We start from the raw sequence: 72,089 nt of genomic DNA on the forward strand, positions 1-72,089 counted from the left end.
AACCACGGGGAGAGAAGGGACAGGCCACAGAAAAAAGTAAGAAAAAAAATAGGAGCATGGAAAAAAAAGTGTGTTTAGATAGCAGAGGTATGGCCAATGCGGAGACCTTTCCAGGGTGAAGGTTTGCGTTAAGATGTGGTCCTACAAATGACTTTGAAAAGAAAAACTATACTTGCATCACATGTTTCTATCTTCTTATTTATCCATCCTAAACCCTATACTTTTGCAGCTGCTCCTTGGCAATGAGTGGTGTTACCTTGCTTAATTTTATTAAGTATTCCCAAGTCTTTCTCAGGCTCTGTTTTCACAAACTTTATTTACCTGAATGCATAGGGGGTCATTTTGGTTATCATCAATACTGGGCATGTTTCTGCGCATTTTATATGCCAAGTCATTAGAGAAAAGATTCAGACCCAATTTCAATTGTTGTGGAACACTACTGTGGCCTGTTCGCAATATATCCCACTGCAATTAATACTTTGTCTTCTGACCTAGTGATGTTTCTGACCTGGTGATACTCCTCCTGGTGATGTTCCTGACCTAGTGATATTCCTGACTTGGTGGAGTTCCTGAAGTGGTCATGATCCTTCCTGACCTGGTGATGTTCCTGACCTATTGATATACCCCCTTCGTGATGTTCCTGACCTGGTGATATACCTACCCTTGTTATGTTTCTGACGTAGTGATATAACTAACTTGGTGATGTTTCTGACCTAGTGATATACCCCCTTTGTGATGTTCCTTACATAGTGATATAACTACCCTGGTGATGTTCCTGACCTAGTGATATACCTACCCTGGTATTGTTCTTGACCTAGTGCTATACCTACCCTGGTGATGTTCCTAACCTAGTGATATACCTACTCTGGTGATGTTCCTGACCTGGTGATATACCTACTCCGGTGATGTTCCTGACCTGGGCGATGTACCTACCCTGGTGATGTTCCTGACCTGTGATGTACCTACCATGGTGATGTTCCTGACCTGGTGATGTGCCTGCCCTGGTGATCCCGTTGTAGATTTTAACATTCTGAACACTAGTCACAGTCCCAGAAACGAAGGTAAATATATTTAACAAAAATACAGATAAAGATAAACCCATGATTTAAGTTTTAGCTTTTCCCCACTGTATCCAAAACCAGCAAAAAACATTTTGGCTGGAGTTCTCTTGCATTTCACAATCCTCCACTGTTTGATGATATCCTTCTGCTGTTCCAGGGGAAAGCAAAAAGAAACAAAACAAATTAAATCTGTTAATAAACAAGGTGAAATGTCACTGTTCCATGACCCATAGTAACAACACATTGACCAACTATTCTAAGGTAAAGCATAAATAACTTTAATTGTGTGTGTGTTATGATTTTAAATTTTGTTTCTGTGAAGGATGAGGCTGTTTATCTGAAGTAAAATTATATCAAAACCTGTTAGGGCTCTTTCACACGGGCGGACCATATGTCTGCTTTTTCATCTATCCGTGTATGCATGAAAAAGGGACATACATTGGTCCCTATGAGATTGCGGGTGTCAGCGGATGAACATCCGCTGACACCCGATCTCACCCGGTTCCGCAATCCTCCGATTCTGCAGACGGAGGAAAACCCTATTTTTCCATCCGTCTGTGGATCGGATAGGGTGAACACAGACAGATGGTCCATGTTCATCAGATCCCCCCATAGGGGACCGCCCTGTCATCCGACGGCTCAGTGGGGATCAGCAGAGAAATCCCCGCTGAGCAAGCGGAGGTTCGTGGGGAGGATCATCACTGATCCGTCCCGTGTGAAAGAGCCCTTAGGTTTCACAGGAGTAAAAAATAATTAAAGTGGTTGTGAAACTCAGACATGAAATATGACAAAAGCATATCCCTCCTATAGTGTGTACTCATTAAGAGCACTAATGCCCCATACACACGATCTGGCTTTTTCCCGTCCATACTCACATCGGAAATTCCGACGGAATTCCATTGGAGTAAAAGAGAACATGTTTTCTATCTAAACTCCAATGGAATTCCTCAGAATATCCGATGGAAAAACTCAGGTGGGGCATAAACACGGTCGGAAATTCCGATCGTGTGTGCGGGGCTTTAGTGTCACTCTTGTTCGCTGCTTTGTTTCTCTGCTATCAGCATTAATCACTTCTGACAAGTTTTCCTAACACCAAGATGGTCACTTACGTCACCTGCCACACGTTGCGGGTTGTCATTTGCCACATCACATGCCACACGTTGCGGGTTGTCATTTGCCACATCACATGCCACACGTTGCGGATTGTCACTTGCCACGTCACCTGCCACACGCTGCGGATTGTCACTTGCCACACGCTGCGGATTGCCACTTGCCACTACATCACCTGCCACACTTTGCAGATTGCCACCTGCCACACGTTGTGAATTGCCACCTGCCACACATTGCGGATTGCCAGCTGCCACACGTTGCGGATTGCCACCTGCCACACGTTGTGGATTGCCACCTGCCACACGTTGTGGATTGCCACCTGCCACATGTTGCGGATTGCCACCTGCCACACGTTGCGGATTGCCATGACATCACCTGCCACATGTTGTGGGTTGTAATCTCTCTGCTGCCTGCAGCTGCAGTGAACAGTGAGGGCAGAACTGCCGTGATGCAGGGCGGGCAGTGAGAGATGACATCATCTCTCTGCTCCCCTGCCACTCACTCGCTGACTGCTCCTCACCCCTGCCCCCCCCCCAGCCTTCAGTGTTCTGCCCGCCCGCTCCTGTCACCACTAACAGCAGTGGCGCCGGGCTCCTCACTGCGCCGCTCACTCGCTGACTGCTCCCCTCTGCGAGTGTCCTCTCAGGCAGCCCGGTGCCGCGCTCCTCAAAGGCAGCGGAGCGGACTAAACGGCGTATGCCGCCCCTCTAAAAGTGCCGCCTGGTACCCATGGTACCACCCGGTCCCATCATAGGGCCAGCCCTGTCCTTCCCCACCATATCCAACACTAAGAAAAACAGTTTGGGCTTCAGCTGGGCTTTACCATCCAATGGCGTCACTATTGGGGTGCGGAGGGGGACCCCCGTCAGAGGGGTGACCCTATTAAGGAAGCAGTTGTAGCAGGTGCTGGCTGGCTCTTTTCCCCTGCTCAGTTTGCTAGAGAACTCAGGCAGCATTGCTGTGACAGGGGAGAGGCGAGCTGCAGGCTGTCAGAGTGTTTTCCCCACTCGCTCCCTCCCTTTCTCCTGGCAGCAGTGTGGTAGAAGAGAAAGTAGCTCTCATCAGGTTCGCTGCCCAGCTTCCTGCCCACTCGTTTTCCCTTCCTATTGGCCACAGCGCAGGGCCAATCAGCCAATCAGAAGAATCTAGGGAAGCATGGTGGGTCATGTAGTCCTGGAAGGGCAGCCCCATTGTTATCCACAGGTAGCAGGCAGCAGGCTACAGAAGAGTGAATGCTGGGGGGAGAGAGAGAGCCTGGAACCCAGGAAGTGAATGCTACACTGTGTTTTGGGGGAATCCAGAGAGGGTGCCACACTGTCCAGCACCACCATAGAGAAACACGCTTCCCATCACCACCAGAGCGAGAGCCACACTGCTGCCTATCACCACCAGGGAGCGAAAGACTGAGTCACTGCCAGGGTACATACATGCTACACCCCAGACCAGAGTCTCCCCTGGTAACCCAGAGTGAGCAAACGTCCAGCTGGAAGAATCACTGGGTCTGGTAAGAGAGCCTGTTTCCACTATCTGTTACTGATCCTAGGGACTGAGCCATTAGGAACTGCCTAACCAGCTATCCTCTAGCCCTAATAAATACGCCTTACATACTGTATACATATGACCGTAGACAGACCTAATTTCTTGACCTCAGGATTACCATCGAAAATTACCAACTATTTACACGCACCTTCCGTAAAGAGATGGCAGCTAACACTGTCCTCTAGGCTGATAGTCACCACCCTATATGGCTAAAAGATGGGATTCTAGTTGATCAGTTCCTACGTATAAAGCAGAATTGCACTAAATCAGGCAACTATAGAAGGGAGGGAGATGAACTTTATGTGAGGTTCCGTAAACACGGGTCCTCCTACAAACAAATCCGCAAAGCAAAATGTAGAGCAGCGAGCCATAGCAGGGAGAGCCTCTTGTCAACTAAAGGAAAAAATGGGGCTGGAGGAAGTACGATCCTCTGAAGCTAGATATATTGCTGACCCCACGGACGATAATAGGCGCTCGTGGCTAGCAACACAAACCTTACTTAAAGACCTATCCATGCAGTTAGCCGAAAATAAAAGTTTTTTCCTACAACAGAGTCACTTTGAAGAGGGTGAAAATACAGGACACATGTTAGCATTGCTAGCTAGATCACAACAGTCATCCTCTCACATTGCGTCGATAACGAATCGCGAGGGGATTTCCTGCCATTCCACTAATGAAGTTACAGAGGCCTTCAAACTTTTTTTTCAGGAAGTCTATTCCTCCAAAGTTAACCCCACCCAGGACGAAATTCATTAGTTCCTGGACAAATACCCCATTCCATCATTGTCTGCTTCGGATGTTACCCTGCTCAATGCCCCTCTAACTGAGGAGGAATTATTAGAAGCACTGGCACACTCGAAAAATGGTCGAGCTCCAGGGGCTGACGGGTTACCATCTGAGGTATACAAAAAATACGCAACTCAACTCCTCCCTGCCCTTCTCAAGGTCTATAACCATGCACTTGAAACAGGTTTCCTTCCCCCATCCATGAATGAAGCCCTTGTGGTGGTCCTGTTAAAACCCGGAAAGGAACCCCTGTCACCGGACTCCTATAGGCCAATTTCACTTCTGACGTGTGATGTCAAGCTGTTGGCCAGGGCTCTGGCTAGCAGATTGGCTAAATGCATACAAAAGGTGGTTCACAGAGATCAGTCTGGGTTTATTCCAACGAGGTCGACCTCACAGAATTTGCGCAGACTCTTCCTGAATTTGCAAATCCCTCCGGATAATGTAGGGAACAGGGCGGTTCTATCATTAGACGCCGCCAAGGCGTTCGATAGCGTAGAGTGGCCCTATCTCTGGGAAGTCCTGACTCGATTCGGGGTGGGCTCCACATTTTTGAAATGGGTACAGTTGCTGTATAGTTCCCCATCGGCTAGAATGCGTGTCAATGGGGAGGTATCGGAACCCTTTCGTCTTGCTAGGGGCACTCGGCAGGGATGCCCTTTGTCGCCCCTGCTGTTTGCCCTGGCTCTTGAACCATTGGCCATACATATCAGGCATATGCAGGAAATAGCGGGGTTTCAGAGAGGGCCTAGGAAAGATGTGGTCTCCCTTTACGCTGATGACACTCTGATATACTTGGGAGATACAGGCAGCTCCTTACAGAATGTTATGAACCTGATTGCTGGCTTCGGTCAGCTCTCGGGTTTCACTATTAACTGGAACAAATCGGTTCTTATGCCCTTAGATCCCCTGCCGGGTCCTTTGCCTGATTGTGCAAGGGACATTGCTGTGGTGGATGAGTTTCGTTATCTGGGTATACAGGTCACACCACTCCCGCTCCAATACCTAGACAAAAATCTATCCCCATTGCTACAGAAACTTTGCCTACAATGCGCAGCCTGGAAGAAATTGCCACTGTCTGTGACTGGTAGAGTCAACCTAATTAAGATGGTATGGGCGCCCCAGCTCCTATACATTTTTCACAACTCTCCAATTTGGATCACCCATAGATGGTTTACTCGTATAGATTCTCAGTTTAGGGAATTGATCTGGGGTGGAAAATCGGCTCGTATAAGTCTACACTCACTACAGCTTGCAAAAGACCAGGGGGGCATGGCGGTCCCACACTCTAGGTTCTATTTTATAGCCTCACAGCTCCAACATCTTGGTAATTGGGGAGTAGTAGATGACTCTGATCCGATTAGGTCCTTGATAGTCCCGGTGGATTCGGCTCTCCCAGCACTGGTGTATCTGGAGGCTGGTCTTACCCAGCTCCCCGATGCTCTTCCCACAATAGGTCTACTGAACAAACTATGGAAGTACGTGAGAAACATTTTTAAACTTAAAACGGTCTGCCAGTTCACTCCAATATGGAGGAATAAATACCTGGGAGAACTCTTTATACTGAAGGGCTTTAGCTCATGGGAGGCACTCGGGATACATTATGTCACCCAGTTGTTCTCTGGTACTGTTTTTAAAACCTTTGCTGCCATGAAAGAGGACTTTGGCTTACATAACACTCAATTCTATCAATATCTGCAGTTGAGGCACGCAGTACAGTGTGAAGGTAGACTCTCCCCACTAGTTGTGGTGACGCACCCCCTGATGAGAGACGTACTCTCCACGGAGGACAGAGCGGGCATGATTTCAAGGGTCTATGCAAGGCTACTCCAATATACGCATGATGCCAGTAAACTCCCCTGTAGACGTGGATGGGAGCGTGACCTGGGACCTATAGATGGGGAAACCTGGGAACTGTGTCTGACGTCTGCTCCCTTAGTCTCAGTCTCTGCATCTCAGAAACTGTCCCACTTGTATTTATTACACAGGGTGTATAGGACTCCAGCTAGGTTGCACAAGTGGGGATTTAGAGACACCCCCCTGTGTCCAAAATGCACCGCACACACTGGAGATCTGCTGCACATGATGTGGAAATGCCCCAAGCTGTTTCGGTATTGGAAATTTGTTCTGGATACTATAGCTCAGGTGTTTCTGGTACCAGTTCTCACTGATCCAGTGGTCTGCCTACTTGGCGCCTTGGAAGTGCCTGATCTGTCACCGAATGGTCATACCGCAGTGCTACGATCGCTTTATCTCGCCCGCAAAGAGATTGCTAAACTATGGATCACTCCTAGAGTGCCAACTGGTACACAATGGGTGAAACAGGTTAATCATATTTTAATACGTGAAAAAATAACATATCAACACCGGGGTGCTTTAAAGAAATTCTATTCCATGTGGCAGCCTTGGCTGGATGTACCGGGACTAGGCCCCTTGCAGCTGGTGAGAGACAGATTGCTGCAGGGATAGAATGTCTTTTTTTTTCCCAAGGAGTGGGAATGTGATTATGCTATGAGCAGGGAAAGAGAATGAGGCATGTTACATCACTTACTGGGGAACCTAAAAATATGCTGGGAATATGATGGTGGTCCACTGCTTTTTCTTTTCTTTTTCTTCTCTTTCCTTTTCCTTACTTTCTTTTATTGTCCATCTACCCTCCTCCCTTTCATCTCTAACCCCAGTTTGTTTAACTTTCTCTTACCTCCTGAGGTTACCGGTTAATGCTGTTGTACACGGTCAGACTGCGTTTTCTAAGGCAATGTTACATATGAAATGCAGTACTGTAAAGTATAACAATTTCTCATATCTGTTCCATTTATGTTTCTGTTGGCAGGCATGCCAATTAGGCATGCTAGTCTTAGCCGGAAAATTGGTATATGCTGGTATGGAACTGTATTCTGATTTTTTCCCTGTATACTGCAAATGATCCTGTTCTGTCTATGTACAATTATGTGATTGTATCCCTACTTTTATATAATAAACTCGTTTCTGATTTAAAAAAAAAAAAGGAAAAAATGGGACAGAGGAGCAAGGTGAACCTGGACCTGTGAGGCTGATAACATTATTTAGAGCCCATACAGAAAGTCTTACAAAGACATTGGGGGATCTTGGGATCTTGATGAACAGCAAAGAGAAAGACAAAGGTGCTACTACCCCAACATGCCCGAAAGTCCTCCTGAGCTGTCGGGTGCAGGATAAGCAAGTCGCTCAGCTGCCAACATGATAACTAATAGAAGATGATCCACAACTCCATATATGCTTTTAAATCTTTTCAAATGTATTGATACTCCAAAAAAGACAGGTAGGTACAGCAGATGTTAACGCGTTTCAGCCATGACGGCCTTGTTCACAACCAATAGCCCTGGACTAGCACCCGCCACAACTGTTTCCTTGATGGTGTAACCCCTCTGGCGGGTGTCACCCAGGTGTGGTCGCAATCTCTCCCTGCACCCCCATAGTGATGCCACTGTGGCTGTGTACACATTATTCAAACTCAGAACAGCTGCAGGGTCTGCCTATATCTCTTATAATTACAGCTTTATTACTGCAAATTGGATAAACACCTAATGGGCAGTAAGCAGGGGGATTTCCATCATCATTTTGATGTCTATATTATTTTATACAACTTTCCAGGTTGTTTGAATGATTATTTATTTTTGTGCACGAAGAGAGCTAAAAATAGAGGCAATGTAAAATACCATATTCTATGGATTGCCTTTTATAACTACCTGAGCTCCAGAAGCTTTCCTGACGGCTCCATGTCATGCGATCAGCAACTTACAGTGGGACTGTAATAGTGTGGCGGAAAATCTGACACTAAGGCCCCGTACAGACGACCGAACATGTCTGCTGAAACTGGTCCGCGGACCAGTTTCAGCAGACATGTTCGGTCGTGTGTAGGCCCAAGCGGGCAGGATTCCAGCAAACATTTGCCCGCCGGGCCTTTTCCCAGCGGGCAAATATTTCCGGACTTGTTTTAAAACAGCCCGCTGGAATCCTGCCCGCTCGGACATGTACGGTCGTCTGTACAGACCTACCGTACATGTCCGAGCGCCCGCCATCCCTCGTATGCGCCGAATGACTTTGACGCATGCGTGGAAGCATTTAACTGGCAGGGCCGCCCACGTCGCCGCGTCATCGTCCCGCGTATTGTTTACGCGCGGATTTCTGTATGATGGTGAGTACAGCCACCATACAGAAATCCCCGGGCATACATGTACGGTGAAAACGGTCCGGCGGACCGGTTTCATCGTACATGTATGCTCGTCTGTACGCGGCCTAACTGACACACGAGTCAGCAAGCAGTTACATTTTTATTGTGCAAAAAAATAAATAAATATTTAACTACCATTAGAAAGTTTTTAAAAATGTGTCATTGCACTACTGAAACAATGCCCTGTATACTGAAAGTAACTATTAGAGCCGGTTCACACAGGGGCGACCTGTCAGGCGACCCAGCCGCCTGACAAGTCGCGGTCCACAGTAGTCAATGGAACCGTTCTAATAGGAGCGACGCAAAAAAGGTTCCTGTACGACTTTGGGGGCGACTTGCATTGACTTCAATACTGAAGTAATTTTGCAAGTTGCCTCTCAAGTCGCCTTGAGATCGCCTTGCCGAGTCGCCCCTAAAGTCGTGCCGCCTGTGTGTGAACCGGCTCTCACTATATACAGTTTTTACAGTGCTGACAGCAGCCTCATTTCTTAGATCGACTCCATTTTGCTTCGGCAGCAGATGGGTACCCATACCGCTGCCAAAAGAATGCCTTGTATCCTATTTTCTGGCTGCCTGGAGTGTGGGTGGGCACAAGGAGAGACGGGTGGGAGGTGGCAGAGCGGATCCACCCTCTTCCATTCGTTAGGGTGACCAGACATCCCCGTTTCCGGGGACAGTCCCTGGATTGAGGGTGCTGTCCCCGGATCCCTTCTGTCCCCGTATCTGTCATCTCAGCAGGGGGGCACGGAGGTAGAGCGGGCGGGGACTCCCAAAACCTGTCCACCAATAAGCTTTTTACAAAACAAACGTCTCCGGGCCCCCTGTGCTCAGTGGGGGCCGGGGGACAGTAAGTGGACTATTTCTTCATTTTTGGATTTAGGCGGATTAATCCGTGGCAGCATGCTACACAGTTGAAGCGCAGCCTCTTAAATATGAATACACCGTGACCGTCTAAACCTGAAAATGAAGAAATAGTCTGCTTACTGTCCCCCGGCCACCAGTGAGCATGGGGGGCCCGGAGATGTTTGCATACAATAATTCCATAAACACATACTCTGCATATATCATTTGAGGAAAATATGCTTATAAAATAGTTTACTATTTGCCAATAAAAAAACAAAATGTCCCCGTTTTTTTTTTTAATCTGGTCACCTTACCATTCGTGTCGAGGGGGCTGTGCTCTGCACGGAACTCACTCAGACCCTCAGCCCTGTGACAGGTGCAGCCAACATCCCTGTCACAGAACACATCGCCGGATCCCAGCAGGAGTGAGTATTTCTGCACCACTTCTGGGCTGTTAATCCGGTCCTGCCTGCTCTCCTCCGGTGCCACCCGAACAGTAGACTTGGCCATCTCCGGAACTGCACCTGCACATACTTCAAAGACCAGTCCTGCAGGAAGCGGCTGCTAACGGGAACAGTGTTCCTGCTGTGGAAAAAGTACAGGAACGCCGTTCCCAAGCATTTCTGCAAGACTCGAGCCCTGCTTACAATACAATTTCAAGGAGATTAGGAGGTCACCTGCTCGTGAGAGCTTCCAATCTAGATTGAGGAGCTAATGACACAAAAGGTAATAACTGTGACAGATGATCTGATGGAATAAATAGAAGTACAATTTACATATGGAGGCGGGATAGTCTTCCCTGAATAGATGAATTATCAGGGATCACCTAAAAGTGGACAAAGTAGGAGTTCATGGGACAGATTGGGATAAGGTGTTCCAGAGGATGGGAGAGGCTCTGGAGAAGTCCTGGAGGTGAGCAAACAAGTGACGAGGGAGCTACAGAGCACAAGGTCTTAGGAGCGAAGAGGTTGGTTTGGGTGATAGATTAAGATGAGATTGGCGATGTAGCTGGGGGCAGAGTTGTGGGTAGCTTTGTATGTTGTTAGTATTTAAAAAATAAGTAGTATACAGTAAGCAAAGTGCTGAACATGGTTAGCAGTATTCCAGCTCTGCTGCTATGCATACAGAGGACTGAAAGGGATAAACAGTAGAGAGGAAGGGAAGGGGTACCAGCTGGGGTAGGCCCTACAGTACTTACATTGTTAGGAGAATGCTTTTCTTAGGTCACGGATGGATAGGCCTGGAGGTGAACAGAGCTGAGCTTTTTAAAGAGAAAGCCCAACACCAGCTGATCATTGTCAGGTACAGCAATGCAGACAGAAAAGAAAAAAGAGGGGGTTCCTTCTCTGCATTATTCAGCAGTGTGGGTAATCCCTTCTACTGCTATGCAGGTCTGTCTAATCATAGTAAAGTCAGCTAACCTAGAGTTAGACTTCACTGGGTGAATATAACATGTTCATTTCGGAATCATCAGACATAAAAATATATAAAAAAGTTAGACAAATTAAAATGTATGTAAACCCAATAGTTAAAGTCATGCAGAAGGGTAGTAAACAGGTACACTATATTACCAAAAGTATTGGGACACCTGCCTTTACACACACACATTTATGGCATCCCAGTCTTGGTCCATAGGGTTCAATATTCAGTTCAGTATTGTTCAGCTATAACGCCTTCAACTCTTCTGGGAAGGCTGTCCACAAGGTTTAGGTGTGTCTATGGGAATGTTTGACCATTCTTCCAGAAGAGCATTTGTGAGATCAGGCCCTGATGTGAGATGAGAAGGCCTGACTCGCAGTCTCTGCTCTAATTCATCCCAAAGGCATTCTATTGGGTTGAGGTCAGGACTCTGCAGGCCAGTCAAGTTCCTCCACCCCAAACTCTCTCATCCAAGTCTTTATTGGCCTTGCTTTGTGCACGAGTCCAAATCATTTGGTGGAGGGAGGATTATGGTGTGGGGTTGTTTTTCAGGGGTTTGGCTTGGCTCCTTAGTTCCAGTGAATGGAGCTCCAAAGACGTAGGGTGACCACGTGTCCCGGATTGCCCGGGACAGTCCCGCATTTTGCAGTTCTGTCCCGGGTCCCAGGCACCTTCATTCCAGGACAATACAGTGTCCCGGAATGAAACTGACACAGCCACCCTATGAGAGAGTCCCTAACAACTGAGTCTTCAGCTATCAATGGGCTTTCCCGCTGACAGCTAAATAAAAAATAAAGCTGCCAGAAAAAAAAAGTGAAAAAAAAAAACACGGCGTGGGGTCCCCCACCCCTAGTCCATTCCAGATTCTGTTAAAACCCCCCTGCCTGCATGCCACCACAACCACCCGCCAGGGTAAGATGGGGACGTGATGCTTTGGGGGGGGGGGGGGGGGGGGTAGAGCTTGTGGGTGCTGGTATGGACTGGGGGGGGGCACTAGTTTTTTTTTGCTTTTTCTTTTTTTCCAATAGCCGGGGGGCAAGCAATTGCAACCGTGAGTCAATTTAAATGTGCTTTGACTCTTTTTTCTTTAGAAATTTAATTTTTGCTGCAGCATGTTCAATACATGGTACACATGCCCCACTTTACAGGCAGACTAAGGGGACCCCCCAGGCACTATAGTTAGAGGAATTGTTCCTTTTTATTGTTGCACTTTAAGCATAATTAGAATCACTGCTCCTGAAAAATGTTGGCAAATTTTTGTGAAGGAGGGTGGTGTCCCTGAATGGCAGTTTGGAAATGTGGTCACCCTACAAAGACGTCAGCATACCAAGACATTTTGGACTATTTCACACTCCCAACTTTGTGGGAACAGTTTGGGGATGGCCCCTTCCTGTTCCAACATGACTGCGCACCAGTGCACAAAGCAGGGTCTATGAAGACATGGATGAGTGAGTTTGGGGTGGAGGAACTTGACTGGCCTGCACAGAGTCCTGACCTCAACCAGATAGAACACATTTGGGTTGAATTAGGGCAGAGACTGCATGCCAGGCCTTCTTGTCCACATCAGTGCCTGACCTCACAAATGTGCTTCTGGAAGAATGGTCAAACATTCCTATAGACACACTCCTAAACCTTGTGGAAAGCCTTCCCAGAAGAGTTGAAGCTGTTATAGCTGCAAAGGATGGGACAACTCAATATTGAACCCTACAGACTAAGACTGGGATGCCATTACAGTTCATGTGCGTGTAGGCTCCATTCACACCTAGGCGTTTTAACGCCTGAAGCGCGACGCTACAATACGCCGGAGGGTCGAAATTACATTAGTCTCTATGGAGACTGTTCACATCTCACGCCGAACGCTGAAACGACGATCGCCTGAAGCTCAAACAAGTCCCGGACCCTTTTTTGTCACGCGTATCGGGCGGTTTGGGCGTATTTGAGCATTTCCATTTCCCATAGAAAGTAATGGAAACGCTCGATTCAAGCGACTTGCGCGACAACGGGCGTTTGCTACGGGCGTTTCGTCGCTTTAATCAATAGAACTTGTCGCCCATGCAGAAGATTAAAAAAATCTACCAACATAGCAACAAGTGATGAAAAGATGATAATTTTTCCTATTGGCTAAAATAAAAAACATCGAAGTAAAAAACGTTGCACAACGCTGTATGCAAACGCGCAAATAAGCATGAATACGCGCGACAAAACGCCGGAAAAAAACGCCCAAAAAAACGACCGAACGACCGACGCTCAGGTGTGAATGCAGCCTAAAGGCAGGCGTCCCAGTACTTTTGACAATATAGTGTATATATCATTCAGAAGTCATTTGCATTTTTTTTTTATAAATTAATTCCTGGTGATCCTGCCATGAAGGTCCTTGTTTGGGTACTTCCTGTTGTGGGGTGACAATGCTCTACCCTCATCTCTCAATCACATATTGTCACCCTGTCACAATGGCTTGTGAAGAAGACCACAAGGTTGCCACATGCCTGCGCGCCATTGCTCAGGCTGAGTGTCATGACGGGTGACAGTGGGACATGCAGCCTTAATTGGAGTACAGGCATGTAGACAGGAATTAGCTGCAAGGAGATCTGCAGCAACAAAAAATGTAAAAAAAAGTCAAAACAATAATTTTTTATTGGAAAAAAAAAAAATTCTAACAAAGAGAATATCGTTGGATGGAGATATTTACTAACTTTATTGAACACAGACACAACATACAGTCTCTTTAGGAGAGACGTGAGCCTGCAGCGCCACCCAGCGGACAGCCGCAGGAACTTCTGTCTACCAACACCTGGGTCTTCTCAGCGCCGCCGCCGCGCTCCCTCTTTAGCACAGCGCTGACTGTGACCCCACACGTCTCCCTCCATAGGGCTCCCCCACGTGACCGTCCTACCGCTGACAGTTGTCACCTACTACGTCACCTCAAACGTCCTCCTGTTCCGCTGGCGTCATGTGACGGAGATAGGCCGACTTCCGGGTTACGGCTGCCGGGCAGGTTCATCTCAAGCGAGCTGCGGAGCTATCGGGCGCTGAGCTGTGAGTGGGGTTCGGGTATAGGGCACTGTGTGAGGGGAGAGAGTTCTATGTAGAGGCCCTACCCTTCCTTGTCCCCTCCATCCTCACCATTGGAGCTGTCACCCTGGTGACCTGACCTGGGAGGGGGAGGGGGATGCTCCCTCAACACTGACAGCCATGGGCTGTGTCCTCCAGGATTATAGACCTTGGTATATGAAGGGATCTGGGCTACACTCGTCATTCCTTCCTTTAAACCAGGGGTCTCCAAACTTTCTATACAAAGGGCCAGTTTACTGTCTTCAGACTTTAGGGGGGCCAGTGAGAGGAGAAAATGTCCTGGCATCCAGTGGGAGTAAACAAATGCCCCATCTTTGGTGTCAGTGAGAGAATTGTGCCCCATTTTTGGTGTCAGTGAGAGAATTGTGCCCCATTTTTGGTGTCAGTGAGAGAATTGTGCCCCATTTTTGGTGTCGGTGAGAGAATTGTGCCCCATTTTTTGTGTCAGTGAGAGAATTGTGCCCCCTTTTTGGTGTCAGTGAGAGAATTGTGCCCCCTTTTTGGTGTCAGTGAGAGAATTGTGCCCCATTTTTGGTGTCAGTGAGAGAATTGTGCCCCATCTTTGGTGTCATTGGGTGGGAAGAATCATGCCCTATGGATGTCACTGGGAGGAACCGCGCCCCTTCGTTGCCAACTGGGAGGAACCGCGCCCCTTCGTTGTTGCCAACTGGGAGGAACCGCGCCCCTTCGTTGGTGCCACTGGGAGGGACTGCGCCCCTTCGTTGGTGCCACTGGGAGGGACTGCGCCCCTTCGTTGGTGCCACTGGGAGGAACCGCGCCCCTTCGTTGGTGCCACTGGGAGGAACTGCGCCCCTTCGTTGGTGCCAGTGGGAGGGACTGCGCCCCTTCGTTGGTGCCAGTGGGAGGGACTGCGCCCCTTCGTTGGTGCCAGTGGGAGGGACTGCGCCCCTTCGTTGGTGCCACTGGGAAGGACTGCGCCCCTTCGCTGGTGCCACTGGGAGGGACTGCGCCCCTTTGTTGGTGCCACTGGAAGGAACCGCGCCCCTTCGTTGGTGCCACTGGGAGGGACTGCGCCCCTTCGTTGGTGCCACTGGGAGGGACTGCGCCCCTTCGCTGGTGCCACAAGATTAAATTTTGCCCCACGGGCCAGATAAAAGCAAGCAAAGGTCCACAGTCTGGAGACCACTGCTTTTAAGGGCCAGTTCACACCACATGCAGTCCAGTGCGTTTTTTTTTTCTGCATCAAAAACGCATGGAAAGTTGGTCATATGGTTTTCAATGGCATAGTTCACACCAATGCTTTCAGTTCCAGAAAAAAAAGTAGAACATGCTGCATTTTACCTGCACTGGAACGCTTTAAAACGCATCAGGAACGCACTGGAACACAATCGTCGTTATTTAAGGTTAAGAAAAAAGTGGGGTGGGGAAAAAAAAAGCACTGGAACGCATCAAAATTGCGCATTCAAAAAAGCACCTGGAACGCATCCGGATTGCGTTTCTATGGTGTGAACTGGCACTATAGGCATAGCTCACCTTTACCCCAAAACTGCCTATGCAGATGAGCAATGTTTATAGATAAAAAACAAATGACCAAATCTGGCTGATGCCTTTCCTATAAAGTAAAATTCTATTTTTGTACCTCATGTGTGTGTTTATTTACCTCATAAAGCTTGACTGGAAAACTTTCAGGACGTTGCTAAGAGTTCCAGGCATTACTATTCACCTGAACCATCACAGGCTCCAACACTGAGCTCAGAGCTACTGCATCAGGGAATAGAAAGCGCATGTGAAACCCTTACAGACCACTTTCACCTACAGGTAAGCCTAGATTAAGGCCCCTTTCACACTGGGCAGATCAGTAATGATCCGCCCCGTGAACCTCCGCTTGCTCAGCGGGGATCGCTCCGTTGATCCCCACTGAGCCGGCGGATGACAGCACTGTCTTTTCTCTGCTCTCCCCTATTGGGGGATCGGGTGAACACGGACCGTCTGTCCATGTTCACCCGATCCACCAGACGGATGGAAAAGTAGGTTTTTCCTCCGTCACACTTTGGCGGGTCGGATGTCAGCGGGCATGTCACCGCTGACATCCGTGGCTCCATAGAGGAGCATGGAGCGCCCGTTCAGGTCCGCCTAAAAAACTGGACCTGAACGGTCTGCCCATGTGAAAGAGCCCTAAGGCTTACCTGTAGGTGCTGGAAATATCTCCTTAACCTACACGGTTTAGGAGATATTTACAATTCCCCGTATGGCGATGTCTAACGCCCATGCGCCGGTGTAGAATGGGCATGCTGTGGCGTTTCAAGCTGGGGGTCATGCCGTGACGCGGGAGAGATGTCACGCGACTCCGGACAGTCACAGAGCCAGAGTTTGCAGCCCCGGAAGAAAAGGGGTGAAGATGGACGCTTCCAGCGAGGAAATCGGGGACATCGCAGGCTTCGGTTTCAGGTAAGTGACACATAATGGGCTACTTTGCGATACATAGTAGCCCATTATGCGTTGCCTTTTGGAGGGAAACAAAGAGGTAAAAGCCATCAGGGTTTACTTCCCCCTTTCACACTGAGCCGCCCATTGCGTCGGCGGTAAAACTCTGCTATTTTTACCGCTGGCGCTATGGGTGGATTTGCGGCATATTTCGGCCGCTAGTGGGGCGGTTTTACCCCCGCTAGCAGTTGAGAAAGGGTTAAAACCGCCCACAATGCGCTGAAGCAGTGCATTGCGGGTGGTATAGCTGCGCTGTCCCATGGATTTCAATTGGCAGCAGTGGAGGAGCGCTAAACACGCCGCCCCAAAGATGCGGCTAGCAGGACTTTTTTTACCGTCCTGCTAGCGCACCGCTTCAGTGTGAAAGCCCTTGGGCTTTCACACTGGAGACAATGGAGCAGTGGATTGCAGGCGCTATTTTTAACGCTAGAGTGCCTGCAATACACCCTCGGTGTGAAAGGGGTCTTAGAGCTTACTGATGACCTCTGTGGTGGTGAAGGTGAACAGTAATAGCTGGGCGTCTCTTGGCAACGTCCTAGAAGTTTTCCAGTTACACTTCATGAGGTATAGAAAGAGCCTACATCTATAGCAAGGGCAATATCCTACTTTGGTCAGAGCTGCACAGTTTGTTTTTATCTACAGACACCCCCTTGTCTTTAACCACTTCAATACTAGGCACTTTCACCCCCTTCCTGCCCAGGCCAATTTAAGTGCTGTCGTGCTTTGAATGACAATTACTCAGCCATGCAACACTGTACCCAATTTTTTTTTTCCACGTATGTGTTTTCAATTTGTGCGTGAGCACAGGGATGCTTTACTTTTTTTTTTTTACTGTATTCATTTAAAAAAATGACACTATCTTCAAAATCTTTTTTTTATTGCTATAAGACAGGATGAACAACATCCCTTGTGATAGCATAGGCCATGACAGGTCTTCTTTATGGAGAGGTCTATTAGACCTCGGATCTCTCTTCCGCCCTCGTTGCCTGGTCGTATGGGAGAGCCAGGTAAAGGTGGGGACCGGAGGGGAGTGGTACCCCTTTCCACCACCTGTAAAAAGTAATCCAGTGGCTTCTTAGCTGCTAGGATTCATTTTGAATTAAAGGGAATTCAGCAATGATGGCGATATCAACCTTCCGATCCAGTACGTTGCTGGTCGGCAAGTGGTTAAAGTGGAAGTCCAGTCAAAACCTTAAATCTGCTCCTGCCCTCATTCTAAGTTCTATACTAACTATAATGTAAAGGAAATATATCTACTTACAGCATGTAATGAAAGAGCTCTCTGGTCCGGTCAGCGTCAGTTTCAATGTAGTGAGCGACAGCCGACGAATCATATAAGCCTATGGGTGACGTCATTGCCCAGGCTCTGCAGCCTTTGTCGAAAATCTCTCCTGTCCCCTGAAGGCGGCAGCTGAGGAGAGCGCATGACTAGAATGGAGTGCCCTAAGTATAAGCATCTTACCTAGGATGCCACAGGAGTTTCCCAGGGGTTTCGCCACAATCCGTCCCTGAGCTACTTTGCATGAGGTTCACGGTGAACCACTACAGATTCCAGCATAGTACCCTCCAGTTTCCTCCTGCCTGCCCCTCCCTCCTGTACTATACTTTTCTCTCCTGACCACCCCCTGTACGATTCTCTCCTTGGGGGGTCCCCCCCCCTGTACGATTCTCTCCTTGGGGGGTCCCCCCCCCTGTACGATTCTCTCCTGGGGGCCCCCCACCTGTACGATTGTCTCCTGGGGCCCCCACCCCTCTGTACTTTTATCTCTGCCCCCCTGTACTGTGCCTCTCTCTCCCTCTCTCTCTCCCTCTCCCCCTGCTCGCTCTCTCTCTCGTTCTTTCTCTCCCCCCCCGCCCCTGTACTGTGCACTTCTCTGCCCCCCCCCCCCCGCCTCCTGTACTGTTTCCTCCTGAATCCTTTGTGCTATGCCCTGCTGACCCCCTTGTACACTGCTTATCTTAGGTTTGACCCAAGATTGAGCATCTGTGCAAAAAAAAATAGAACAAGTTTTACATTAAGGAGGTAAGTTTTAATATTTATACTGTTGCTTAATGCTATTTCTAAGCATAATTGCTGTTCTATCTACAGCTTGCTGATCACACCGATGTTCTGTAAGCTGTAGATATGACAATTATTTTTGGCTGAAAGAAGATGTACTGCACATGATGTACTGCTGGTTGTCCAGAGTCCTTGTCTGACAGAAGCCAGCCACACGGCCGGATTCTTTTGGACCGGCTGGCATGCAAACGGGCTAAATTTCGGACATTTTTTTTTTCCTAACAGCCGATGTTGCTCAGAATTCGGCCCTTGTGTACAGGGCTTAACGCTCGCACTAACATTTCAATATAAAACCTTATTTTTTTCTTACCTAAAACACACTGACACTAACTGGCATTCACACACTAAGCCCCTCTGTCACACCAGCGGACCGTTCAGGTGCACCTGTCAGTTTTTCAGGCGCACCCGATCGGACCACCCATTGATCTCTATGGGGTGGCAGATGTCAGCAGACATGTCCGATAATATCTGCTAAAAACAGACGTATGGCAAAGTCAGTGTATTTAGAGTTTACCAAACCTTTTTATTATTCATTTTTTTTGTTTTGAGCTTTCAGTAAATATCATATAATATTAGTGTTTCTAAAGCCACATTTTATTTTTTTACGTTTTGGATAGAGAAGGTAAAGTGTTGGCACAACTGTGAAAGGGTCTTTCTGTTTGGAGACCATTGTCACTGGGAGCCAATAGAGAGAAAAGCCAAAGGTGTGAGTTGCAAGAGGAATAGGGGGGAAATCTTCCAACAAACTAAGCCACTTGTTTTGGTGACACCTAAGAGAAGATTTCCCTTCATTTGGAGAGATCTTATCTTACTTTCTGTTGGGTATCGAAAGAGGAAGCCAAATTATATCTATAACTTTTTCTTAGTTTTGGGTGGAGAAGCAGTGGAAACCCTGCCAGATTGTACTGCTATCTAGGGGCTCCATTGGAGACATTTCCCATCACTTCCTGTCCTGAGGACGATTGTTTTTTTTTTACCAGACAGGAAGTGAACGAATGTCTCCAACTGCAGTAAAATCTCACAGGAGTCCTAATCCATCTCCACTCTATCTAAAATGAAAGAAAAGGTTTGGCTATAGGTACCGTTTAGGCGCAGCCGTTTAAGCGGTTTGTGATGCCGGGAGAATGGGCGGTGGTTTCTGATCGTGTGACCACTGTGATTGGCTGTCACAGCAGTGCCATGTTCGGTAAGCTCCCAATTGCAAGTAGAGAGCTTTCTGTTAGCCACCGGTAACTGTACCAGGAGTATGCAGGGCACACGCTCTCAGCACAGCTCTGTTTACATTCCGATACCCATAAATGCGTCCTCTCTGCGTTAATGCCCACCCGCTGAGAGGCCACATATATGCATACCGCCAGCGCAAAGAGGTTAAGGAAAATCTTCCCGGAGGAACCCAGGACACAGAATAGAAACTAATGGGTTTTAAACATTTTCTACAACTATATTGAAAAGCAGAAAGTTTTTAAGCTCATGGGTTTTAAACATTCTCTATCCTATCCTAACACACACACACACATCTATATATATATATATATATATATATATATATATATATATACAGGGAGTGCAGAATTATTAGGCAAGTTGTATTTTTGAGGATTAATTTTATTATTGAACAACCACCATGTTCTCAATGAACCCAAAAAACTCATTAATATCAAAGCTGAATATTTTTGGAAGTAGTTTTTAGTTTGTTTTTAGTGTTAGCTATTTTAGGGGGATATCTGTGTGTGCAGGTGACTATTACTGTGCATAATTATTAGGCAACTTAACAAAAAAAAATATATACCCATTTCAATTATTTATTTTTACCAGTGAAACCAATATAACATCTCAACATTCACAAATATACATTTCTGACATTCAAAAACAAAACAAAAACAAATCAGTGACCAATATAGCCACCTTTCTTTGCAAGGACACTCAAAAGCCTGCCATCCATGGATTCTGTCAGTGTTTTGATCTGTTCACCATCAACATTGAGTGCAGCAGCAACCGCAGCCTCCCAGACACTGTTCAGAGAGGTGTACTGTTTTCCCTCCTTGTAAATCTCACATTTGATGATGGACCACAGGTTCTCAATGGGGTTCAGATCAGGTGAACAAGGAGGCCATGTCATTAGTTTTTCTTCTTTTATACCCTTTCTTGCCAGCCACGCTGTGGAGTACTTGGACGCGTGTGATGGAGCATTGTCCTGCATGAAAATCATGTTTTTCTTGAAGGATGCAGACTTCTTCCTGTACCACTGCTTGAAGAAGGTGTCTTCCAGAAACTGGCAGTAGGACTGGGAGTTGAGCTTGACTCCATCCTCAACCCGAAAAGGCCCCACAAGCTCATCTTTGATGATACCAGCCCAAACCAGTACTCCACCTCCACCTTGCTGGCGTCTGAGTCGGACTGGAGCTCTCTGCCCTTTACCAATCCAGCCACGGGCCCATCCATCTGGCCCATCAAGACTCACTCTCATTTCAGCAGTCCATAAAACCTTAGAAAAATCAGTCTTGAGATATTTCTTGGCCCAGTCTTGACGTTTCAGCTTGTGTGTCTTGTTCAGTGGTGGTCGTCTTTCAGCCTTTCTTACCTTGGCCATGTCTCTGAGTATTGCACACCTTGTGCTTTTGGGCACTCCAGTGATGTTGCAGCTCTGAAATATGGCCAAACTAGTGGCAAGTGGCATCTTGGCAGCTGCACGCTTGACTTTTCTCAGTTCATGGGCAGTTATTTTGCGCCTTGGTTTTTCCACACGCTTCTTGCGACCCTGTTGACTATTTTGAATGAAACGCTTGATTGTTCGATGATCACGCTTCAGAAGCTTTGCAATTTTAAGAGTGCTGCATCCCTCTGCAAGATATCTCACTATTTTTGACTTTTTTGAGCCTGTCAAGTCCTTCTTTTGACCCATTTTGCCAAAGGAAAGGAAGTTGCCCAATAATTATGCACACCTGATATAGGGTGTTGATGTCATTAGACCACACCCCTTCTCATTACAGAGATGCACATCACCTAATATGCCTAATCGGTAGTAGGCTTTCGAGCCTATACAGCTTGGAGTAAGACAACATGCATAAAGAGGATGATGTGGTCAAAATACTCATTTGCCTAATAATTCTGCACTCCCTGTATATAACATTTTAGATACACTTTAAAGCGGGGGTTCACCCTTAGAGGGCACTTTTCCCCCTTCGCTTCCTGCTCGTTATTACTAGGGGAATCGGCAATTTATTTTAAAATATGTGCAGTACTTACCCGTTTACGAGACGCATCCTCTCCGTCGCTTCCGGGTATGGGCTTCGGGAATGGGCGGTCCTTCTTGATTGACAGGTTTCCGAGAGGCTTCCGACGGTCGCATCCATCGCGTCACGATTTTCCGAAAGAAGCCGAACGTCGGTGCGCAGGCGCAGTATAGAGCCGTACCGACGTTCGGCTTCTTTCGGCTACGAGTGACGCGATGGATGCGACCGTCGGAAGCCTCTCGGAAGAATGTCACTCAAGAAGGAACGCCCGCTCCCGAAGACCCATACCCGGAAGCGACGGAAGAAGATGCAGCTCGAAAACGGGTAAGTACTGCACCTATTTTAATATAAATAGCCGATTCCCCTAGACCGAACGAGCAGGAAGCTAAGGGGAGATTTTTTTTTTTTTTTTTAATGGGTGAACTCCCGCTTTAAGGGCTTGTTTACATTTGCTTCAGAATGTGGCATTATACTCTTTTTTTTTTTTTTTAAGCGTTTTGAATAGCAATTAAAGTACCTGTCACTAAATAAAATGGTAGGCTTACAGTCCTGTTTACACATTGTGTTTGCTTTGCTTCTAAAATTATACTCCATGTCTCTTTCTTGGTGCTCCAAAGCATCTTCAATGCCTTCATAGAATTATATGAAAAAAAGCTCACTAGCAGCACCTGCAGCTTTTGAGAGGCTTTTATTCAGCTTTGATTTGTTTTTGAGGGATTGCAGGTATGAGATATCCCAGGATGCACTGGTTAACCAATAAGTGAACTGAAAAAATGTCATTAGCAATCACTTCTGGCACAGACATCACATCTGTTGTGTAGTGAGGAGTAAAAGAAAAAAACCCAAAGGTTGACGCTGCGCTAGTTAATTGGTGATAAAAAGTGATGAATGTTGCTGTAAACAAACAAAAAACAGGTAGCTGCTAGCACTAAAATGTGTACAACAAATTAAAAGACATAAAAATGGAAAACAGTGCAGCGCTATTATTAATAATTAAATACTTAAATACAATTGAGTAAAAGTGCAAAAAAGATGTGTAGACAAAAGTCCTTGATGAAAAAGAGTCAGGAAAAAATAGGGTAATAATAAGTGTATAAAAGACAGCAAAGTCCGTTTGAAAGCCCAAAATTAAAGAGTGTCTCAATCCGGTGTTATTTACTCTATAAAAAAGTTCCTTAAATAACAAAATGTGATGAATTCTTGATTGCTGTGAAATGGTGTTCACCCATGCAATTCGTGAAATAGGATTAACCGCTTACCAGAGGTAAAGACTGTTTTCCACCAGTCTTATAGAGCCTATGGGAAGTCAGGTCTCCCAATACCTTTTCAATAATAATGAAACTCAGCATTCAATCCGGGTGTCATAAAATGGAACAAAAGAAACTTCTCATAGTGCATAACGTTTAAACCAAAGAGTTACGTTTAATTAGGTAATGCACTTACAGTTAAGTTGCCAAAACTGCATAACGGTGGACAAGGATAAAAAAGAGCGCCTCAGCTGTAGTGTTCCGATGCTCCTCGCTACTCAGTCTGCAACCACGGCCAGCGTTCAGGACGGAACGCGATGACGTCACGGCACCCGTGGCGTCATCGCGTTCCGTCCTGAACGCTGGCCGTGGTTGCAGACTGAGGAGCATCGGAACACTACAGCTGAGGCGCTCTTTTTTTATCCTTGTCCACCGTTATGCAGTTTTGGCAACTTAACTGTAAGTGCATTACCTAATTAAACGTAACTCTTTGGTTTAAACGTTATGCACTATGAGAAGTTTCTTTTGTTCCATTTTATGACACCCGGATTGAATGCTGAGTTTCATTATTATTGAAAAGGTATTGGGAGACCTGACTTCCCATAGGCTCTATAAGACTGGTGGAAAACAGTCTTTACCTCTGGTAAGCGGTTAATCCTATTTCACGAATTGCATGGGTGAACACCATTTCACAGCAATCAAGAATTCATCACATTTTGTTATTTAAGGAAGTTTTTTATAGAGTAAATAACACCGGATTGAGACACTCTTTAATTTTGGGCTTTCAAACGGACTTTGCTGTCTTTTATACACTTATTATTACCCTATTTTTTCCTGACTCTTTTTCATCAAGGACTTTTGTCTACACATCTTTTTTGCACTTTTACTCAATTGTATTTAAGTATTTAATTATTAATAATAGCGCTGCACTGTTTTCCATTTTAATATTTTTGTGTAGTGAGGAGTAGCTGTAAGCTGAGTGGGGTCCTGACCGGAGCAAATAGCAGACGGCACACACAGTGTGCAACATGGGAACGCTGTAGCGGAAGGTGAACAGGGACCGGAGAGAGAACTGAGGAGCAAAGAATCAGCAGTGCTAGGGGCCTGGAGCAGGAGACACAAACAACGTCACATGTGGTGCACAGCATGGGAGCAATATTGCAGGAGGCTAGCGGGGACCAGAGACGAGGACCAGCAGAGCTGGGAGTTGCTCTGCTGATTCCCTACTCAGTAGCTAGGAGTACTACTGAGCAGGGAGATCTGCTGCACAGGGGTACTAATTAGCTGGGCACCTGCTGAGTGGGAGTTCTCCTAAGCTGTTGTTCTAGTGGGCCCCTTTAAAACAAATAGAAAATCAACACACGGGGGATTTGCCAAGCTCCATTAAAGCATCATTGAAGCATCAAAAAAGCATGTTGAAGTGGTAGGCGCATTAATGCGCTTTGGCGTTGAAGCGAGTGTAAATGAACACTACCTGTATGAAAATGTGCAAAAAAAAAAAGTGATTTCCAAGTATCCACCAGTTTTTGGTACCAGTGCCCCTTTGCATTGAAGTGGTTGTAAACCCTTACAGACCACTTATACCTACAGGTAAGCCTAGATTAAGGCTTACCTGTAGGTGCAACAAATATCTCCTAAACCTACACAGTTTAGGAGATATTTGCAGAAAAGACGGCACCGATGTCTATGGCGCATGCACGCCGTAGACAACGGTGCAGATTTACTGAGCGTCTCGTTAATGAATGGGACATGCCATTAGTGGCCAGCTCCCATGCGTGGGAGTGACATCATCGCGGCTCCAGCCAGTCACAGCGCTGGAGCCATGATACCCGGAAGTCACTCCAGGTATCATGGAGGCGAACAAGGATGGCTGCGGGGGCTTCGATCTCGGGTAAGTACTTCATACATAATAAGCTAGTATGCTATGCATACTAGCTCATTATCTCTATGTCTTGCAGGGTATTTTTTTTTTTTTTTTCCGTTCGAGGGTTTACTTCCTCTTTAATACATAAATCAACATACTCACTAATGATACTACTTCCAGGTCTGGTATACATCATTCCTTTTTTAAACCTCTGAATAGTTCTAAATATATTGACAAACAGAAGTACCCTTTGAACACATTAGAATTACCCCTATGAGAACTTGTAGTGTACTCCGCCATAATGTTAGGTCCTCTTTTCACAGTCATCTTGCTGTGATTATAAGGATGATGACCATTGGCTTTTTAGCAAGGACGCCACAGAAAGGCCAACTTTTGGGGAGGCTCTCCCTTTAGGTCGCACACTTCTGGTTGCTGGGCTCTGCCCTTAGTTTTTTGAATATCGGCCACATGCTTCACTTCAATGGGATGACTGCTTTAATTCATACTGTAGCGCTGGACCCTAAACTGCAGAGAGCAGAGATTTTGCTATATCAATTTGAAGGACACAAATAGGACTTGAAACTCCCAGATTACACTTGTCTCCCCAAATGCTGCAGAGGAGACATTTTTCAGATTTTGTTTCTTTAGTTGTGAAGTATATTGTTCATTCTTCCATCTTTTTAGGATGAACAACAGGGACTTCTCATCACCTGCAGCAGAGATGGCGGAGATGAACCGCATGCAGTATGAGATTGACTACACAGAGGGTATCAGTCAGAGAATGCGGGTCCCTGAAAAGCTGAAGGTTGCTTCAAACAACAGTGAATCAGATTCCAAAGCAGAGGGTGATGTTTTTTACCCTGGTGCTAATATGCAAGTACCAGAGAGAATTATGGTAACAGGTTCGTATTATGTATATTGTTTTAAATGACACTTCATAGAAAACATTTAGACCCCTTTCACACTGGGGCGTTTTTCAGGCGCTTTTGGTCTAAAAATAGCACCTGAAAAACGTCTCCCCTGCAGTCTCAGTGTAAAAGCCCTCAGGCTTTCACACTGAGGCGATGCGCTGGCGGGACGTTATAAAAACTCCTTAAAGCAGCATCTTTGGAGCTGATATGAATGGGCAGCGCAGCCGAACTGGCGGCAAAGCTTTGCGTGTGGTTTTAGCTAACGGCTGAATACCTCCACAAAAGCGACCCAGTGTGAAAGCAGCCTTAGGCCAAGTTCACACCTATGCGGCCGTGGGTTCCCAGCATGGGGTCCAGTGCGCCCTTGTCCACCAGCTCAGGTTCGAATCGGGTACACATTTTTGCCTGAATTCGCATCTTAATCAGACCAGAAGACACACAGGACCCTTTTTCAATGCGGACCACAGCTGTCGCAGACCTGTGTGAACTGGCTCCATTGAGAGCTGGTCACACTCCCCTGTCAGGAGAATTGGATGCTGGGAAGCCCACATCTAATTTGCATACGTGTGAACCCAGCCTTAGCTGGCTGGGTTCTAGAAATTACATCTAGAGCTAATGTTTTACGACATGGTTTTCAATGTAAGCCCATGTCTTCTTGAAGGATAACTGTATATTGAAGAGACACTGTCACCATTCATGGCGAAAAGTTACAGTGACTTGTAAAGACCCTCCTCCCCGGATACTCGCCTTGCCAAAACTCTCCAGCCTAATTTTGCCTGTTTTTGAAGGCAAGTGGGACTGGTGATGTCACCTCCGCCCACTGTCATGTGACAGTGCTTGGTCCTGGCAGCCAATCTCTAGGCCCAAGTACTCTCACCTGGGGGTAGGTCACACACCTGTGCACAATGTTTGGTGCTCCATGACAGCCACACTTATGAAGTCATGGGTGTGAGCACAGGGTCTGTCTTAATCTAGCTTACAAAAAGTGTGGGCCATTATGAGACCCTACACTTATCTGCAGCTTGGCATGACTATTCATCCAGGCAACAGCTGCTATTCCAGAGGTGACAAGGAACTAATTTAAAGGGAGCCTTTCTGTCACGTACCTCATATTTGTTACATGAAGTGGTTATTCTTAAAGAAAACCTGTATGGGGTGTAATGCTGATCCTATTACTTCAGTACTTTCTGAATCACTGACCTTAAACAAGTTTGTAGATTACGGGCTCAGACTTTTTTGATTTGCAGACTTGTTTTAGGTCAGTTTCTCAGAAAGCGTTGAAAACTAGTATTTTCAGAAGGAGGTCAGTATTGGCAGCAAAGTTTTCTTGCTTGGTGGAGAATAAATTTGACCTGCTTCACTATACATATACCCTACACTAGGGATCCTCAAACTACGGCCCTCCAGATGTTGTAGAACTACACATGCCATGAGGCATTGTAACACACTGACATTCACAGACATGACTAGGCATGATGGGAATTGTAGTTCCTGAACAACTGGAGGGCTGTAGTTTGAAGACCCATGCCCTACACCATATACTTCAATAAAAAGTTGATTAGGTAACTTGGTTATGTTTAAATGACAAAATGTCCATGTACATTTATGTTGTCTGTAAATAAACTATTTTACAGGTCACAGTGAAGATGGATCTTTCTCAAGGCCTGCAGATCTGGACCTTATTCAGACCACCCCGTTTGAGCCCTTGTCTCTGAAGACTCCACCACGGGTTCTGACCCTCAGTGAAAGGCCGTTGGACTTCCTGGACTTGGAAAGACCCACAGCAGCCACTCCACAGAATGAAGAGGCAAGTAAAAACATGTAGCCAGTTCCTCCTGTCAAGCTATAAGTAGCTTTGTTTTGTTAAAGGGTTTGTATACTTGGTAGCTTTCTGCTTTACATTTATTAACCTCATACAGTTATCAAAATCCAATATTTTCCTGATGAAAACTTGGTAAAAAATATAAATGATTGCATATGCTGAATCTTTGGGATCGAGGTTGTTTTATTGGCTGGTAACGCTTTGCAATAAGTGGCTAACCATCACTAGAAGGATCGTCCAAACCTTCTTTCACATTTGTGTATAGCAGGGATCCTCAAACTACGGCCCTCCAGCTGTTGCGGAACTACACATCCCATGAGGAAATTGTAAAACTCTGACATTCAGACATGGCTAGGCATGATGGGAATTGTAGTTCCTGAACAACTGGAAGGCCGTAGTTTGAAGACCCATGGTGTATAGCATATTTATTTTGCATTAGATCAGTACTCTAAATGTGGTGGCCCATCTTATGACAGATTCGCTTGTCATTTAGAACTTGATAATAAATATGCAATCTCATGAATGACAAGTTGGCAAAGGGATTTCACCATTCAACAATGCCTCCATTGTCTACAGATCCCCATGACCAAAGTCTTTTATCCAAGTGTGTTAGATGACGATGTGTGTGTACCAGCAAACACCCCAGCAGCTTTCTAGAGAATAAGCAAGTATGACTGTAGAGCAGGGGTCTCCATACTTTTCAAACAAAGGGCCAGTTTATTGTCCTTCAGACTTTAGGAGGACCAGATTGTGGCCAGCGGGGGTAGAAAATGTCCTGGGTCCAGCATTGGTGAGAATAAATATGGCTTTAGAGTTTGCAGTCAGTAGGATAAGGAGTAGTGCCCCTATTAGTAGGAGTAATTGTATCCCATCATTGGTATCAGTGAAATAAATGGTGCCTCCTTGTTGGTGTCAGTGGGAAGAATAGTGCCTCATATCAGTGGGAGGAATAAAGGCTAGCAAAGGGCCACATCTGGCCCTCGGGTCGCAGTTTGGAGACCCCTGCTGTAGAGAAAAAGAATCTGGTTGGCCGCACAGCCAATAAAATTACCTTTTATTTGGACATATTCAAGAAAGACTTTCCACACTACAATCAAGTGAGTGCTATGTTCCACTCTTTGTATTGTGGAGAGTCTTTCTTGAATATGTCCAAATAATGGTGATTTTATCTGATGTGCAGCCAACCAGATTATTTTCGTCTACTGTGAAGCCTGTGATGAACAGGGCCAGCACCTGCTAGCTTGCAGTGGAGGCGATACAGGTGGAAACCAACTTTGAGCTGTGATTATCATCTTCTAAGCAAGTATTACTTCTCCCACTTCCCACCTCTAAAATCATAAGTTGTCTTTTAACCAGATTACCATCTGGCAATGGAGCTTGCTTGGAACACACTCTGAAATCTTTGAGGCTCTGCTGGTCAAGACTCATCAGGGGAAATAGTGATTGGACTGCTTAGAAAACATTTTCCAATTGCAGCTGTGTTTCCTCCAAAAAGCTGCCACTGGAGCTGTCTACAGCATCCCTCCTCTGCCTCTCTGCATAGGCTAATCACAAATGTTCACATGCGACAACCTTTTGTGTTGATTGTTTTGGCTGCCATCACAGATGACTAAAATCCCTTTCATAATGGGACGTTTTTCATGCGCTTTTGGAGCGGTGAAGGATGAATGGGCAGCGCAGCTGAACCGCTGGCAAAGCGCATGTTTTTACCCCTTTTTTTGGCCACTAGCGGGGGTTAAAAGCCCCCCCCGCTAGCGGGCGAATACCTCCGCAAAAACAACGGTAAACCGCCGCTAAAAATAGCGGCGTTTTACCGCCGACCCCGTCCCAGTGTGAAAGCAGTCTAAGGGTGGTTTTCATTTTGACTGCATATCCAAAACTCTTTTTTTTTTTTTTTTTCCCACAAGAAAAATATCCAAAACTCTTTACTTTATAGACCAGCAATGAACCCAATGTTCATAGCTGGTCTATAAAGTAAAGAGTTTTGGATATGCAGTCAAAATTAAAACCACCCTTAGACTGCTTTCACACTGGGGCGGCGTCGGCGGTAAAGCACTGCTATTTTTAGCGGCGCTTTACCGTAGTTTTTGCGAGCATGTTTATAGTAAGCTCTTTTTTGCCAAGTAACACTTGATGTAACGATGATTAAGGCCTCGTACACACGATCTGAATTTCTGATGGAAAAGTCCAACAAACTTTTTCCATTGGAAGTTCCGGCCGTGTGTATGCCCATCTGAGAAATTCATCGTGTGTACAGGGCATTAGTGTGAGTAGTCTCTCAAAGAAAAGTTTTTCATCATGACGCTAGGCATACTTTTCCTTTTTTGTCATACAAAAACTCGTATTCTCCTAGTCTCATTTCCTTTTCCTTAAAGGCTGGCATAGATGACTGCTAGCATTAACTAAGCTTGCAAGGTATATTAAAGTGTCATTGCTTTTCTACCAATATTCTTGTCCTAAATTTCTAGGTGCGTCACATGGGGCGTCAGAAGAGAGAGAGGTCAGTTAGTGAAAACATGCGACACAATGGGCAGTTGGTCAGAAATGACTCAATGTAAGTAAATAGAGAAGGATCTTCAGCTTGTATTTATGTTTACCTCTGTGCTTTCATTATGCTAATCGTGGTTCTGAAATCATTAATATGCCTTTTTGTATCATGAAAGCCTTTTTTCCATTTTCTCCTGCAGCTCTATTGTCACAAGCTTGTAAGGGCACCCTGTGGACCTTAACTACTTGCCCTCTGAGAGATTTACCCCCTTCATGACCAGGTCATTTTTTGCGATATTGCACTGCAATACTTTAACTGGCATTTGCGCAGACGTACGGCGCTGTACCCAAATAAAATGTCGTGTTTTTTTTTTTTTTCACAAAGCTTTCTTTTGGTGGTATTTGATCACCACTGCGGTTATAATTGTTTGCGCTATTAACAAAAAACGACTGACAATTTTGAAAACAAATAAATATATTTTTTACTTTCTTTTATAAAACATACCCAATATATATTTTTTAATCTGATTTCTTCATCAATTTAGGCCAATATGTATTCTTCTAGATATTTTTAGTTAAAAAAAATCTTTATAAGCGTATATTGATTGGTTTTGCGCAAAAGTTATAGCATCTGCAAACTGTGGGATATTGTTTTTGTTTATTATTTTTCTTACTAGTAATGGCAGCGATCAACATCTTATAGCGGGACTGTGATATTGCGGCGAACAGTTGAGACACTAACTGACAATTTTTGGGGACCAGTGACACTAATACAGTGATCAGTGCTAAAAATATGTGCCGTCACTGTACTAATGACACTGACTGGGAAGGGGTTAAACACCAGGGGCAATCAATGTGTGCCTAACTAGTGTGTTGGTGTAGTGTGAGAAGTGCTTTTACTAGGGGAAGGCATTGATCCATGTTCCTGCTTTGCAGCAACACAGGATTAATGCCTTCCCTGCTTCCCTGCTGACAGAACAGCGATCTGCCTTGCTTACATAGGCAGGCTGCCGTTCTGTCTCTGTCTAATGATCAGTGGGTGCCTGCAGACATGGAGTCTGCGGTACCCACAGATCAGCTGCAGCTGTGTCTAATCGCAGTGGAAACTAGTTGCAGGCAGCGCACATGAGCGCCCCAGACCCGAAAGTGTTGGATCACGTACTAGGTACGTGATCCAACGCAGAGCGGCCACCCTGCCACAGTATATTACAGCGATATGGCTATAGACGCCAGCAAGGCTGCGGTAATGGTGAAAGTAGACCATATTGCCACAGAATGCATGCTCATAAGGCATGACTTGGATAAAATCTGTGGCAGGCTCACTACGGGGGAGGACCGAAATCCTGTAGTGGAGGATGCATCCCATTCGCAGGGCTTGCAGTTATCTGAGCTTCAGGAGCTGGTAAGATCACTCCAACACAGGGCAGATGACGCTGAGGACAGACAAAGAAGGAATAATGTGCTTGAGGTGGGACTATCGGAGGGGGCAGAAGGGGCTAAGGCCGCCATGTTTGCTGAACAGTTCCTCAAACAGATCCTGGAATTGGGTGACCTACCCCCCACATACATGGTCGAACAAGCCCACAGAGTCCCCACAGGCGTTTGCCCCCATGGTGCATTCCCATGGCCATTTTTGGTCAGGTTCCTCAATTATTGTGATTGGGATATGATCCTGGCAGAATCTAGAATTGCACACTGAGAACACCAGAGTAATGTTGTTCCCGGATTTCTCAGCTGAAACCCAGAGGAAAAGGCGCTCCTTTAATGATGTCCGGAAGCGTTTGAGAGATAAAGACATCTAATACAATATGCTATATTCCTACAGGCTGCAGGTGCAATATAAAGTAGCTGTTAAATTCTTTGACAACCCATTAGAGGCCAGCGAGTGGCTGGACAAAAATCCTTAAACCCACTTGGTTATATAACTTGCTATTTACTACTTAAAGGTGGCCCCTGGAGTCACAAGCTTCTGAGTTCTGTTGCACTTGTGCCTTTTCCTTGGAAATACAGGTTTTTACTGCCTGCATGAATCTCGGTAATCATTTTGCTCGTCGGCTACAAGTTTTGAGATGTCATACCTAATCTGTATCCGTAGATGGCGCCAGGAGATCGTCCAGTACAATTTCTTCTTCAATCTACACAAAGTGATCATGGTGCTCCTTGATCCTTTTCTACATGGGGCTCCATGAGGAAACACAGGATTATCATTATAAAGAAGTCCCTGTACTACTTTGGTCTGACTTTAATGCGAGTTTTGGTCCATAGACCTCAAATTTACACAGGCATTTCCTTAAATCACGGCAAAATCCATGTGATTTTTAAGTCGCAGCTGTGTAAAGGGGCCTTAGACAACAAAATCTTAATTGGCCAGAATTCAACTACAGGCGAGTCTAATTATTCATTAAACAGGTGTCTAGCAGGCAGTTGATTATAAAAGGGTGTTACTTAAAGTGGATGTAAACCTGAATTTTTTATTTAGGCTTGCACGTTGTATAGGATTTCATATAATCTGTGCCTTGCCAGAAAGAGTTAATTCAGCTCTAAGGAATGCTTATCTTTTTTCAGTGAGATAAAAATGGACAGAGAAATACAAATCAGTAACCCCCCCCCCCCTGCTGTGAGTGACAGGTGATTTTACATATCTCGTGCACCAAAGGCACTATGTGTAATTCTCATCCCCTACTTTCCTCTCCAGCTCTCGCAGGATTGGCTGCTCCACACCTCAGCATGATTTGGGCATGCTGAAGTCTTGTGGTGACTTTTCTGGGTTTTGACTGGATGTTGGTGATCATAGCAGAAGTTCAGTGTAAGAAATATACAGGAGAAAATTCATGTTGACAAGGGGAGTGTAGAGGAGGGCGGGGAGTCTACTGACATCACAAATCCACTCACCGAGCTCCGGACAACAGACCCACCCACAGAATCTGCAGTTTTTCGGGTCTCATAACAGACAGAGGGCAGACATTTGACAGGTAAGGATACATGCAGGAGGCATCTATATCCTTATAGATCAGCACTATGGCAGTAGTTTAGAAAGAAAAGAAAATGATTTATTTACACAAAGGTGAAGGCTACCAGAAGATCAGCAAAGCTTTACTTATCAGTCAGAATAATGTAGCAAAAGTGATACAAACATTTAACATGGAACTGCAACCATTTCACAGAGACTTCCAGGCCGTCTATGGAAGTTAATGCCCAGTACACACGATCCGATCATCGGACGAATGATCGTCCGTTTTATTTTGTATGCTAATCACATGTCGAATCTGATGAGTTTACTAAAGTCACGAAAATTCTCGTACGGCAGAATAAAAAATCGGAAGTGATGTCATGTGTTGTAATGCATTTGTATTGCATTTTCGAATGACAGCTGTACTGATTATACGAAAATCGGACGATCTGGCATCGTACGAAAAAGATTTTCGTGCATGTCCGATAAATAAAATCGGATGAACTGTCCTGATCGGCTCTCGGGAAGCGCTGTACTAATGATCCGATTATCGTACGATCGTTTCGAAAGCGTCATTTTCCGTACGATTTTCGGATCGTGTGTACGGGGCATTACACCTCGACAGGAGCGTCTTCTAATGGGAAGGGATGAAGAAAATCACCATGCAAGTTCACTGCAGTTAGCTAAAGAAGTAGAAAGCCAAACTGGGGTGATTGTTTCCTGTGGCACAATACGGCGTACACTGCAGAGGAATGGCATGCATGGGTGTCATCCACGAAGGAAGCCTCTCCTAAAGCCCATGCACACAAAGCCCACCTAGAATTTGCCAGGGACTCTGTACTCTGGAGTGATGAGACCAAGATAAATGTTTTTGGAACTGATGGCTTCAAAACTGTATAGGGTTGCAAAGGTGAGGAGAACAAAGAAAAAGGCATACTGTCTACTAAGGATGAGCTCTGGCGTGTTCGCATAGAACACGTGCAGAGCCCGCCAAGAAGTGTGCACGGCGCTAATCGCAGCCAGGGAGAAATTTCACGATCCCTGCAGCATCGGGACAATGTCTCCCTGGCTGTGATTAGCACAGCGCCGTGCACACTTCCTGGCGGGCTCTGCACGTGTTCTATGCGAACACGCCAGAGCTCATCCTTACTGTCTACAGTGAAACATGGTGGTGGCCGTGTCCTTCTGTAGGGCTGCATGAATGCTGCTGGTGTTGGAGAGATGCATTTCATTGATGGATTCATGAATTCACAGATGTACTGCTCTATATTGAAAGAGGAGATTACCATCACTCCGTGCCCTGGGTCGTCGTGCACTTTTCCAACATGACAATCATCCAAAACACACATGTAAGGCCACTGTTGCATTTCTGAAGAAGAACAGGGTGAAAGTGATTCAGTGGCCAAGTACGTCTCCTGATCTGAACCTAATCAAACACCTATGGGGAATTCTGAAGAGACAGGTTGAGCAGCACTCTCCAGCATCCAGACTCTAAAAGAAGTCATTCTTGAAGAATGGAAAAAGCTAGATGCTGCAATATGTTGCCAACTTATTAATTTCATGCCTAGAAGACTTGGTGCTGTTCTTGCAAATCATGGAGGTCAAATTTTGCATTTTATTTGGAAATCAAGGTCCCAGAGTTTGGAGGAAGAGTGGTGAGGCACAGAACCTAAGTTGCATGAGGTCCAGTGTGAAGTTTTCACAATCGGTGATAGTTTGGAGAGCCATGTCATCTGCTGGTGTTGGTCCAGCTTTATGGAGATGCCGATTTCATTTTCTGGCAGGACTTGGCACCTGCCCACACTGCCAAAAGTACCAATACCTGGTTTAATGATCATGGTATCACTGTGTTTGATTAGCTAGCAAACTCGTCTGACCTAAACCCCATAGAGAATCTGTGGGGTATTGTCAAGAGGAAATTGAGAGACACCAGACCCAACAATGCAGACGAGCTGAAGGCCACTGTCAAAGCAACTTGGGCTTCCATATCACCTCAGCAGTGCCACAGGCTGATCACCTCCATACCAAACTGCATTGATGCAAAAGGAGCCCCAACCAAGTTCTGAGTGCATACTATACTGGACATGGACATACTTTTCAGTAAGCCAACAATTCTGTATGAAAAGTCTTTTTTTTTTCATTTTTTATGGGTCTTGTGTAATATTCTTATTTTCTGAGATACAGAATCTTTTTTTGGTTTTCACTAGCTGTAAGTCATAATCAACAAGATTTAACAGAAAGAAATGCCTAAAATATATCCTGCTGTGTGTAACGCATCCTATATAAAATTTGAGTTTCACTTTTTGAATTTGAATTAACTTTTTTATGAGATGCACCTGTAACAGGTTTAGTGATTTCTCTTTTTGTAGTATGGGGCTTTCCTACTGGTTTTAATTTTATAATTTTTCTTAAAGCTGTCAGCATTCCTACTTTTTGCTTAACTGTTTTTCTTCTGTTGTCAAAAAAAACCTGCCTGTCAGCGTTCCATTTTTTTTTGGTACGTTTAATACTACTTTTAGAAATCGGTACATTAGTGGAACATACAGCTTTTTCTAGGTAGGACTCTGCTACAAAGTTTGTTTAACCCCTTCCCGCCCGGTCAATAGCAAATTGACGTCCGGGAAGGGGTTTTGTTATCCTCACTGGACGTCATATGATGTCCAGCAGGATAACAGCCGCCACGTGACTGTGGGGACGCGCATCGCGGTGATCGGCAGTGCGGTGTGTCAGTCTGACACACCGCTACACCGATCTCGGTAAAGAGCCTCCGGCGGAGGCTCTTTACCATGTGATCAGCCGTGTCCAATCACGGCTGATCACAATGTAAACAGGAAAAGCCGCTGATTGATTGGCTTTTCCTCACTCGCGTCTGACAGATGCTGAGTAGAGGAGAGCCGATCGGCTGCTCTCCTGACGGGCGGTCTGTGCTGATAGTTTATCAGCGCAGCCCCCTGTGGATCCCGCCCAGGACCACCAGGGATGGGCATCCACACTGGACCACCAGGTATGCGCCCTAGACCACCAGGGAATTCCAATGTGTGCCAAGGCAGCTGCCAATCATTGCCCAGGCAGCTGCCAACCAGTGCCCACCCAAAATCCCTGCCAGTGCCGCCAGGGATACCTATCAGTGCTGCATATCAGTGCCGTATGTCAGTGCCTAGCAGTGCCGCCTATCAGTGCCACCCATAAGTACCCATCATTGCAGCCTTTCAGTGCCACCCATGAGTTTCCATCAGTGCCGCCTATCAGTGCTGCATATCAGTGCCACCTCATTGGCGCTGCCTCATCGGTGCCACCTTATCCGTGCCTGTCAGTGCTGCCTTATCAGTGCCCATCAGTGAAGGAGAAAACGTATTTACAACATTTTATAACAGAAAAAAAGGAAAAACCTTTTATTTAATTAATTCAATTTTTCGGTCTTTTTTTATTTGTATAGCAAAAAATAAAAACCCCAGATGTGATCAAATACCACCAAAAGAAAGCTCTATTTGTGGGAACAAAATTATAAAAATTCTGTTTGGGTACAGTGTAGCATGACCGCGTAATTGTCATTTAAACAGCGACAGTGCAGAAAGTTGAAAATTGGCTTGGGCAGGAAGGGGCGTAAGTGCCTGGTATGGAAGTGGTTAAAATCCATGCACATGGATCACCCAGAAGGGATTAGCGTTTTTCTCTCCATTTAGGAAATCGGTTAAGAGTTGCTGTATGCTTCAGTTTGGTATACCGGCTTAGACATCAGAGACATAAAGGAAACTTTTTGTTTTTTCTTCTAGTTGTTTTTTTGTAGCAAGAGACTTGTGCTGAGAATTATTATGCCAGAGTCCCAGCACCATAAGCTAACACACACATTATTGGGGTTCATGATTGGTAACAGAAGTTGCGGAGTTGTTCAACCAGACAATTTCCACCTAAAGTTGAAATTTAAGTATCCGTTCTGATTGAAAGGAACCTTTAAACAAGGTAGCAGACTGAAATGCAGGACTACATAAAAAATGGAACTCCAGGCAGACAAATGCATGTGAAGTGTTTCACCTGCCAGAGGATTTGTGATTCTGTTCATCTAGTCTTTTCTTATTATTATCTGCCACACCAAACTACCTTACAGCTTTTTATTTTGTCATTTGCCTAAATGGGGTGTAAATCAGCAGCATAATGATATTGTTCATTGAGCAAAGAGCGATGACGTTGGAGGTTAAATTGGGAAATAATAGTTTTGCCTTATTTTCTATTCTGTCTGGCAGGGTGGGGGAAATACAAGATTGCCAGAACCAAAATGCAAATCCTTGGGCAGACTAGATAGTTCACATGTATCTCTGCTGTGTATTTAGCAGTTTGCCTGGGGTGCCAGCTGTAAGTGAAAAATGTTTTCCTGTTGTCTTGGTGCAGCCAGCACCAGCCTGCTGTGCTTAGCTTGGTGGGTATGCACAGTGCCAAAACACTCGGCATGAAACCGCAAGGCCAGTATTTTCTATTCAGCTGGCTGCTCAGGCACTGTTGAATATAACCTTTGAGCTCCATGACGCTGTCTGTATAAATGTATCTTTTGTGAACTGAGCAGCACTTAACTTTTATGAAGTGATATCCTAAAAGGTCTGTTTCTTACTAGGGATGTGCTCAGGCTTGTTTTAACACAAGCCCAAACCCACCTAAGCTATCCTGCCAGGAAGCTGTCAAAGTCAACAGCCTGTCATAGGAGATGGAGGCATTCCCTCCCCTGCGGCCATGTATACATGCCGCTGTGAGGCAGGGAGTGCCTCCGACGCTTACGATTAGCTGTTGGCTTTGACAGCTTCCCAGCAGGATAGCTTAGGTGGGTTGGGACTTGTGTCTGAACACACCTAGCTCCATCGCTGTTCCCTATTACCTGTACTGCGACTTCGGGAATTCTAGGTGAAACATGGACCTTTTAGGAGCTCACAGCCAGTATTAGAAAAGTACTCTTGTTGTCTGCCTCTTCCTTGTGTTGTATCCATTGCACGGCACTGCTAGCTTTAGTATTCCTTGATTAGTGCATGAATTAAGTGTTGCCCAGCTCCTCTCATTGCCTCATATTTAAGTTTTTAGCGGCCTTATTTCCTTTTCTGTGAGCTTTGCTCTCCTGTCTTTTTTTTTTTTTTTTTAAACCACACTTTTATCTGTATTATTCTCTCTATAACTCTGTCACTTTTTATTTACTCTTCTCTGTCCATATTTCTTTCATAATATCCTTCCTTCTCACCCACCATTATTGCCTCTCCTCAGTGATTTTCTTTTGCTCATTTTGTGCTTTTCCTTTCAATGCCGCCTTTTCATGTGACCGCCACTCACTGTCACACACAGTCTGACCTCTGTGTTTCTCTTTGCTACTCTCCTCCGGTCAGCCCGACTCCACCTGCCCCCACAGGCCGCCCGTGCCCTGCTCCCTCGCCCCCTGCAGATGGAGCAGATCTTTTCTCTGCCCGTGGCATTCTGTCGCTCATCCAGACCTCCACCCGCAGGGCTTATCATCAGGTCCTTGATGTGCTGGATGACAACCGCAGGTGAATGTCTCCCCTATTTCTCCTAAATTCTTTCTCCTAATACCCCTACTGCCCAAACATGCAGTGCTTGCAATAATTAATATATCAGTGTGTGGACCCTTGTGATTCCTATACATGTTCAATCGCTGAGTGACTCCGTGTTTCCAGCCCTTCTTGTCTTCACGCCTTCCTCTTCTGTCCTTGTTTCCCTTCCTGAACACTCCAGGCCAGTCTTGCGTGGAGGGTCTTCTGCCTCTGTTCCTGCTCCCCATCATGATAATACCAGGTAATTTGAGTGTCATTTCTTGCCAGTGTGTTGACTAACAAGCTTTATGCTTCTTAATCTGGATTGCTTAGCGGCTACAAATTCTGCTGTTTGTGATTTAAGTGCTGCCTTTGTCTTGCATTTTTTTTAATCACCTCATAAAACAACCCTAAAAGAAAGTTGATGATTTGATAGAATTTATTTCTTTGCATTTTGGGGTATTGAAGGGTCACTCATAAAAACATATAATTTTGTTATGGGTAAATTCTGCTAGCCTGAATGACTCACTGTTGTCTTATATTTCTTAGTGACACCAGCAGTGAGATCCTCCCTACTGGGGTTCACAAATGTAAAGAATCTCATTCCTGCTGTAGTGGTGAGGGGAGTTGTACACCTCTGTGTTCTCTGTAATGTATAATAAATGGTACATTCCAACAGACTTCCTTGTTGTGGCTGTAGGTGAAGCCAGGAATAGGAGTCTTTTCCTGGATATCTGAGATCTAGAAGAAGCTAGTGAACGATTCCACCAACCTGCTATTGCCAAATATCTATTTTTTTTTTGTTTTTGTTTGGAATGACCCTTTAATATCCTTATACTATTGCATTTTTCAGATGCTTAGTGTTAACTGCCTTGCATCAGGATTTCACAGCTTGTTTTCCCCCACAGAATAAAATCAGTTTCACCAAGTAGGTTTGTGTAAGCATTGTATGTCATACATGCTTTTTACTACACTTGGTATCATTTTGGGACACGCCATCTTAATCTTCTACAATATATTGTCCCTCTTCGTACAAAGCAGAATTTCTAACGGTCACTTACAGTACAGACCAAAAGTTTGGACACACCTTCTCAATCAAAGAGTTTTTTCGTTATTTTCATTACTATGAAAATTGTAGATTCACACTGAAGGCATCAAAACTATGAATTAACACATGTGGAATTATACATAACAAAAAAGTGTGAAACAACTGAAAATATATTTCATATTCTAGGTTCTTCAAAGTAGCCACCTTTTGCAGCAGACACATCTCTAGAACTGGTAAGAGGAGACTGTGTGAATCAGGCCTTCATGGTAGAATATCTGCTAGGAAACCACTGCTAAAGAAAGGCAACAAGCAGAAGAGACTTGTTTGGGCTAAAGAACACAAGGAATGGACATTAGACCAGTGGAAATCTGTGCTTTGGTCTGATGAGTCCAAACTTGAGATCTTTCGTTCCAACCCCCGTGTCTTTGTGCGACGCAGAAAAGGTGAACGGATGGACTCTACATGCCTGGTTCCCACCGTGAAGCATGGAGGAGGAGGTGTGATGGTGCTTTGCTGGTGACACTGTTGGGGATTTATTCAAAATTGAAGGCATACTGAACCAGCATGGCTACCACAGCATCTTGCAGCGGCATGCTATTCCATCCATCAGGACAATGACCCCAAACACACCTCCAGGCTGTGTAAGGGCTATTTGACCAAGAAGGAGAGTGATGGGGTGCTGCGCCAGGTGACTACCTCTTGAAGCTCATCAAGAGAATGCCAAAAGCAGTAATCAAAGCCAAAGGTGGCTACTTTGAAGAACCTAGAATATGAAATATATTTTCAGTTGTTTCACACTTTTTTTGGTGTGTCCAAACTTTTGGTCTGTACTGTATACCCATGTGTACTTTCGTTTTTCTAGGTATGCAGTTGCATCATTAGACTCTACTATGGATGGGACTCCAGATGACCTGACTTTAGTGGATGCAGCTTCACTTAGAAGACAGGTACTTTCCTACCAAAATTTTGGTGCATTTTCCATGTTTCCACTGCCTTTGGTTTGTAATGTTTAGCAAAGTGTAATGCTTGTCTTCAATTATAAATTACTATATATTTTTTATCGCTTTATTATTCTACGCAGGCACACATAAGTGCACATTTATAGTGAATTTTTAGTAATTGAATTAATCCAGGCTTGCACATAAACATGCTTTTACTGTACTGGTTCCGCTAAGTCTCCGCCAGATGCCCTGTTGACCGACGGAGAACCAATACTTTTTTTGCTCTGCCTGGGTATAGGCACCTCTGATATCGCCTGCCTCCAATCTATAAACATTATGTCATAAGCAACTAATCCTTGTCCAAGCAGATAAGGAGAGTGGAAACAGTCGCTTTGTGCTGCCTAGGCACTGGCAGACCTGTTTCCAAAGGCTTCGGGCAACCAGCATGGTGAGCATCTTTATGGGAAAACCCCAGTTTTGTGTAACTGCTAGATGTGGACTTGCACTTGAATTGGGAAGTGAAAATTCAAAAAATAAGTAATCTGTTTCCACCCAGTGAATAAAAGGTGCATGAGAGCACCAGGCTACCAATATTGAGGTTCAAACCTATGTCTGTATAATAGCTGAATGAATGGCATCATTATGGCTTGTGTTGTAGTTTCCTTGTTTTGCTGTGGGATAACCTACAATTTGCAAGGGATTTGTGCATTCAGTGTTTGTTTTTGTACATAACTTTTAAATTGGGTTTTATTTCATTTCCTGATCCATAGATTATCAAGCTGAACAGACGGCTTCTTCTTTTGGAAGAGGAGAACAAGGAACGAGTTAAGAGAGAGATGGTCATGTACTCCATCACAGTGGCCTTTTGGCTACTGAACAGTTGGTTCTGGTTTAGACGTTAAAAAATGGCCCTAGTTGTCACCTGTGAGGTGCTGGCCGTACAGAGAAACACAAAGAGAACTATCAAACCTGAAAAAAATAAAAGTGTCTTGGATGATGCAGATCCAGGTTCGTGGCACAATTTTTTTTGCCAGCAGCAGGAATCTAGCTTAAAACACTTTGCATTCTTGCTCCTGGTTTTACTCCCTGAAACCCAGCTGGCCTGCATAGTGTGCATGAAACTCTGACTATGATTGGGTTCAAGTAAACTACATATATTCATTCTCAAGAAGGGTCTGTTTCATCACTGAGAACGAGACTTAATTTTTATGTATGGCATGCTAGAATCATTCCTGACCTGTAAGAGTATAAAGGCCTTGTCTTGTGGGGTTTTGTGATAAACTGAAGAAAAAATTGAAATGGGCACTTAGCATTGTAGAGCAACTCAACCTAAAGTGTAAAGCTACAGTTTGAGTCTACTGGGGTATGGTCCAATACCCTTTTGGACTGTTGAAGGTTTCTGGGACTCCAGCAAAGTGAGCTCTCTCCCTAGCCGAGTCCTGGCACTGTTCAAATTTTGCTTTACAATGAATAGCACTGTTACTTTTGCCTGCTTAAATCTCCATATGTTCCTTTATGGAACCTAACAAGCTGCATGTGACAGAACGGCTACCAAGTGGGCATCTCACTGGCACAGTCCTATAGAACACTATAGGGAAGCTGTCACAAAGCTAAAACGCCTATATTTTAAGCTGAACTCCAGGTATATACAAAGTTTAAAATGCACATAATGTTTAATAAATGCAAGGAATGTAAGCATCTTAAACTTCTTGATATTGGCTTCGTTTTTCGGTTTAGCAACATTCTCACTGTGAATGGTGCAAACTCAGTACTCTTAGCTAATCGGGGATTGCTGCATGCACTTTTTCTGACAAGAAACACAATTACTGTGGGAGAGAATAGAGCGCTCACCAGTCTGTTCCTTTACTGGCCAAATACAGGCTTGGGGCAGGGAAGTAACCTTACTGCTTTGCTGAACTGCAATAGAAAAAAAAGTAAGGTCACTGACCTACCTGTGCAATCTGGCAGGGCTACATAAATCTCAGGACTGGATAGACAAAATTCTAAATCCCTTGGGAAGTGAAACCTCTCCTGTATGTGTATTATAGCTGGTATTTAGTGAGTTGCCTGGAGTTCATCTTCAAAGTAATTATTTTTTTGGGAATATATTATAAAAGGGTTAGCACCCCTATCTTTCTCTTTTTTTTTTTGTGTGTGTTGCTGTCTGTGTCCCCACTGTGGAGATTCACCCCCCTATTTGTCCTGGAAACCATTGCCTCAGGTACGGAAAGTGATAAATACAAAATATTTTAGCTGTAACTGGAACAGGCAATGGGGGGTAATATTCTAATGGGGAAAACCTTTATTCTGTGAATTTTGTCTTGGATGCAATATCCTGTAAGTTTCAAGATATCTTTTTTTTTTTTTTTTCTTCCTGCTGTGCCTTTGGAAGAAGAAGTGAAGTAAGATCTCTGCGAGAGGACACAGGGAGCAAAAAAAACTGACTTGGTGTCTGACCATGCCCCAAATGTTTTGGCTTTACATACATGGAAGCTGCACCTGACCACTAGTTTGAATACTAGTTCTAGGTCAGTGCTGTGGCTGGGATACTAGTACATGGCATGGGAGTCATGGGATGGCATTTTGCAGGTGTGTTTTTTATAGAGGTTCCAACCAGTCAAAACGAACCAAACCAATTTAGGTTGGATTGATTTTAAAAAAAGTGTTTGGGTACAATATATATCCTTATAAAGGACCTTGTAATGTAAATATTTCTAGCTTTTGACGCTTTTATTTAGTTCAGATTTCAAACTTCAGATAAATGATATTGCCACTATTAAATGAGAGAAACAGTTTATAGCACAACAAGCTGGTTCCATAGACGAGTTTGAACAGACACTGGAAAGTGAACAGTCATTTTGTGGTGATATGTACCACTTATTGCAAGGATTTACTGGAAAAGTGTTATATTTGTACACTTGTTCTACTGTACACTAGTGATGTTTGTGCCTAATGCCTTTTTGTGCATTCACTATATGGTCTGTGTGCTGTAACTTATGTTTCAAAAATATCATTGAAGTGTATATTCCAACTTTAGAAGACGCAAGTCTCAAGCTACCAAATATGAACACAGGAATAAAACTCTATTTAATTCCGTTTTTCTGTCCATACTGTGTTTGTTTTATTGAAAGCTGGGCTTAATGAAAGGAAACCTCTACTGTGAAAATACATAGGCTGTCCTGTCTGCATTTTTTTTAAATAATTTTTGCCATAGGCTTTAATACTTTTAGGCATTGACTTAGAACAAGTATACAGATTAGGAGTTCTTACTTCCCTTTAATTTCACTCACTGCATGCTTGTTCTGTTTTAGTAACTTAGAGACAGTCTGTCCTATAGCATTTAGAGGAGGAAGGCACCATTGGCAGCCTACAATTTCAGTGCAGGCATCCATTACACGAAAGAATGGAGCAAATCCATAAAGTCAGGCCCCGTACACACGTCCGAGGAACTCGACGTGCCAAACACATCGAGTTCCTCGTCGAGTTTAGTGTTGAAGCCGCCGAGGATCTCAGCGGGCCGACTTTCCTCATTGAACAACGAGGAAATAGAGAACATGTTCTCTATTTGGCCCGACAAGTTCCTCGTCGGCTTCCTCGCTGAAAAGTGTACACACGGCCGGGTTTCTCGGCAGAATCCAGCTCCGATCGAGTTTCTGGCTGAATTCTGCCGAGAAACTCGTCGTGTGTACGGGGCCTCAGACTTGATTTCTAGGGGGAAATAAATGCAAGAAACTACTCTTCTCTTGGTCCTCAGCATCAGTACAGGTTTCAAGGAAGTCCCTTTATTTTCCATCAAATAAATTAGCAAACCAGATGGTGCTTGTGACAACATCGTAGAAACAAAAAATTGGGAGCAAATACTGGCATAATAATGCCTATAGGCTTGGATACTATTTCTATCTTCAGTGTTTGCTCCAAGTAACCGAACACGCTATATCGCATGATTTTCTGTGTCAGATGAGGTCCCATAGGTAGTTTACACATTCTATGAAAAGGTGTCACATCATGTGCCCCATTTTATCAGTCTCCCTTGGACATTGCAGAGTGTAAGTGACAAACTGGTCATATCACACATGAGATTTAGCCCCATTCTGGTCACTACACGCTAGAGGCATGTAAAAATGCTGTGCAAAGGATTAGTAAAGGTTTGTAAGTATAGAGTTGTTTTTCTTTTTTTTTTTTAGGGGTTTAAAATGGGGATAGTAGATTATATTATATAGTATATTAATGTGTCTTGCAGGCTGTTTGAAGAAAATTAAAACATGGCAAAACCCAGAATAAAATGTCGACATGCCCATACATTTAGAGGTCTTCTTTTTTTTTTTTTTTTCATGCACCAGGCAACACATTAAATGCAATGCACGCTGGGTTAGTTTTGGTGTGAAGTACTTAAGTTCCTGAAGCATTTTGTGTACAATATTTTTATAACTTATTTATCTTCTTGTTTTGATTGTGTGCTCTATTTGTTTTAATACATTTTTTTTATGTCTTGCTTGTCAAAAGTACATATACTTCAACTAAAGTTGATGTAACTATACACTAGTCAAATAAAATGTAAAAAACACTTATTTGTGTTCTTACTTAACTGTGAGCAGTGTGTGTATATACTGTAATTTCACTTATTATAATAGTAAATGGTTAGCATGTCTCGAGGGCTGTTAAGGATGCTGTTTTAAAATCTTTGACTTTAAGACCCCTTTCACACTGAGGCGCTTTACAGGGGTTTTTGCACTAAAAAATAGCGCCTGTAAACTGCCTCTTCTGCAGCCCCTTTCACACTGGGGCAGTGCACTTGCAGGACATGAAAAAAAGTCCTGCAAGCAGCATCTTTGGGGCGGTGCGCGGGCGGTGTATACACCACTTCTCCACCGCCGATGCCTATTGAAATAAAGCGCTTTGAAAGCAGCACTAAGCAAGCACATTTAACCTCTTCTAGGGGGTTAAAAGCGCTGCTATAACAGCGGTAAGGCACAGCTAAAACTTGTGGCGCTTTATCGCTAAGGCCCGCACCAGCCAATGTGAAAGAGGTCTTAAGGGTAAGTTCACCTTTACAGAAAAATCTGTACATATGACCCCCCCCGACCTGCAGCGTGGCGATCTCCCGTTCTGAGCCCTGCTATAGCCACCTCACGGCTCCGGGGCTTAGAAATACCTGGAGCTTAATCTAAACGTATCCTGTCAGGAGGGAGGTTTAGGAGCATTCTAATTGGTCGGTGCAGACCATTTAGAACCCGAGTATCCCGTCCTCTCAGCGGGGAAGAAGAGTAAATGCTGAGTAGAGCTGCACGATTCTGGGAAAAATGAGAATCCCGATTCTTTTGCATAAAATGAAGATCACGATGCTCAAAAAAAAATTATTTAAAGTTATTTTCAACACAAAACGGAGCTTATGTGCTTAAATACAGTATATGAAAATCTGACGGACTGTTTACATGTTAAATTTTAAAAGCTGCAGCAAACCTGCTGACCTTACATGCTTGCCAATATGAAATAACGCCTCTGATTTTCACATTTAACTAAATGTGAAAATCAGAGGTGTTCTGTCACATTAGCAAGCATGTGAGGTTTGCTGCTGCTTTTAAAATTTAACATGTAAACAGTCTGTCAGATTTACATATACTGTAAGCATATAAGCTCTGTTTTGTGTTGAAAATAACTGTGAAATTTAAAACTCTGTTGGGTGTTACACGATGTCCACTTGCCCCCTTCTCACTAACATTACTGTGCAGGAGTGTGAGGTGGAGCAAGATGGCGGCGATGAAACGTCACTTCCTGACGAGACAGCCGCCGCCGGGTGTACAAAGATGGCCGGAGCTAGGCTGAAGCCAGGGACTTTCCTATGGCCGCACCCGAAAATCGCGGGTCATCTGGCCTGGAGATCGCGGGGGGATGAATAGAGATCGCGATCAATTTGCGATTAATCGCGCAGCTCTAATGCTGAGGGGATTTCTAAGCCCCAGACCCTTGAGACGGCTATATGGGAGATCACCATGCTGCAGGTCAGCGGGACTGGGGGGATGGGGAAGGGGGTCCCGTGTAAGTTCCCCTTACAGATTCCTTACATAACAATAGGCAGCCATCTATGTTGCGCAACAGAGCATGCATACAGTTCTGTGTAAAGTTCCAATTCCAGATATGCAATAGAAATTATAGTATTTAATATACTACTATCATTACTTATACATGTATGGTAACTTAAAGAATCTCTACACAAGCCATCATGTAATTTATTGTGATCAAAAATGATTTTCCCATTTCTGTCTGAAACTGGCTTTCCTACTTCTAAAGGGATGCAGACCCTGCAGCTTTTTCTCTTTAGAACATTGAGATTTGCTAATGCAGTTATAATGAAGGCAGACCCTCCAACTCAGGATTCAGTCTAAAAAAGGACACAGTGGGAAAAAAAAAGCATTTTTTTTTTAACCCTTTCTTGCCTGCCAGCGGGGGGTAAAACCACCCCGCTAGCAGCCGAATAGCGACGCAAAATTGGCGGCAAAGCCCCAGTGTGGAAGGGGCTTAAAATGTGAAGTTTTACTGTATGGGGGGGGGGGGGGGTGCAGCACACCTCCTTTGCATAGAGTTGATCAGGTTGTTGATTGTGGCCTCTGTAATGTTGGTCCAATGGCTGTGTGCGAAGTTGCTGGATATTGGCAGGAACTGGAACACGCTGTCGTATACGCCGATCCAAAGCATCCCAAACATACTCAATGGGTGACATGTCTGGTGAGTATGTTGGCCATGCAAGAACTGGAATGTTTTTAGCTTCCAGGAATTGTGTACAGATTCCTGCAACATGGGGCCTTGCATTATCATGTTGCAACATGAGGTGATGGTTGTGGATGAATGGCACAACAATGGGCCTCAGAATCTCATCACAGTATCGCTGTGCATTCAAAATGCCATTAATAAAATTGTTGTCTTCTGTGTTCGTTGTCAATAGCATACGCCTGCCCATACCATAACCCCACCGCCACCATGGGTCACTCAATCCACAATGTTGACATTAGCAAACTACTCACCCACACGACGCCATACATGCTGTCTGCCATCTGCCCTGTACAGTGAAAACTGGGATTTATCTGAGAAGAGAACACCTCTCAAGTGCTAGATGCCATTGAATGTGAGCAAATTATTCCCTCAAGTCCGTTACGACGACAAACTGCAGATGGTTTCTGACAGTTGGTGCAGAAATTCTTTGGTTATACAAACTGCTTGTGGTAGCAGCTGTCCGGGTGGCTGGCCCCAGACAATCTTGGAGGTGAAGATGCTGGATGTGGAGGTCCTGAGCTGGTGTGGTTACAAGTGGTCTGCGGTTGTGAGGGCGTTGGATGTACTGCCAAATTCTCTGAAACGCCTTTGGAGACAGCTTATGGTAGAGAAATTAACATTAAATTCAAGGGCAACAGCTCTGGTGGACATTCCTGCAGTCAGCATGTCAATTGCACGATCCCTCAAAACTTGTGACATCTGTGGCATTGTGCTGTGTGATAAAATTGCACATTTTAGAGTGTCCTTTTATTGTGGCCAGCCTTAGGCACACCTGTGCAATAATCATGTTGTCTAATCGGCATCTTGATATGCCACGCAAAAATTTGGGTAATATCACACAGGGAAACTCCAAGAAGCAGAGAGACCCCGGAGATATAAGGGGCTACTATTGGTAGTAACGGACAATAATCAGGGTATTGATAGAAAATGTGTTAAATTTATTATATAGAAAATCCCAAGGTAGATAAAATTACAGCATAATGCTACAAATAGCCAATCACAAAAACTAGCTTCTTAATGACGGCTAGTGTTGCACCAATAAACAAAGTTTATTGTGTACGTGCAGACAAACACATAAAGACATGGACTAACATAAAACAAAATATACAGAAGCAGTTCGGACGCCTAAATGTCCGCACTTGTTGGGGTCTCAAACGGAAAAACACTGTATACTTTTATTAAATAATGACAATAATATAAATATAGGGAACAACCAACAAGTGCGTCCCCGCAGGGCATAGTGGGGAAATAACGCTATGTAATGATGGGGTTTGGATGCTGATGACCAATTACTAGTAGATGTGACACTGTACAGGTATAATAAGGGCAACAAACTTGCGGCAGTCCTTATTCGTAAATGCTGCAGATGGTCGCAGTAATTGGACAGTTATGTACAGAGATGCTGTTCAATAATAGTTTCCCTCCGTATATGGATAATTCCAGATGTTGCAGAGCTTGGCATCTATTGAACAGTGAGTCACTGAATAACCAGCAGTTCTCCTACAGAGGAGTGAGTATTGTAGCTCAGTTGGTCCGCTGTGTGCTGACTGCTATGGAGTATTGCTACTAGCGACAAAGATTCTGCGGGTTAGTCCACTGTCCAAATCTTGCCGCCTCAACCTTCGCAACATCTCCAAAATACGCCCTTTTCTAACCAATGACACCACAAAGCTCTTAATTCACTCCCTGGTCATCTCCTCATTGGCTTTACCTCTGCATACTCTAACCCCCCCTTAAAGGGTCACTAAAGGAAAAAAAAATGTTGCCTACAATTAATGTCTGCAAGGTAGACAGACAGAATAGTGTAATGATTCTGTTAAAAAACAAGTAAATACCTATTAAATTCCTTCATCTATATCACCTCCGTTACTGACCACCGCAGTAAAGCCTCCCATCACGGTGGTCAGTAAAATCAGACAAGCAGGAAGTGAACAGAACAGAGAAGAAATAGAGCAACTTCTGAGCAAAAACGAACAATGAGGAAGTGAAAAGAGGAATGTCTGCAGGTAAAGGATGCTTATTATGAAAAAAAAAAATCCTTTACAACCCCTTTAAGTCCATCATGAATGCTGCGGTCAGACTTGCCAACCGCTCCGTGTCTGCTACTCCTCTCTGTCAATCCCTCCACTGGCTTCCGCTCACCCAACAAATTAAATTTAAACTACTAACAATTACCTACAAAGCCATCCACAACTCTGCCCCCAGCTACATTACTGACCTAGTCTCTAAATACCAACCTAATCGTTCTCTTCGTTCTTCTCAAGACCTCCTACTCTCTAGCTCTCTCATCACCTGCTCCCATGCTCGTCTCCAGGACTTTTCCAGAGCCTCTCCAAGCCTATGGAACTCCTTACCCCAATCTATCCGCCTATCTCCTTCTCTATTAGCTTTTAGAGGATCCCTGAAAATCCTCTTCTTTTAGAGAAGCCTACCCTTCCCTCACCTAACAACTGTATTTTCATTTGAGTCCATCTGATCATCTCCCACAGCTACTACCCTTTGTTCCACTTGACCCTCCCTTCTAGATTGTAAGCTCTAACGAGCAGGGCCCTCTGATCCCTCCTGTATTGATTTGTATTGTGACTGTACTGTCTTCCCTGATGTAAAGCGCTGCGCAAACTATTGGCGCTATATAAATCCTGTATAATAATAATAATAATAAATAATAATAATTTCTCCCGGTGTCCGTTTCCCTTTAGTCATCTGTTAGCTCAATCTATTCCGGTATTCTTTTTTTTTTTTTAATCCAACAAGATTTTATTCAGTTTACAGAGGTACAAGGTATACAAGGTCCCCTTAACATTGCGGGGAATGATAAAGATAAAGAGCAGCAACGAGACAACCACTACTCAGAATACATCTATGAACAGGAGGTAAACCCCCCCCCCCCCAGCAAGTCAAACATTTCCCTCCCGACACATAGCTCAATGCCCACCTCACCCAATATTAATGCCCAGAAGCCTGTCCATCACCAGGTCCACAGGGGCCAGACCCGGCACATCCAGCCACTTTGCCCATAACTTCTCAAATTTTTGGGCATTACCCCTGTGTTGATATATCACCTTCTCCATCCTCAGCACTGTCCCAATGTTATTGATCCATTCAGCTAGAGTCGGAGGAGCCTCTGCCCTCCAATGAACCATAATAAGCTTCCTAGCTTGGAACAGGACCCTTTGCACTGCCTCCCTGTCCACCTCCTCCCATTCGTACTCCTCCAGAGCCCCCAAGAGACAAGCCCTCGGGTCCTGCGGAAGAGACACTCCAAACGCTGAATTGATGGTACTCACGACTCCCGCCCAATACGTGTGGAGTTTTGGGCATCTCCACAGCATATGTATCAGATCTCCATGGTCTCTCTTGCACCTGGTGCAGGTAGGGTCGAGCTGTGGGTTCATTCTATGGAGTCTGTGAGGGGTGTAATAGGTTCGTAACAAAATGTACAGTTGCGTGAGCCTCTGTGAGACATTCAGTGAGCACTTGCCTACTGCCTGAAAAATTTCTTCCCATTGTTCACCGTCCAATTCCCCTGCATCTGCTTCCCACCTTTCCCGTATCTTCAGGGGATGCTGCTTCATCACATACTGTAACAGGATGGCATAGCATTGGGAGATAAAGCCCTTAGATGTCCCAGCATCCCCCAGAAGGTCAAAAGCAGGGGTCGGCGACAGGCACCACTCAGAGGAGCGACCCTGTGCCGCCACTGCATGTCTCAACTGTATGAATGAGAAGTGCATGGACTGTGGCAGGCCAAACGCCTCCCGCAATTCCGGAAACGTGCGAAGTACCCCGTTACGAAATATGTGGGTAAGGTGTGTGATCCCATAATGTTTCCACCTGGCACCGGACTGCAGTTTAGCCAGTTCAGTGTACGTGTCATTTTGCCATATAGGACTGTACTTCGTGTAACCCTCTGCGTTTTGGACATATTTAACCTTATTCCATACCTTCTGAATCAGACTAAATGTGGGGAGCTTCTTGTGTGGTCTAGCAAATGCCTGCGCCTCCAACGCCTCAGGGATCGGACCTCCGCCCACGGTGTGCTCCATAAGCCTCTGAGCCGAGGACCGCACCGTCGGCCCGAAACATGCCAACCAGCTGCTGCATCTGAGCCGCTAAGTAGTATAGCCAGGGGTCTGGCAACGCCAATCCCCCGCTATCTTTAGGTCTCTGCAGGTGTTCCAACTTAATCCTAGGATTCTTATCCTTCCAGATGAGACCCCGAAAAATACTGTTTACTGTATGAAAAACTTTCAGGGGGATGACCATGGGGGTGTTGTGGAGAAAGTATAGTAGTTGCGGCATGAGTATCATCTTAATAAGATTCACCCTCCCAGCAACCGACAGAAGCAGGGCCTTCCATGTTTTAACTTTGTCCCTAAACCGCAGCAACAGGGGGGAAATATTTAGATGTATGAAATCTCGTGGCCGAGCCGTTATCTGCACCCCTAGGTATTTAAAGGATGAGGTAATGGATATGGGGCAGACAGCGTTAATTACTTGAGTGTCATCACCATCCAACAAAAGCAATGCTGACTTTGCCCAATTTATGAGCAGACCAGAGAATTTTCCAAACTCTGTGATCGCCATCATAGCCTCTCTAAGGGAGGAGTCCGTGTCTCCCAGCAGAAGAAGCGTGTCATCAGCATACAACATCACCTTTTCCTGCATGTCGCCATAACAGAAACCGGTGATGCTGGGGTTAGCCCTGATACTCATGGCCAGCGGCTCAATAGCCAGGGCAAAGAGGAGGGGGGACAGGGGACAACCCTGCCGCGTCCCCCTCCTCAGTGCAAAGCCCGCCGACAACGAGCCAAATGTCCGTATCGCTGCCTGCGGCTGGCTGTACAGCAGCCGCACCCAGGAAATGTAGACAGGGCCAAATCCGAATTTCCGCAACACGGTCCAGAGATAATTCCAATCAATACTATCGAAGGCTTTTGTTGCGTCTAAGGATAATAGAGCCCTACTGCCCATGTTGTCCGCCCGCGCTTGTATATTAAGGAACAGCCTTCTCAAATTAACCGCCGTCGATTTGTTAGGCATGAACCCGGCTTGGTCTCCATGTACTATAGATGTCACCACCCCATTTAGCCGAATGGCGAGCACCTTGGCCAGGATCTTAACGTCGCTCTGTAATAAGGAAATGGGACGGTAGGCCCCCGGGTCCACAGGATCCTTGCCTGGCTTAAGTAACAGTACTATATTTGCTTTGGACATGGAGGGGGGCAAAGTCCCCCCCCTCCCTGGCGCTGTTAAAAACCTGCAAAAGCTGCGGCAGCAACACCCCCGAGTACTGTTTATATACCTCCATGGGCAGCCCATCCTCCCCCGGGGCCTTACAGTTAGGGAAGGCACTGACTGCCTCTTGCAATTCCTCAACAGTAACCGGTTTCTCCAGCAAAGTACGCTGATTATCGGACAGTCCCGGGAAGGTCAATTGGGTCAAATATAACTCCAGACTATTCCGGTATTCTTAGTACGGTGTCTGTTTCTATTCCTCCTTCTGAATTACCCCCCCCCCTCCCCATCGGACATATAACAAGACAAATCCACAGAGTACATACATAACCCAATTGCCACAACTAGGGTTGTCCCGATACCGATACTAGTATCGGTATCGGGACCGATTCCGAGTATTTGCGGGAGTACTTGTACTCCCGCAAATACCCCCGATACCGAAATAGAATACTTGCACCCCCCCCCACCGCAGCCACCACCAACGCCGTTACGCAGCATCCCGCCACATCCCCGCTGCCGCCGACTGGGTAATACGGGCGGGGAACATTACAGCTTTCATTTGAATAGCTGTAATTATTTGTGCCGCGCCGTGTATAGACACTCCCTCTTGCTCGGGTGAACTGTCAAATGCCGAGCAAGGGGGAGTGTCTATACGCGGCGCGAATCATTACAGCTATTCAAATGAAAGCTGTGATGTTCCCCGCGCGTATTAACCAGTTGGCGGCAGCGGGGATGCAGGTAAGGGGGACATGGCTGGATATGGGGGGGGGAGACATGGCTGCATGGGGGGAGACATGGCTGGATATGGGGGGGAGAGACATGGCTGGATATGGGGGGGAGAGACATGGCTGGATATGGGGGGGACATGGCTGGCTATGGGGGGAGACATGGCTGGCTATGGGGGGAGACATGGCTGGATATGGGGGGGAGACATGGCTGGATATGGGGGGGAGACATGGCTGCATGGGGGGAGACATGGCTGGATATGGGGGGAGACATGGCTGGATATGGGGGGGAGACATGGCTGGATATGGGGGGGACATGGCTGGCTATGGGGGGAGACATGGCTGGATATGGGGGGAGACATGGCTGGATATGGGGGGGAGACATGGCTGGATATGGGGGGGGGACATGGCTGCATGGGGGGAGACATGGCTAGATATGGGGGGGAGACATGGCTGGATATGGGGGGAGACATGGCTGGATATGGGGGGGGGGAGACATGGCTGCATATGGGGGATATGGGGGGGGAGACATGGCTGGATATGGGGGGGAGACATGGCTGCATATGGGGGATATGGGGGGAGACATGGCTGTATATGGGGGGACATGGCTGCATATGGGGGGGGACATGGCTGCATATGGGGGGGACATGGCTGGATATGGGGGGAGACATTGCTGCATATGGGGGAGACATGGCTGCATATGGGGGAGACATGGCTGCATATGGGGGGGACATGGCTGGATATGGGGGGACATGGCTACATATGGGGGAGACATGGCTGCATATGGGGGGGACATGGCTGCATATGGGGGGGACATGGCTACATATGGGGGGACATGGCTGCATATGGGGGGGGGCATGGCTGAATCTGGGGGGGGGGGACATGGCTGCATTTGTGGGGGGACATGGATGCATTTGGGGACACATTTAAAAAAAAGTATCGGTATTCGGTATCGGCGAGTACTTGAAAAAAAGTATCGGTACTTGTACTCAGTCCTAAAAAAGTGGTATCAGGACAACCCTAGCCACAACCTCACAAAAAAACAACTAGCGACCAAACAAAACAAACAACGAAAGGAGAAAAAAAAAAAGAACGAGGGACAGTCCCTTTGCAATAGATCAGGGAATCCCCCCACTACGTCTCCCCCCTCTTCCCCAGACCCCCTAGCAATATATTACTCCTCTATACTGCTCCCAAAAGTGTCCTCCCCTCCTTTGAGTCAATAAAGAGATTCCATTGGATCCACGGAACATAAGATATCAGCGTACGCAGATGATTTATTGTTGTACCTTTCCTCACCTCAGGAATCAATGATGGCATTAATGAAGGAGATAGAAAGATTTGGTTCCTTATCAAGTTTCAAAATAAACCTTGAAAAGTCGGTAGTTATGCCAATTCATGTATCCCTGAGGTTGAGTTACAGAGAGCTTTCCCCTTTGAATGGCGTACAGATGCCTTATTGTATCTTGGGACCTATATAACACCAGATGTAAAATGGTTATATGATTTAAATTATGGTCCATTGGTTGTTTCGATAATAGAAGATTTGAGGAAATAGAGAGGACCCACCCTGACGTGGTTTGGGAGGGTAAATGCACTTAAAATGAATATAATCCCTAGGCTTATCTATGTTTGCACGCCATTCCGATAACTCTGCCACAGAATTTCTTTAAGCAAATAAGGAGTGCCCTCACGACTTTTGTATGGGGAGATAAACACCCCAGACTGGCATATGAGATGCTGAGGAGATCAAAGAGTGAGGGAGGGGTAGGTCTCCCGGGTATATAGGGATTTACTATAGAGCCATGGCCCTGGTTCATATCATGAACTGGTGCCATGACTCGGACAGTAAAGGATGGGTACCAGTGGAGAAAACATTGGCAGGAAGGAACTTGGCAGGGGCAACATGGATTCCAGCCGCCTATAGGGGATTGTCGGAATATGTATCACCTAAGACAGGAAGATTCCCCCCCCCCCCCCGATATCACCCTTGACACCCCTGGAGGGTTTCCCTGGTTTCCCCCGCGGGAGGAAAGAGGTAGTTTAGGGTGTTGGGGTAGGGAGGGGAAAGGAAACTGTGCAGGAGTGACACCACAAGGGAAACTTCTTCCATTAGGAGATTTAGTAAAGAATATGGGGGAGGTAGTAATGGCTGAATGGAAATATGGTCAGTTGAGGGATTTGTTTAATAAATGGAAACGTCAGACCAGACCTGCAAATCCCCTGTACACCTTTGAGGAGTGGTGCGTTAACTTAACAGAGACGGGCCATATGCTATCTCAAATGTATAAGTTGGTGTTGAGTGCTCACGGTCCTATAACTCCCTATTACATTCGTGAGTGGGAAAAGGAACTGGGCCATAATTTTACGACAGAACAATTGGTTAGATTGATGGAGACAACACACCGTTCCTCAATTAGTTCCTATATACAAGAGATGTTCTATAAATTTCTCACTAGATGGTACCATACCGTAATTCCGTAATTCCTAGATGCCCCACGATAAAGGATTGGAAGGGGGAGGTAGAGAGGATTATGGAAGCGGAGAGATGGGTACATACAGAGAGAGATCAACAGGACAAATTTAAGGATATATGGGCAGGATGGTTATACCATTCCTTCGAAATAGGGACGTACTGACCTTGGGGGGGGGGGGGGGGTGTAGGAGAGCCAAGCCAAGAGTTTTTTTTTTTTGTCTTGTATTGTTGTTGTCTCTTTCTTCTTCTTAGTGGATATTTGGGGATATTGTGTGTATGGGAGTGTTCTCCACCACCCCAGGGTGCTCTGGAGGGAAGAGTAAGTTTATGTGAAGGGTAAGAGGGTTACTTGCCCTAATTTTTCTCCTTTTTTTTCCCTCTCTTCTCTCTTTTTGGGGGACTTGCGCAGGATATGCATGAAGTAGGTTGATACCTGCCCAAGATGAGAGCGAAACTAAAATGAAGGGAAAGGAGAGGGGAGGGGGAAGAAGGAAAGGGGGAAGAGAAAAATCTCACATAATGGAAGGATCGGGGTGAGAGGGGAGGGTGGGGTCGGGGGGAAGGGGAGAGGTTTAAGAGAATTTTACCAGATTAATGTGGATTTTTTTCTGTTTCCCCCTAGCCTTACTTTCTTTCTCTCCTTTCTGAGGGGAACAGAGAAATATAGGGCATTAATAAGCTCCCCTTTTCTTATTTTTTTTAAGAATAGGAAAAAATAAGAAAAAAGAGTATAGATCCAGAGCAATCCAAGGGGAAAGGGGAACGAGTGTTATATGTTAAAAGGATTTTATAGGGGTAAATTGTATGCATTGTTTTTGTCTGTCCTTGTGTATTGTTTTGTTTTTGGTGTTTGTAAAATGAAATTTGTTATAATAAAGAAAAAAGTGATTATGAAAAAAAAAAAAGAGATTCCATACGGACCATGTTTTCCGGTCTATAAATATTTGACCCCTTTGCAAGACATGAATTAGTACTTGGTGGCAAAACCCTTGTTGGCAATCAGAGGTCAGACGTTTCTTAAAGGGGTTGTAAAGGAATTTTATTTTTTCCTAAATAGCTTCCTTTACCTTAGTGCAGTTCTCCTTCATTTACCTCATCCTTCCATTTTGCTTTTAAATGTCCTCATTTCTTCTGAGAAATCCTCACTTCCTGTTCTTCTGTCTGTAACTCCACACAGTAATGCAAGGCTTTCTCCCTGGTGTGGAGAAAGCCTCTTGAGGGGGCGAGCAGGAGGGTCAGGACGCCCACTAACACACAGCTCCTTTCTCTATCTGCAAAGTAGAGAGTGTCCTGACTATCCTGCTCGCCCCTCAAGAGGCTTTCTCCACACCAGGGAGAAAGCCTTGCATTACTGTAGTTACAGACAGAAGAACAGGAAGTGAGGATTTCTCAGAAGAAATAAGGACATTTAAAAGCAAAATGGAAGGATGAGGTAAGTGAAGGAGGACTGCACTAAGGTAAAGGAAGCTATTTTGGGAAAAAATGTTTCTTTTACAACCCCTTTAAGTCTCGTACACACGATCGGATTTTCCGACTGAAAAAGTGTGATGACAGGCTGTTGTCGGAAAATCTGATTGTTTGTATGCTCAGACACTTGTTGTTGGATTCTCTGACAACAAATGTGGGATAGCATGCTTTAAACTTTTCTGACAATTGTGTGATGTCAGATTTTCCGATCGTGTGTACACAAGTCTGGTGGGAAAAAAATCCAATGTACAAACGCATGCTCAGAAGCAATGTTCACCATAACGCAACAACAGCAGACGTTGCAGAAAGGGTGGCGCCAAAGAGCTGAAAACCCACATAGTTTCGTATTTGTTGGTCAACAATTCTTTGCCGTTTGTATGCAATACTAGATCACGGCCAACGCTTTTCGGACAAAAGAGGCTTTCTCCGATGGAAATCCGATTGTGTGTACGAGGCTTAAGCCACCAGGTTTGCACACATCTCAGGAGGGATTTTGTCTAGCTCCTCTTTGCAGATCCTCTCCAAGTCATTAAAGGGGTTGTAAAGGAATTTATTTTTTTCATAATAAGCATCCTTTACCTGCAGACATTCCTCTTTTCACTTCCTCATTGTTTCGTTTTTGCTCAGAAGTTGCTCTATTTCTTCTCTGTTCTGTTCACTTCCTGCTTGTCTGATTTTACTGACCACCGTGAAGGGAGGCTTTACTGCGGTGGTCAGTAACGTGCTCGCCCCCTCCTGGGAACTACATCTGTGTGGCAGGACGCTCTCTACGTGTTAGAGACTTCAAGGAGGTGTGAATTACTGGGCGTGCCGCAATTCATACTGGGAAATGTAGTTCTTACATGAACAAGCGCCGCAAACCAGGAAGTGAATGAGAGAACAGAAACTAGAACGCCGGAGGTGATATAGATGAAGGAATTTAATAGGTATTTACTCGTTTTTTAACAGAATCATTACACTATTCTGTATGTCTACCTTGCAGACATTAATTGTAGGCCAATTTTTTTTTTCCTTTAGTGACCCTTTAAGGTTTTGAGGCTGACGTTTGGTAACTCGAACCTTCAACTCTCCACATATTTTCCTTGGGATTAAGGTCTGGAGATTGGCTAGGCTACCCCCAAAGCATAATTCTACCTCCATGCTTGACAGTGGGGATGGTGTTCTTGGGGTCATAGGCAGCATTCCTCATCCTCCAAACACCGCCAGTGGAGTTGATGCCAAAGAGCTTGATTTTGGTCTCGTCTGACCACAACACTTTCACCCAGTTCTCCTCTGAATCATTCAGATTTTCATTAGCAAACTTCAGACAGGCCTGTACGTGTGCTTTCTTGAGTAGGGGGACCTTGCTGGCGCTGCAGGATTTCAGTCCTTCACAGGGTAGTGTGTTACCAATTGTTTTCTTGGTGACTATGGGCCTGATTCTAAAAAAACCTGCCTAACTTAACTTTCAGCAGTTAAGTTACACTGACTTAAAATCTCTACCTAAGTGCCCGATCGTCAAAGCACTTACCTAGAAATTTCAGGCCGTGTAACTTAAGTGCCGCCGTCGCAAGGCGGTCCTCCTCTCCGGGGGGCGTTTAAAATTTAAATGAGGCGCGCTCCCGCGCCGGCCGTACTGCGCATGCGTGTGACGTCATTTTCCCGACGTGCAGCGCGCGAACGTAATTAACGCCGGGCGGCTTTGAGAATTGCGACGGGACACTAAAGTAAAATATACGCGCCGGGAAAACAAATAATTATAAAAAAAAATGACAGCGTCGCTCAGCATGCATTCCTGAGAGGGAGAACTCCATGCCAATTTTCAAAGAAAAAACCGGCATGGGTTCCCCCCCCCAGGGGCATACCAGGCCCTTAGGTCTGGTATGGGTTGTAAGGAGACCCCCCTACGCCGAAAAATCGACGTAGGGGGTCCCCCTACAATCCATACCAGACCCGTATCCAAAGCACGCTACCCGGCCGGTCAGGAAGGGAGTGGGGACGAGCGAGCGCCCCCCCCCCTCCTGAGCCGTGCCAGGCCGCATGCCCTCAACATGGGGGGGTTGGGTGCTCTGGGGCAGGGGGGCGCACTGCGGGCCCCCCCACCCCAGAGCACCCTGTCCCCATGTTGATGAGGACAGGACCTCTTCCCGACAACCCTTGCCGTTGGTTGTCGGGGTCTGCGGGCGGGGGCTTATCGGAATCTGGGAGTCCCCTCAAATAAGGGGGCCCCCAGATACCGGCCCCCCAGCCTAAGTGAATGGATATGGGGTACATCGTACCCCTATCCATTCACCTGGAGGCAAAAAGTAAAAGTTAGTAAACACACAACACAAGGGTTTTTAAATTAATTTATTATTCTGCTCCGGATGCCCCCCCTGTCTTCTTTATTAGCTCTATTACCAGGGGGGCTTCTTCTTCCACTCTCCGGGGGTCTTCTTCCACTCTCCGGGGGTCTTCTTCCACTCTCCGGGGGGGGTTTCTTCTTCCGCTCTCCGGGGGGGGCTTCTCCGCTCTCCGGGGGTCTTCATCTCTCTTCGCCGCTCTCCGCTGTTGACTCGGCGAACCCCGGTTCTTCTGCAGATGTCCGGTGCCTTCTTCTTCAGCGCTGGCTGCCTGCTATCTTTGTGTGTTAGCTCAATTTCTAACAGGCAGCCGGCGCGGTCTTCTGTGACGTCAGGTTCTTCTTCTCCCCTCTTCCGATGTTGCCTCGTCGCCTCTTGTCACTGTAATGATGGAAGCGCGCCTTGCATCCCATTTATATAGGCATCACCGTCCCATCATGCTCCGGCAGGTACCCACGTGGTGGGTGCCTACCCACGTGCACCCACCACGTGGGTACCTACCGGAGCATGATGGGACGGTGATGCCTATATAAATGGGATGCAAGGCGCGCTTCCATCATTACAGTGACAAGAGGCGACGAGTCAACATCGGAAGAGGGGAGAAGAAGAACCTGACGTCACAGAAGACCGCGCCGGCTGCCTGTTAGAAATTGAGCTAACACACAAAGATAGCAGGCAGCCAGCGCTGAAGAAGAAGGCACCGGACATCTGCAGAAGAACCGGGGTTCGCCGAGTCAACAGCGGAGAGCGGCGAAGAGAGATGAAGACCCCCGGAGAGCGGAGAAGCCCCCCCGGAGAGCGGAAGAAGAAACCCCCCCCGGAGAGTGGAAGAAGACCCCCGGAGAGTGGAAGAAGACCCCCGGAGAGTGGAAGAAGAAGCCCCCCTGGTAATAGAGCTAATAAAGAAGACAGGGGGGGCATCCGGAGCAGAATAATAAATTAATTTAAAAACCCTTGTGTTGTGTGTTTACTAACTTTTACTTTTTGCCTCCAGGTGAATGGATAGGGGTACGATGTACCCCATATCCATTCACTTAGGCTGGGGGGCCGGTATCTGGGGGCCCCCTTATTTGAGGGGACTCCCAGATTCCGATAAGCCCCCGCCCGCAGACCCCGACAACCAACGGCAAGGGTTGTCGGGAAGAGGTCCTGTCCTCATCAACATGGGGACAGGGTGCTCTGGGGTGGGGGGGCCCGCAGTGCGCCCCCCTGCCCCAGAGCACCCAACCCCCCCATGTTGAGGGCATGCGGCCTGGCACGGCTCAGGAGGGGGGGGCGCTCGCTCGTCCCCACTCCCTTCCTGACCGGCCGGGTAGCGTGCTTTGGATACGGGTCTGGTATGGATTGTAGGGGGACCCCCTACGTCGATTTTTCGGCGTAGGGGGGGGTCTCCTTACAACCCATACCAGACCTAAGGGCCTGGTATGCTCCTGGGGGGGGGAACCCATGCCGGTTTTGAATTTAAAAATTGCCGTGGAGTTCTCCCTCAGGAATGCATACCAAATGCAGTCGCTTGAATGGGCCTTTACAAGGTGTGACTAACTTTACACATTATAAAACCAGCCCTAGTTTTGCGCAAGCAAATTCAGAACTTACGCAGAAATCACAATGATGAAATGCTTTGAGAATCTGCTTAAGTCCTCATTTGCATACTCAAAGCTGCATTTCAATGAGAAATGCCCCCAGTGGCGGATGCGGTACTGCATCCTAATGCCGCGTACACACCATCACTTTATGTGATGAAAAAAAATGACGTTTTTAAAAATGTCACTTTAATTGACTGTGTGTGGGGGAAAACGTCGTTTTATGTCTTGTAAAAAACGACCAAAAAAAATTGAAGCATGCTTCAATTTTATGTGTCGTTTTTCAAAAGTGCACTTTTTACTTCACAGAAATTGACCGTGTGTAGCAAAAAACGTTGTTTTCTAAGACGTTTTTTCATCCACGCATGCCCAGAAGCTACTTATGAAGCAAGCTTCAATGGTAAAACGTGGTGGAACGTAACCTCACTTTGCAAGATCATTGTGAGAAAACGATGGTGTGTAGGCAACTTCGTCTTTGAAAATTGAAGTTTCAAAAACGTCATTTTTTACTTCACAGAAAGTGTCGTTTTTTTTTTCATCACATAAAGTGATGGTGTGTACGCGGCATAAGATCTGACCGTGTAAGTGTCTTACACATGTCAGATTTTCTGCCTAACTTTGGAAAAAGCCTTTTGAGAATCGTTTCCAAAGTTAGGCACAGACTGAACAGCAGTTAAGTCTGCGTATCTCTTTTGGGAATCAGGCCCTATGATCCCAGCTGCATTGAGATCATTGACAAGATTTTCTCGTGTAGTTCTGGGCCGATTCCTCACCGTTCCCATGATCGTTGAAACTCCACAAGGTGTGATCTTCCATGGAGAGAGACCGAGGGAGATTGACAGTTATTTTGTGTATCTTACATTTGCGAATAATGGCACAAACTGTTGTCACCCTCTCAGTGCCGGCCCAAGACATTGTGCTGCCTGGGACCAAGAATTAAATGCTGCCCCCCCCCCCCCCAGAAAAAAAATCACGCCAACCAAAAGGCCCCCACATTCATTATTTTATATCATGATAACTAAAGGGGACCCGTCATGGCTCTATACATGTATAAAGGAGTATAAAGAGGACCTGTCATGACTCTATACATGTATATAGAGGACCTGTCGAGACTCTTTACATGTAAAGGAATATAAAGAGGACCTGTCATGGCTCTATACATTAAACCGCAAGGGGTGTGGCCTTGACAGGAAGGGGTGGGTCATATTTAATTTAGGGGGTGCACGAGTTTAGTCAGGCCTAGGGCAGCACAAAACCTAAATACATCCCTGTCCAGGAGTATAAAGGGTCCTGTGAATTGCCGGCGGCCACAATGTCTTTTGCGCAAACTAATCAATGTACGCTAATTGTGTTTTTTTTTTTGTTTGTTTTTTTTGGTACCAAAAATATATAGAAGAATACATATTGGCCTAAACTGAAGAAAATATTTAATTTTTCTAAATTTTGGGGATATTTATTATAGCAAAAAGTTAAAAAATATATATATTTATAGCACAAAAAATATGCTGCCCCCCTAAAAGTGCTGCCTGGTACCCATGGTACCACCCGGTCCCATCATAGGGCCGGCCCTGCACCCTCTCACCAATCTGCTTGGCGATTTGGCTTGTAGCCCATTCCAGCCTTGTGTAGGTCTACAATCTTGTCCCCAACATCCTTGGACAACTCTTTGGTCTTGGCCATGGTGGAGAGATTGGAATCTGATTTTCTTTTGAGGACATGTGTCTTTTATACATGGAAAAGAAAATTTTGCGTCTTTTTTATACAGCTAATAATCTGAGATTAGGAGTACTCCCTTTAAGAGGGTGCTCCTAATCTCGGCTCATTACCTGTGTAGAAGACATCTTGGGGCCAGAAATCTTTCTGATCGATAGGAGATCAAACACTTATTTCACTCATTAAAATGCAAATCAACTTTTTTTTAAATGTGTTTTTCTGGATATTTCTGTTATTCTGTCTCTCACTAACTTCTGCCAGGTGTAGGATAAATAACCGAGATCTGGATTTTTAGACACGGAGAGGGTAACCACACAGGGGTGAAGTTCCATTATGAGTGCAACACACTAAGTAATGTGTCAGTTTGACACTTTGAGGTATATATTACTTTTCAGAGATCACAGTATTCCCAGAAAATTATGTCTTTTTTTTTTTTAAATCAAAGTTTTTAGTGCAGTCAAGGAAAATCAGTGCGGTCAATGCAAACAATAAAAAATTGCAGAATATAATATAATGTGAAATCATCAGTTGTCATCCACATAACCAGGTAAAAAATACAAACATATGAAAGCACTACCAATGGTGATAGGCTTGGCAAAAAGCTAAGTAACTCACAAGAAGGGTGCAAGTAGAAGAGCTTAACCACTTAAGGACTGAGCCTCTTTTTGAGTATTGTTGTTTACAAGTTAAAATATATATTTTTTTGCTAGAAAATTACTTAGAACCCCCAAAGATATATATTTTTTTCTACCACCCTGGAGAATAAACCGGCGGTTGTTGCAATACTTTGTCACACTATATTTGCGCAGCAGTATTACAAGTGCAATTGTTTTTGAAAAAATACACTTTTTGATTAAAAAAATAAGACAAAATTAAAGCTAGGCCAATTTTTTACTATATTGTGAAAGATAATATTTGGCCGAGTAAATTGATACCTAACATGTCATGCTTCAAAATTGCGCCTGCTCGTGGGATAGCGACAATTTTTGGCTTTTAAAAAAAAAATCTGTTAGCAGTTTTGAGTTACAGAGTGCTAGCATTATTTCTCTAGCTCCAACGATCACGGCAAAACCTCACGTGTGGTTTGAACACCGTTTCCATAGGTGGGCACGACTTACGTATGCATTTGTATGTTTGTGGGTCACTTTAAAAAAATATATATTTATTTTTTATTTTTACACTGTCCTTTTAAAAAAAATTGGGCCACTTTTATTCCTATTACAAGGAATGTAAACATCCCTTGTAATAGAAAAAAAGTATGACCGGTCCTCTTAAATGTGAGCTCTGGGGTCAAAAAGACCTAAGATCTCATATTTACACTAAAATGCAATTAAAAATAAATGTCTTTTTTTTTTACAAAAAAAGCCCTTTAAGAGCATTGGGCGGAAGTGACGTTTGACGTTGCTTCCGCCCTCCAATGCTATGGAGCCGAGTGAGGGCTATCTTTCCCTCACTCGGCATCAAGGGGAGCAGAGGCGATCGACTCGGCCACTCCCGACGGCTCCAGTAAGCAGCGGAGACAACCGAAACATAGCAGGAGGGGTGGACCCTCTCCAGCCCCCAATAAAAGTGATCTTGTGGCGAATCTGCCGTTGAGACCACTATTATCTGAAAGGACCGCCTGTGGTTTTTAAAAATACCAGGGTTACGTTGATGGTCCGTGGAAAGAATGCTCCTTACATTGGTGATCAAAGGAAAGGATGTTCTTTACAATGGTGCAGAGGCGTAGCTTGAAGCTTGTGGGCCCCCGATGCAAAAGTTGACCTGGGCTCCCCCACTACCACCTTCGGCCGTGTGTGCAGATACACTCACAGCATGGAAAGAAACTCAAAGTTGATTAAGAGTTTTAAGTTCCTCCTTACATCAGAGGACACGGATCACCCCTGGCAGGTTACTTGGAAGAGCTTCTTTCCCATCCCAGCACTGTATACAGCTCCTCCGCCCACACTACACAGGGCTGAAATCACATTCCTTTACACACAGTCTGTCAGCCAAAATCTTCACAGGGTGTATCTGGCTTTTATGTTGCTGTTCTGACCTGTGAAATTCTCTGGTCGGAACGGCAATGTAGTTGCAGTGGGCAGATACACCCTGTGCAGATCGTAGCTAATTTGACCTGTGCCGGGTTAGCCCCCCCCTATAAAAAAAATTGACTTTTTTTATGCAGTTTGTTAGATCTTTGTTAGATCAGGTTAGATCAATCATTGTTTGCGTTAGATCGCACACAGAAGAAGCAATATTAACAGTTATTTGCTGGGGGGGCTAACCCGTCATCACATTTTCTGGCCAAAAATCATTCAGGCTAATAGATATTCGTTAGATCCGGTAAGATCAAGTGGTTTTAACGTTAGATCTCACATAATTTCCGAGATATTCCACATACAAATACAGATATTGGGTGTACATATGGACGGGTTGGCCCCCCCCTATCAAATTTTCTGGCCGAAAATCATTCAGGCTAATAGATATTCGTTAGATCCGGTAAGAACAAGTGGTTTTAACGTTAGATCTCACATAATTAGGCACTTATTAAGTGATTAATGAGGTGGGGCTGGCCCCCCTTATCAATTTTTTTGGCCAAAAATCATTCAGGCTAATAGATATTCGTTAGATCCGGTAATATCAAGTGGTTTTAACGTTAGATCTCACATAATTAGAGACTTATTAAGTGATTATTGAGGGGGGCCTGGCCCCCCCTAATCAATTTTTTTGGCCAAAAATCATTCAGGCTAATAGATATTCGTTAGATCCGGTAAGATCAAGTGGTTTTAACGTTAGATCTCACATAATTTCTGAGATATTCCACATAAAAAATGTGATTTTAGGTGGTACATATGGATGGACATATGGACGGGTTGGCCCCCCCTTATCAAATTTTCTGGGCAAAAATCATTCAGGCTAATATATATTACGTTAGATCCGGTAAGATCAAGTGGTTTTAACGTTAGATCTCACATAATTAGGCACTTATTAAGTGATTAGATTTTAGGTGGTACATATGGACGGGTTGGCCCCCCCTTATCAAATTTTCTGGCCAAAAATCATTCAGGCTAATAGATATTCGGCTAGAATAAGGTTTACCTATAGGTAGTGGAAATATCTCCTAAACGTGCGCCGTTTAGGAGTTATTTCACTTGTAGTCCGCCGCAAATGTTAACGGCGCATCCAAATGTGAGCACCAGCCGCCACTGCATACAGGAAATGCAGGACGCTATTAATGTAAAGTTAGTTTTTGGGCATACAAACACTTTAATGCTGCTGCAAATGAAAACATATTGTTTTCAATGTCAGCTTCCCTGCCTTCTTGCTGCTACTGGTGCAAGCAATACATTGCTACTCCACCATAAAAAAAAAGGCCTAAATAGGAAAATAAGCAAAACAATAGCAATCCTCTTACTAAAGAATACTTTCACCCTATGTTGGGGTGAAGAGCAAAATTACATTGGGGGGGGGGGGGCCCAAAAAATTGTTTGCCCAGGGTCCAAACCATATTAAAGACGGCCCTGTTGACGCCAGTCGAGATGGGTTAGGGGGGGTTCTATGTCAAGAGCATGATGGCCATCTACGGCCTGTTGCCTACATGAGTCGGAACGAGAAGAACTACCGCATGCACAAACTTGAGTTCCTGGCCTTGAAGAGGGCGGTGGTGGATAAGCTGAGGGATTACCTGTATGGAGCGGAGTTCGTGATCAAGACCGACAACAATCCTTTCACCTACATCCTCACTACCACCAAGTTGGACACCACGGGTCACAAATGATTAGCTACTCTATCAGGGTTTATCTTCAGTCTTAAATAAGACGCGTATGCTTTGTCAAGAAGGCCCCATTGTTCCAGAGACCCTCCAGAAGAATAGGCTCATCTGACACCTGAAGTGGTACGAGCCTTATGTCAAGGAGCAGAACATCAAACTGGAGGAGGACCCAGGGCAGAAGACGTTGGAGTGTCAGCCGCTGGTGTCCCCAGATGTTATTGCAATGTCAGAGATGAAGGTCTGCTCGAAGCTGTCAAAGACCTGCGGAGGGACCAGTTGGAGGACCGTCCCTGTAGCTTGGCATTGAAGGCCTTGGAGAACCAACGCCCTGACTTGCTCCTCACTGACTCCCCAAAGGAAACCCGTCTGCTACACAGAGAGTGGGAACGGTTTCTGGTGCACCAAGGGTTGGTCTACCGAAGGGGCCCCTCTGATGATTCTGAAGAAAAATTGCAGCTATTCCAACCTGAAAAACATAGGGAGACAGTATTAACTGCCCTACCCGACAACTATGGCCACCTAAGGCCCAAGAGGACTTTTGACCTGGTGAGGGACCGGTTCTACTGGCTCTGCATGCGGGCTGAAGTTGAGGACTATTGCCACTCCTGCTTCAGATTTATCCAAAGAAAGACTTTGCCTCACCGAGCTAGCCCAACGGGCCATCTTCAGAGTCAGGGACCCATGGAGCTTTGTGTGCATTGACATTCTGTTCTTGGAGCCTGATCTTAGCGGGCAGAGAAATATCCTGGTAGTGACTGACCATTACACTCGGTATGCCCTGGCGTTTTCCACGAGGGACCAACAAGCATCGGCCGTGGCCAAGATCTTCGTGGAGAAATTCTTTGTTCACTAGGGTCTGTCCTAATGCATCCACTCTGATCAAGGGAGAGATTTTGAGAGTAGTCTTATCAAGAGACTTTTTGTCCTGTTGGGCATCAGGAAGTCTAAAACCACCCCATTTTATCCTCAAGGAGATCCTCAACCAGAGAGATTCAATCGAACCCTTCTGGATATGCTCGGAACTCTAAATTCAGAACAAAAGCTGCACTGGAGCAAGCATATAGTGGCTATTATGCATGCTTATAACAACGCCAGGGCTCAAGTCCCGCGGGAACGCGTGGGAACGGAGTTCCTGCACTTTTTTCACAGCAGGAACTCAATTCCCTTTGCAGGACTAGAGCAGCCGAAGAAAGCCAAGCCGCCCGAGCCAATCCTTCACTAAGCGGCGATGCCCAGCTCGAGTCACTGTCAGGGGCAGGGCGAACCTTAGTAATCCTTTATGTTACTGGCCGCTTCCTGTATATGGATTCATCAGGTAGTGTGCGGGTATTCCGTCACTTCCTCGATGCAGCAATGTCTCCTGGGAGCTTTTGTCGTTGTTCCCAGGAGACATTGCGGAGGAATTTAGAACTTGCTTCTTTCTAAATCCCGCGATAACTCGCGGCAGACCTCCTCAATGTCTCCTGGGAACAATGACAAAAGCTCCCAGGAGACATTGCGGCATCGAGGAAGTGACAGAATACCTGCACACTACCCTATGAATCCATATACAAGAAGCGGCCAGTAACAAAGGATTACTAAGGTACAGTGGATCGGAAAAAAAAACATGCGGTTTAGTAATTATGCATATGAGCGTATAATTTATTTTTTCTTGGTGGGGGAGTGGATCTTGGGTGGGAGTTCCCACACTTTTTTCCCCAGGACTTGACCCCTGAACAATGCCAATTAAAGGGGTTGTAAAGGTTTGTTTTTTATTTTCCAAATAGGTTCCTTTAAGCCAGTGCATTGTTGGTTCACTTACCTTTTCCTTCCATTTCCCTTCTAAATGTTTTTTTTCTTTGTTTTCTTTGTCTGAATTTCTCACTTCCTGTTACTCAGTAAGCTGTTCTGAATGACTTTCCACCGCTCGGATGATGGTAGAAAGCTTACTGAGGAGAAACAGGAAGTGAGAAATTCAAACACAGAAAAAAAAATTTTAGAAGGGAAATTGAAGGAAAAGGTAAGTGAACCAACAATGCACTAGCTCAGGGATATGCAATTAGCGGACCTCCAGCTGTTGCAGAACTACAAGTCCCATGAGGCATAGCAAGACTCTGACAGCCACAAGCATGACACCCAAAGGCAGAGGCATGATGGGAATTGTAGTTTTGCAACATCTGGAGGTCCGCTAATTGCATATCCCTGCACTAGCTTAAAGGAACCAATTTAGAAAATAAAAGACAAACCTTTTCAACCCCTTTAAGCCACAGGTTACTCTCCCTATAGTTTGATGTTCGGACGGTGGGCCCTGCTGCCAGTAGACTTTGACCTCAAGGTACGAGTGCAGGACCTACAGCCGGATGACAAGGTACTGCTGAGAAACCTGGGTGTCCATGGAAAGCACAAGTTGGCTGACCACTGGAAGTCACAGCCCGATGTCATTTTCAAGCATCTGTCAGGATTCCCAGTATATCAAAGCCGGCCAGAGGGAAGCACAGGCCCGCTGAAGACTTGGCATCGCAATCATCTGTTGCCTCTGTCAGAAGCAGTTCGTGTGCCACCACAGACAGATTTACAGACCACACCAACGGCCCCTCAAAGATCCCAGCCAGTGACTAGATCTCAGTCTGTACCCCTTGCTGAAGATGAAAACAGAGAGGCAGGACATCCCCTAATTGGTGGGATGTTTCTCTGCCAGGTGCAAATTGTATGGTTTCCTGTGCACACTAAACTTTTTTTTTTTTCCGTGTGTATATCAAAAGCATGTAACACGTCATAGACTCTTTTCCTCCTTTGGTGGACCAAAGGTTCTTTGGTGGGGGGAGTGTGTAGCGGGGGCTGCTCTGTCACCCATGGTCCCGCACCTCCCGCCAGCAACCGTCGGACTGAATAGACACTGACACAGGCACTCACTGAGGGAGATCATGCTTGTCAGTCCCTTTAGGGGATTTCTCCCCCTCCCTCTCCTCTTCCTTGAGTGACGAGCGGCGCTCATTCACCGGCATCCCGCCCACTATGCTCTTTTCTCTGTGTCCATATTGGCAGGGTGAGGGAGCCAATCAAGCGGCAGCAGAGGACCACAGGACTTGAAGTCTCATCACAAAATGGCACCATTGATTTTTACGGGGGGCGGAGCTACTACTTTTGCTTTGCAAGAAAAAGTAGTAGTAGTAGCTAAAAATCAGATTTTTGGGAAGGGGGGTGTCCCTGAATGGTAGTTTGGAAATGTGGTCACCCTAATCCCCACACACCAAAAGTGGAAGAAGTAGCCATAGAGTAGGGTGAACAGACGTCCCCAATTTCCGGGGACAGTCCCAGGACTAAGGACACTGTCCCCGGATTGCAGGGGCAGACTTAGGGTTGCCCCCTGTCCAGTTTGTGAGATATGTCTCTGGCCGCCTGTAATGCGGGCAGTGTCTCACCCGACATTTCCGCTCCTGCCGGCCAAAATTTCTCCCTCCACCTCCATGTGGAGCCAGGTGCTCTCTGGCTGCAGACGGGAACTGGAGGTGGAGCCGGAGCTGGGTGCTCTGGCTGCAGACGGGGAACTAGAGATGGAGCCGAAGCCGGGTGTTCTGGCTGCAGACTAAAACGTGGAGGTGGAGCCGGGTGCTCTGGCTGCAGACGGGAATGTGGAGGCGGAGCAGGGTGCTCTGGCTGCAGGCGGGAACGTGGAGGCGGAGCCGGGTGCTCTGGCTGCAGACGGGAACGTGGAGGTGGAGCCGGGTGCTCTGGCTGCAGATGAGACACGGAGGTGGAGCCCCCATCTTGCTTTGGGCTCTGGCTGGCTGCATAAGGCACACAGAGGTGGGGTTGCAGGCGGAGCCTCCATGTTACCTGCAGAGATCGCTCTGGGACTGGGAGCCTTGTACAGTAAGGCCCCTTTCACATATGTCCGCTTTTTCATCCATCCGTTTGCCTCCATCCATCCGTCCCTATGTGATTGCGGGTGTCAGCGGATGAACATCCGTTGACACCCGTAATCGTCCGCCTCCACAAAGATCCGCATTTTGCAGACAGAAGAAAACCCTATACTTTCATAAACACACAATAAAAATTTGGTATATTTATATTTGAATTGCTTCCTCTTTTATTTAATCCTTTCATGATCGGGGGTCATTACCACTTGGATGCACAAGCCACATTTGCAAGGCTGGAAGGGGCTCTATGGTAAGGTGACCAAATTTTTCAAATAAAATCCGGGGACATTTTTATTTGTTTTTGGCAAATGGTAAACTATTTTATAAGCATATTTTCCTCAAATAATATATGCAGTGTATGTGGTATGTGTTTATGGAATGATTGCATGATACATATGTTATTTCTCACATTTCGTTCATGAGATAAAAAAAAAAGGTACGACTTTGATTTTTTTTAGATATGTTAAGAAGATAAGATGGAAAAAAAACGTAAGTACAAGAGGGGTGCGGAGTGTATGGCAGTGAGTAGTATGTACAGGAGAGGGATGCGGAGTGTATGGAGGTGGGTGGTATGTACAGGAGAGGGGTGCGGAGTGTATGGCGGTGGGTGGTATGTACAGGAGAGGGGTGCGGAGTGTATGGCGGTGGGTGGTATGTACAGGAGATGGGTGCGGAGTGTATGGCGGTGGGTGGTATGTAGAGGAGAGGGGTGCAGAGTGTAATGGGGTGGGTGGTATGTACGGGAGAGGGGTGCGGAGTGTATGACGGTGAGTAGTATGTACAGGAGAGGGGTGCGGAGTGTATGGCAGTGAGTAGTATGTACAGGAGAGGGGTGCGGAGTGTATGGCGGTGGGTGGTATGTACAGGAGAGGGGTGCGGAGTGTATGGCGGTGGGTGGTATGTACAGGAGAGGGGTGCGGAGTGTATAGGAGAGGGGTGCAGGGTGTATGGAGGTGGTTGGTATGTACAGGAGAGGGGTGCGGGGTGTATTTAGGTGGGTGGTATGTACAGAATAAGGGTGCGGGGTGTATGGCGTTGGGTGGTATGTACAGGAGAGAGGTGCAGAGTGTATGGCAGTGGGTGGTATGTACAGGAGAGGGGTGCGGAGTGTATGGAGGTGGGTGGTATGTACAGGAGAGGGGTGCGGAGTGTATGGCAGTGGGTGGTATGTACAGGAGAGGGGTGCGGAGTGTATGGCGGTGGGTGATATTTACAGGAGAGGGGTGCGGAGTGTATATATGGATGGTGTATTGGGGGGGTGAGGATTGTATGAATGGATGATGTATGATATACACAATACCCCAAACACTTAGGTCCCTTTCACACGGGGCGGATCAATAATGCTCAGCGGGGATCGCTCCGTTGATCCCCGCTGAGCTGGCGGATGACAGGGCGGTCCCCACACACTGGGCAGGGACCGCCCTGTCTTTTCTCCGCTCTCCCCTATGGGGGGCGGATCGGATGAACACGGACCGTATGTCTGTGTTCATCCGATCCACTCTGCAGACGGAAGAAAAAATAATTATGGACCTAAACACTTTTTTTTCCTTTTCCAACTATATATACTCTGATT

General features: G+C 45.7%; 1 protein-coding gene across 5 annotated transcripts; it reads left to right on the top strand.

Moving 5' to 3' along the window:
- The first annotated feature begins 13,743 nt into the window (after positions 1-13,743).
- Positions 13,744-43,670, top strand: MFF (mitochondrial fission factor). 5 transcript variants are annotated; one of them, XM_040348832.1, is made up of 9 exons: positions 13,744-14,007; positions 18,452-18,511; positions 25,576-25,793; positions 27,437-27,609; positions 30,093-30,178; positions 38,422-38,580; positions 38,786-38,845; positions 40,494-40,578; positions 41,343-43,670. In XM_040348832.1, exons 3-9 carry the CDS (start codon positions 25,577-25,579, stop codon positions 41,472-41,474), a joined length of 912 nt encoding a protein of 303 aa, XP_040204766.1. In that variant the 5' UTR covers positions 13,744-14,007; positions 18,452-18,511; position 25,576; the 3' UTR covers positions 41,475-43,670. The 5 variants fall into 5 exon arrangements, with proteins under 5 accessions (XP_040204766.1, XP_040204765.1, XP_040204767.1 ...); XM_040348831.1 differs by lacking the exon at positions 18,452-18,511 and having other exon boundaries at positions 13,745-14,007; XM_040348833.1 differs by lacking the exons at positions 18,452-18,511; positions 38,786-38,845 and having other exon boundaries at positions 13,746-14,007.
- The last annotated feature ends 28,419 nt before the right edge of the window (positions 43,671-72,089 follow it).

This window comes from Rana temporaria, chromosome 4, assembly GCF_905171775.1.
Source record: "Rana temporaria chromosome 4, aRanTem1.1, whole genome shotgun sequence".
In the NCBI taxonomy this organism is placed as follows: Eukaryota; Metazoa; Chordata; class Amphibia; order Anura; family Ranidae; genus Rana; species Rana temporaria.

What these genes read in the sequence shown, in the direction of transcription:
- MFF (XM_040348832.1), top strand. Translation starts at nt 25,577, where the DNA reads ATGAACAACAGGGACTTCTCATCACCTGCAGCAGAGATGGCGGAGATG. An exon ending in GTGCTGGATGACAACCGCAG is followed by an intron (nt 38,581 to 38,785) that starts GTGAATGTCTCC and finishes TGAACACTCCAG; the next exon opens with GCCAGTCTTGCGTGGAGGGT. An exon ending in CCCCATCATGATAATACCAG is followed by an intron (nt 38,846 to 40,493) that starts GTAATTTGAGTG and finishes TCGTTTTTCTAG; the next exon opens with GTATGCAGTTGCATCATTAG.